The following is a 72,089-nucleotide window of genomic DNA, read 5'->3' on the forward strand; positions in this document are numbered from 1 at the left end:
AAAAGATGGAATAGCATAGTGGCTGCAGCAATGAGCACAAGCAAAGAACCACCGTAATGAGGGAACAGGATGGTGCTTCATTTCATGATGCTGTGAACACACGTGCAATTACCCAAAGCCCACGTGAGAGCACCTGACAACAGGAAGGACAGGAATTGTGCGTCTAACCATGTGCTGTACTATGTCTTAAGAGAAATCCTCTCTTCATTTAGAGCAGCGGTTCTCAACTTGTGGGTTCCAAAACCTTTGGGGGAAGGGACCACCTTCACTGGGCGGCCTAATTCACGACAGTATAAAAATTACAGTAATTAAGTTGCAATGAATCTAATTGTAGAATTTGGGCTTCCCCCCATCGAAAGGAACCGTATGAAAGGTTGGTGGCAAGCAAGTTGAGAACCCCTGACCGAGAGGAGGGAAAAAAATCCGGTTACAATGGAAAGGCAGCAGAGGAGAGGCACCCCCAAGAAGATGGATCAGCACAGTGTCTGCAACAATGTGTGTAAGAAAATGCACCACTGTGATGATGGCCCAAGATGGGACAACTTTCATTATATTGGGCCAGAATTGACATGACTGTAAACCACTCGTCGGAACCTAACTGCAAAAAACAATGCGATTGAGTTTCTAACGATATGCTGAAGAAGACATAAAGAGAAAGTCCTATTAGTTTAGAGCAGCGGTTCTTAACCTTTCGGCCAGACCTCTTTGGGTGGTCGTACGACCCTTTCACAGGGGTGACCAGTGCATAACACTAGGAAAATTAGAGTTATGATATAGCAATGTATATAATTTCATGATTATGGGTCACCACCAACCGAGGAATTTTATGAAAGGGTCGTGGCCTTAGCAAGGTTGAAAAGCACTGCCCTGGAAGGAGGTGGAAAAGGTGTTATAGTAGAGGGCAACCAAAGAGATGCAGCCCCTACAAGATGGAATAGCACAGTGGCTACAAGCATGAACTGAAGCAAAGAACCACTGTGATGACGGAAAAGGATGGGGCTTTGTTTTATTATGTTGTGCACAGAGTTGCGATGAGCTGAAACATACTCGAGGGCAACTACCCACAAGACCATCAGGATTTGTGCGTCTAACAATGTGCTGAAGTAGAACGGAAGAGAAACTCTTCCTAGAGAGCAGCGGTTCTCAACCTGTGCCAGCCAGCCCTTTTTGGGAAGGTTCCACCTTTCACTGGGGTGGCCCATTCCATAACAGTAGCAAATAACTGTAGGATTGGGGGCTCACCACAACATAAGCAAAGGTACAAATGTTTCCTGGCATTAGGCAGGTTGAGAACCCGTACTGTAGAGGAAGAAGGAAACGTTGTTACATTCGAAAGCCTGCAAGAGAAAAAGCCCTGAAAAGATGGAATAGCATAGTGGCTGCAGCAATGAGCACAAGCAAAGAACCACCGTAATGAGGGAACAGGATGGTGCTTCATTTCATGATGCTGTGAACACACGTGCAATTACCCAAAGCCCACGTGAGAGCACCTGACAACAGGAAGGACAGGAATTGTGCGTCTAACCATGTGCTGTACTATGTCTTAAGAGAAATCCTCTCTTCATTTAGAGCAGCGGTTCTCAACTTGTGGGTTCCAAAACCTTTGGGGGAAGGGACCACCTTCACTGGGCGGCCTAATTCACGACAGTATAAAAATTACAGTAATTAAGTTGCAATGAATCTAATTGTAGAATTTGGGCTTCCCCCCCATCGATAGGAACCGTATGAAAGGTTGGTGGCAAGCAAGTTGAGAACCCCTGACCGAGAGGAGGAAAAAAAATCCGGTTACAATGGAAAGGCAGCAGAGGAGAGGCACCCCCAAGAAGATGGATCAGCACAGTGTCTGCAACAATGTGTGTAAGAAAATGCACCACTGTGATGATGGCCCAAGATGGGACAACTTTCATTATATTGGGCCAGAATTGACATGACTGTAAACCACTCGTCGGAACCTAACTGCAAGAAACAATGCGATTGAGTTTCTAACGATATGCTGAAGAAGACATAAAGAGAAAGTCCTATTAGTTTAGAGCAGCGGTTCTTAACCTTTCGGCCAGACCTCTTTGGGTGGTCGTACGACCCTTTCACAGGGGTGACCAGTGCATAACACTAGGAAAATTAGAGTTATGATATAGCAATGTATATAATTTCATGATTATGGGTCACCACCAACCGAGGAATTTTATGAAAGGGTCGTGGCCTTAGCAAGGTTGAAAAGCACTGCCCTGGAAGGAGGTGGAAAAGGTGTTATAGTAGAGGGCAACCAAAGAGATGCAGCCCCTACAAGATGGAATAGCACAGTGGCTACAAGCATGAACTGAAGCAAAGAACCACTGTGATGACGGAAAAGGATGGGGCTTTGTTTTATTATGTTGTGCACAGAGTTGCGATGAGCTGAAACATACTCGAGGGCAACTACCCACAAGACCATCAGGATTTGTGCGTCTAACAATGTGCTGAAGTAGAACGGAAGAGAAACTCTTCCTAGAGAGCAGCGGTTCTCAACCTGTGCGAGCCAGCCCTTTTTGGGAAGGTTCCACCTTTCACTGGGGTGGCCCATTCCATAACAGTAGCAAATAACTGTAGGATTGGGGGCTCACCACAACATAAGCAAAGGTACAAATGTTTCCTGGCATTAGGCAGGTTGAGAATCCCTACTGTAGAGGAAGAAGGAAACGTTGTTACATTCGAAAGCCTGCAAGAGAAAAAGCCCTGAAAAGATGGAATAGCATAGTGGCTGCAGCAATGAGCACAAGCAAAGAACCACCGTAATGAGGGAACAGGATGGTGCTTCATTTCATGATGCTGTGAACACACGTGCAATTACCCAAAGCCCACGTGAGAGCACCTGACAACAGGAAGGACAGGAATTGTGCGTCTAACCATGTGCTGTACTATGTCTTAAGAGAAATCCTCTCTTCATTTAGAGCAGCGGTTCTCAACTTGTGGGTTCCAAAACCTTTGGGGGAAGGGACCACCTTCACTGGGCGGCCTAATTCACGACAGTATAAAAATTACAGTAATTAAGTTGCAATGAATCTAATTGTAGAATTTGGGCTTCCCCCCATCGAAAGGAACCGTATGAAAGGTTGGTGGCAAGCAAGTTGAGAACCCCTGACCGAGAGGAGGAAAAAAAATCCGGTTACAATGGAAAGGCAGCAGAGGAGAGGCACCCCCAAGAAGATGGATCAGCACAGTGTCTGCAACAATGTGTGTAAGAAAATGCACCACTGTGATGATGGCCCAAGATGGGACAACTTTCATTATATTGGGCCAGAATTGACATGACTGTAAACCACTCGTCGGAACCTAACTGCAAAAAACAATGCGATTGAGTTTCTAACAATATGCTGAAGAAGACATAAAGAGAAAGTCCTATTAGTTTAGAGCAGCGGTTCTTAACCTTTCGGCCAGACCTCTTTGGGTGGTCGTACGACCCTTTCACAGGGGTGACCAGTGCATAACACTAGGAAAATTAGAGTTATGATATAGCAATGTATATAATTTCATGATTATGGGTCACCACCAACCGAGGAATTTTATGAAAGGGTCGTGGCCTTAGCAAGGTTGAAAAGCACTGCCCTGGAAGGAGGTGGAAAAGGTGTTATAGTAGAGGGCAACCAAAGAGATGCAGCCCCTACAAGATGGAATAGCACAGTGGCTACAAGCATGAACTGAAGCAAAGAACCACTGTGATGACGGAAAAGGATGGGGCTTTGTTTTATTATGTTGTGCACAGAGTTGCGATGAGCTGAAACATACTCGAGGGCAACTACCCACAAGACCATCAGGATTTGTGCGTCTAACAATGTGCTGAAGTAGAACGGAAGAGAAACTCTTCCTAGAGAGCAGCGGTTCTCAACCTGTGCGAGCCAGCCCTTTTTGGGAAGGTTCCACCTTTCACTGGGGTGGCCCATTCCATCACAGTAGCAAATTACTGTAGATTGGGGGCCCACCACAACATATGGAAAGGTATAAAAGTTTCGCGGCATTAAGCAGGTCGAGAACCCCTACACTAAAGGAAGTAACAAACACTGTTACAGTCGAAAGACTGCAATATTGAAGCAACCCCGAAAAGATGAAATTGTCTACTTGCTGCAACAAGAGCACAAGAAAAGAACTACTCTGATGAGGGAATAGGAAGGTGCTTTGTTCCATTATGCTCTGCAAACACTTGCTATTCCCCGAAATGCTCGACGGCACTTAACAATACGTACAGGAATTGTGCGTTTAACGTTTACATTTTGTCTTATGTCACACTGTCCGACGTCTTCCCCTGCCTTCTTCTCTGCTGTCCATCCCCCAGGGAGGAGTGTATATGTAGATTCTTATAATCAGTTCCCCCTTTATACCCCACATTATACCCCACCGCCAGGTAGCTCCATTCTCACCACTGGTCCTGAAGGATTCATCTGTCCTGTATTCCCCGTGTTTGTTGTTGCTCTCTGTACCTATGTACATCCTCCCGTCTAGCCAGATTTGTAAGGCAGAACTGGGATGATAATAGGGGGCTGGGCAGGAAGCATCCAAGAAGTAGAGTAAAGTTACATGTTTCATCATTGCTACCCTATACCCTGACTGGCTCATTTCCTCCCCACAAACCTTCAATAAGGGGGTGTCCAATTGGTGACCAAGGGGCTTTGAGTGTCCACTCTGTACTCACCCACTTTCAACGGCATGATTTTTTGTTCTGAGTTGCTTGATACCTGATCCCTTCAACTGCTCGTGGCCAGACAGGCTGTTGGGTTTCTTCCATGTTGGCTTTGTGGAAGAAGCACACCAGCCTGTCTGATCACGAGGTGTCAAAGGGACCAGTTATCAGACATCAAAGAAATAAAAATCATATCAATGTGTGCCCAGGTCCTTGATAAAATCAATGAAGACAAATGTGTTCATAAGCAAATGTGGTGAAGAAAGCTGATGGTGCCTGAGTATCAAAAGATATAGTGTCTGGGGTCTTAAGGGCTTGAAGAAGATAAACAAGTGGCCATCTAGCTCAGAAGCACAAAGCTCACATGGAAGAACACACCAGCCTGTGTGATCACGTGTTTCCAAAGTGATCAGTTATCAGACATCAAAGCACAAAATATCGTATCATTGGTTGCACACCTCCATGATAAGATTGCCGAGTGCAAATGGGTGCATAAATAAATGTGGTGAAGAAAGCTGACAGTGAATGGCTATCAAAAGAGATAGTGTGTCGGGTCTTAAAGGCTTGAAGGTGTGTAAGTGGCCATCTAGCTCAGAATCAACAAAGCCCACAAGGAAGCAGCACACCAGCCTATGTGATCACCAGGTGACGAAGGGATCAAGTAGAAGGCATCATCAGGAAAAAAAATCTTACCATTGTGAATAAAGGGGGAAGTGCAGAGTAGAGACCCAAAGTCCATTTGTCAGCTACTGGAGATCCCATCACATAGGGGTCTAGGGGAGGAGATGAGTCCAGTCAGGGTGCGATGTAGCACCGATGTAGGAGTCAGCTTTCCTCCAGTTCCTAAAACCTCAACCCCCTCCCCCCCACACACACACACACACCACCATGCCATGATCTGAATTCTCCCTTGCAAGTCTGGATAGAGTAGAGGATGTACACTGGTGCAGATAGGAGCTGAGGCACAGGGAAATCAGGGCGGATAATACCTTCAGGACCAGGGGTGTGAGCGGTGATACTGGGAGAGTAGAGGGTGAGGGGGTTGGAAAGGGGGAACCGATTACAAGGATCTACATGTGACCTCCTCCCTGGGGTACAAACAACAGAAAAGGGGGTGAAGGGAGATGCCGGACAGGGCAAGATATGACAAAATAATAATTTATAAATGATCAAGGGCTCATGAGGGAGGGGGAAAAAGGAGGACTTGATGCAAAGGGCTTAAGTGGAGATCAAATGCTTTGAAAATGATTAGGGCAAAGAATGTACAGATGTGCTTTATATAATTGATGTATATATGGATTGTGATAAGAGTTGTATGAGTCCCTAATAAAATGTTTTAAGAAATGAGACCGATCTATAAGAGAAAGCTATGAAATTTTACTGAAGGATATAGAATTGCTGAATAAATGGAGAAATATATCATGAAAATACAAGGCTAGAAGATCAACAAGTGGCCATCTAGTTCAGAGGCTGTAAATCTTTACAGGAGTGGAAAGCCTCATCTTGGTTCTGGTGACTTCAAACTACTGACCATGCAGTTAGCATCCCAAAGCACAACACACTATGCCCTGATGTTCCTCTGTGTGAGGGCTCAACTAAAAAATCACTGCTATCGAGTCAGTTGTGATGTTAGTGACCCTATGGGACAGAGTAGAGCTGCCCCTGTGGGTTTCTGAGATTGCAGATCTTTATGGAAATAGAAAACCTCCTCTCTCTCCCAAGAAGCAGCTGGTGGTTTTGAACTGCTGCCCCTGCAGTTAGCAGCCCGATGTGTTATCCACTTACACAGGGCTGCTGTGTGAGGACTCAGAACTAAACCAAACTCACTACCATCGAGTCCATGTCGACACCTAGTGACCCTCTACGATAGAGTAGAACTGCTCCTGTGGGGTGCTGAGGCTGTAACTCCATGGGAGTAGACAGCCTCAACATTCTCCCAGTTGAGGACTGGTGGAGGAGAAATATTCCCTAAGGAGGTTAATCGAAGGGTGACTAGAGTCTGTCCCCTGAGGAGCAAGCCCTACTGACCATCAAGGCAATGCTCATAAAATTCTTTCCTAGGTGACAGCAGCAGGAACCCGGTTGGTGGAAACCGTCGATCCAATCTAGAGGCTACAGACTGTCACAAAACTAACAGCTGAAAATGCAAAGCGTGACTCACACTCCTTTCCCCTGGCTTCCATCTGCATGGGAACAGTGAATCATGCTGTAGGAGTGAGCAAAGCCCAATGGGTGGGGTGAGGGGTAGCTACCTGGCCACTGGCCACGTCCCCGGGCAGACAACAGGGCCCCTTGTTGGTTCAAGCCCAGTAGCTGCCTGAATGTTGATCCAGGCTCCATGTAGACTTCCTGCTTTACCCAGATGGAAGTGCATCTCCAAAACATCTCCCACTGCCATCGAGTTGAGGACGACTAATAGGGCACCATGGGACAGGGTAGAACTGCCCCTGTGCATGTTTTGGGGGCTGGAACTCTTTTCTGGGAGTAGCAGACCTCTTCTTTCTCCTGAGAGAGGAGCTAATGGTTATGAACTTTTGACCATTTGGTTAGCAGCCCCATGTGAAACCCATTCCACCACCAAGCCTCCTGAAGAGTGTTACAAGTAGGGAAAAACAAAAGTGGCAATCTAGCTGGCACCCACTAATGACAACCCAATGTCAGTCATAGAACTCTGCTCCATAGGTCTCCCAGGGCTGAGAGTTTGGAAGTAGAACACCACGCCTTTCTTCTAAAGCATCTCTGGTTGGACTCAAATAGCCAGGGTTTTGGTTAGCAGCCAAGCCGCTTAACCTTTAATAACCTACAGGTGTGATTAGTCATTTAATTGACTAACCACAAAGTGGATGAGGTGGGGAGAAATATCAACCCTATTTTCCAGACAAGGAAACAGAGGCCCACTAAGACACCACTTGAGGTGGAAGAGCCATCTAGGCAGTGAGCCCTCCTACTCAGTCACAATCACCGACTCCTCAAAACTGTTTTGGAATCAGGAGACAGTGTATGTAAAGACCCCACACAGGATCAGTGTCCAGGCCGGAATCTGAAGGCATCTATGTATTAAAGATACTTGCTTGTGTTTGCATCACCGTTATCTCTATCTTTCTGCTCCTGCACCCAAAACTCTGTCCCAGGAGGGATGTCAACTACAGTGACCAGGCTGTTCTGACTTCTCCAGTATGACACATGGACCATCTGAATAGACCCTTTGATCCGGATGGCCCTCTCACTCCCATAGTCACAACTGCAGCCAGCCCCAGGCTCCAAACCTGAAGACTAAGAGTTTTTCACAAGTCTAGAAAGAGCTGCCAATCCCCTGAAAACTAGCTTGCAGAAGAGGAGACATAGAAGCAAAAGCTCCAGGTGAGAGTAAATCAGACAACCGAGACGAGGAGAAAACACTAGAGCTTCTCAAAGAGGTTCACCTGGTTTAGTCGTGGTAGGATTAAGTCATATTGGCCTGAATCAGCGTCTTCTCCCAAATCCCTAGGCTTCTCAAGTTCCCAATAGCCTGTCCTGCAGTACCTGTCTTTTACCCAGCAACTCCGCTGATTCTATTTTATAGCCACCTTTTCTGTTGTTCAGTTTTTAAAATTTTCTTTATTAAATTATGTGATCTATGGAAATAAAAGAAATCCATTAGAAACTCATTTCCCTTAAAAAAATAAGTAGTAAATGTGTAGATAGGCTGAGTAGAAAATAATAGTGCCCGGCTCAAAGATGGCAGCCAAGCACTTGCTGCATTGAATATGTGACACTCTCCACAGTTTTGGAAGTAAATTGGTGTCATGAAACAGGTTCCTGCAAGGTCCCTCTATCTCTAATTCCAGGATTTAAACCATATTTGCGCCACCCCCCATTTCATTTAACCTTCAAAGCTTTAAAAAAACCACCAAAAACGGGTCTAATTCACATTCTTTTCATCAGCCCACGACTGAATTGGCTCATATCAGTTCAAAGACCTGGAAAACACGCGAGGTTCACCTGAGCCATTGAACTCTCCACTCTTCCATTAACTGCACCTGTGTTTGTCGGCCAGGTTAGCACAATGAACTTTAACTCTCTCAATAGTGCTATCAGTACTTTGAGGAAAACGGAATTCTGATACTGGGCTAGGCATGTGTGTTAGTCTGAGTACATTAGAGAAACAAATCTACAGAAACTCATATATATAATAGAGAGTTTTAGATAAAGGTTAAGTGCACATCAAGAAAACATCCCAACCTAGTGCTTCCCAAGTCCACAAGTCCAACATTAACCCATATGTCCCACACCAATCCACAAAATCGTCCTCCATCTTAGTAAACACACGCAGTGATCCCGGCTGCAGGAGGAAAGCCAAACCAGTGAGCGAGTAACCATCTCAGCAGTGGCAGGGTTCTCCAGCACCCAGGGCTGCCTCAGGGTACGGTTCATGTGGCTTCTCACTACTAAGGCAGTCACACACTGGTCTGACCATGAGAGACCGAGAGACCGAGAGACCGAGAGACCGAGAGACCGAGAGACCGAGAGACCGAGAGACCGAGAGACCGAGAGACCGAGAGACCGAGAGACCGAGAGACCGAGAGACCGAGAGACCGAGAGACCGAGAGACCGAGAGACCGAGAGACCGAGAGACCGAGAGACCGAGAGACCGAGAGACCGAGAGACCGAGAGACCGAGAGACCGAGAGACCGAGAGACCGAGAGACCGAGAGACCGAGAGACCGAGAGACCGAGAGACCGAGAGACCGAGAGACCGAGAGACCGAGAGACCGAGAGACCGAGAGACCGAGAGACCGAGACACCGAGACACCGAGAGACCGAGACACCGAGACACCGAGAGACCGAGACACCGAGACACCGAGACACCGAGACACCGAGACACCGAGACACCGAGACACCGAGACACCGAGACACCGAGACACCGAGACACCGAGACACCGAGACACCGAGACACCGAGACACCGAGACACCGAGACACCGAGACACCGAGACACCAGAGAACAAAAAAGGCGAGGCTCACCTGAGCCATTGATCTCTCCGCTCTTCCGTTAACTCCACCTGTGTTTGTCAGCCAGGTTAGCACAATGAACTTTAACTCTCTCAATAGTGCTATCACTACTTAGAGGAAAACGGAATTCTGATACTGGGCTAGGCATGTGTGTTAGTCTGGGTACATTAGAGAAACAAATCTACAGAAACTCATATATATAATAGAGAGTTTTAGATAAAGGTTAAGTGCACATCAAGAAAACATCCCAACCTAGTGCTTCCCAAGTCCACAAGTCCAACATTAACCCATATGTCCCACACCAATCCACAAAATCGTCCTCCATCTTAGCAAACACACGCAGTGATCCCGGCTGCAGGAGGAAAGCCAAACCAGTGAGCGTGTAAGCATCTCAGCAGTGGCAGGGTCTCCACTCGGTTTCTCCAGCACCCAGGGCTGCCTCAGGGTAGGGACCATGTGGCTTCTCCACACTAAGGCAGCCACACACTGGTCTGACCATCAGAGACTGAGACTCTCACACTCCGAGACTCTCACACTCCGAGACTCTCACACTCCGAGACTCTCACACTCCGAGACTCTCACACTCCGAGACTCTCACACTCCGAGACTCTCACACTCCGAGACTCTCACACTCCGAGACTCTCACACTCCGAGACTCTCACACTCCGAGACTCTCACACTCCGAGACTCTCACACTCCGAGACTCTCACACTCCGAGACTCTCACACTCCGAGACTCTCACACTCCGAGACTCTCACACTCCGAGACTCTCACACTCCGAGACTCTCACACTCCGAGACTCTCACACTCCGAGACTCTCACACTCCGAGACTCTCACACTCCGAGACTCTCACACTCCGAGACACCAGAGAACAAAAAAAGGCGAGGCTCACCTGAGCCATTGATCTCTCCGCTCTTCCATTAACTCCACCTGTGTTTGTCAGCCGTGTTAGCACAATGAACTTTAACTCTCTCAATAGTGGTATCACTAGTTTGAGGAAAACGGAATTCAGATACTTGGCAGGCAGGTGTGTTAGTCTGAGTACGTTAGAGAAACAAATCTACAGAAATTCATATATATGAGACTTTTAGATAAAGGGTAAGTACACATCAAGAAAACATGCCAACCCAGTGCTTCCCAAGTCCACAAGTCCAACATTAACCCATTAACCATATGTCCCACACCAATCCACAAAATCCTCCTCTTATCTTACCAAACACACGCAGTGTTTGCCGGCTTCAGGAGGAAAGCTGAGCCAGTGAGTGTGTAAGCATCTCAGTGCTGGCAGGGTCTCCACTCGGTTTCTCTAGCACCCAGGGCTGCCTCAGGTTAGGTCCATGTGGCTTCTCCTCACTGCTAAGGCTGCCACAAACTGGTCTGAACATCAGAGAATGAGACCAGAGAACAAGAAAGGCGAGGCTCATCTGAGCCATGGATCTCTCTGACCTTCCATTAACTCCCCCTGTGTTTGTCTGCCATGTTTGCACAATGAACTTTAACTCTCTCAATAGTGGTATCACTACTTTGAGGAAAATTGAAATCTGATACTGGGCTAGGAACGTGTGTTAGTCTGCGTCCATTAGAAAAACAAATCTACAGAAATTCATATATATGAGACTTTTAGATAAAGGGTAAGTACACATCAAGAAAACATCCCAACCCAGTGCTTCCCAAGTCCACAAGTCCAACATTAACCCATTAACCCATATGTCCCACACCAATCCACAAAATCGTCCTCCAACTTACCAAACACACGCGGCGATGCCGGCTGCAGGAGGAAAGCTGAGCCAGTGAGCGTGTAACCATCTCAGCGCTGGCAGCGTCTCCACTCGTTTTCTCCAGCACCCAGGGCTGCCTCAGGGTAGGTCCACGCGGCTTCTCCTCAGGATGTCTCACAGGAAGTGAGCCTTGCTGGTGAGGCAAAGAACATTTGTCTCCCTGCCCTTCAATTAATCACACCTGTGTGTATTGGCTAGGAGAGTTTATAAACCTTAGCTATCACAGCAGGTCAAGTAGGGCACACCTCGCAATGCCTCAGTATTTAAAACTAGTCAGAGTGAAGCCTTGACACTGGGACATTTTTTCCGGTCACTTAAGTCTAGTCTTTGCGTTTGCCTTAAGTGCCCAGAGTGTCACTAACTGGGAAGGGATGAGCAAAGACCTTGGTAGGCGTATCAGGCGCATAAGCTTGGGCACCTTACCCTTTGTCCCCCAGTGTTTTCCGGCTGACTTTCAACTGCCACGAACTGCAGTTCTTTTTCCATAGCTTTAGAAATAGGAAGTGGCCACTCTTCTAGTGTAATGCACAGAGAGGAATTTATCCCTCCCCACTTGTGGCCCAGCCAAACCAACACCCTGTCCACCAATCTTCCCCCACTGGCAAACATGACAGACAGTAATCCCAAACTCCTGCCATCGAGTTGATTCCAGCTCATAAAGACGCTATAGGACAAGGTAGAACCGCCTATGTGGGTTTCTGAGGTTGCTAACGCTTTACTGGAATAGAAAGCCACCTCTTTCTCCCCTGGAGCAGCTGGTGGTTTCCAGCCCAGTGTGTAACCCCTCAGCCACGAGGGCTCCAGCTCCTTGCGCAGGAGAACTCAGTGATGTATGGTCTACACTAGTCTTGTGCTGCTCCAAGGGTGGTAGTTGGACCGGTGATAAACTGTGAAATGTTTATTATCTGTCCATGTTCAGCTAGGTACACAAAGAAGGTCGGAGGCCATGTCACTGGTATTTCCAGTGCCAGAAAGGTCACCCAAAGGGCAAAGGGGGCAGCAGAGTTTGCAGACTAAGGACAGGCTAAGGATGAAGAAAAATTGGCTGCCCACTGTGAAGGAATCCGCCACTGAAAACCTTATGCTTGGCATGGAAACACTCGCAGGTAGTGCAGGCCTAGTAAATCAAGGCAGAAGCTTGTCAGAGAGAGGGCCAGAAGACGAACCCACCTGGTCTGAAGAAAGAGGAGGGCCAATGACAAAGAGGCAGGCCGTTGACAGGATGGATGGCCATGGGGGCTGCAACGATGGGTTCAAACATCAGAACGAATGTGAGGGAGGCCCAGGATTGGGCAGCGTTTCCTTGTGTTGTACATAGGGGTTGCTTTGAGGCAGACCAACTTGATAGCACCTACCAACAAGACCAACCAAGGAAGAGGAAGCCTCTGTGATCTCGGAATCTGACATCACTAGGACGTTTTAAGAGTCTTTTATAAAGGTAACCAACGGCCTCGCCCTTCATCACAGAAAGCTGGGGAAGCACCATTGTCCTGGTTTCCAGACGTTCCCCAGGGGAAATACTCTCCAGCTGCCCAGCGAGCCAGCTGGCTCGATACCACACCCTGTATTGGCTGCCTTCCAACTCTTGGCTTCTTCCCATTCCCCTGCCAGTGTTTCTTGCATCTCCGAAACAAACACCTTGCACTCAGTTCCTTCCTCATCTCAGGGTCTGCTTCTTGGGCACCCCAAACTCAGCCACCCTCCTTTCTAAAAGGCTGCTGACAGTGCCATCTGCTGCCTGGGGCACCTCACTAGTGCCACTTCTACCCTTCCCCCTAAAGAGTTAAGTAGCCCATTAAGGATGGTAAAGTTATCTGCCCACGTCAGCATTTCTTCTCGCTTCCATGGTCCTAGGCCAAGGTGATTGCCCCCACTGCCCTTTGCTGCTCCCGAGTAGAGCAGACTGGCGAAGGCTGATGGAAGAAGCACTTTCAAGCAGTTGGCAGCCAAGAATTGCCAACATTCCAGTGAATATTGAATGGCCCCAACTCACCACCCAGATTGGTTCTTAACAGGGGCAACCGCTTCAAGGTCAAGGTCTGAAGCATTGATTTATAGGCCAGAGAGGCAAGTTAGGGAAACCTGTACTTTTTCTAAAGCCACTTTTACATGCCAGTGGAATGCTTTTGTTTGGCTACAAAGCGCCCAGGTGCAGCCTTTCATGCCCTGAATCATTTCCATGTGGCTCAGGGCCACCTTCGACTTGAGCGCTATTATCCCCCTGCCTGTTAGACCACGCCGCTCCAGCTTCAGGCTTGCTCCTTGGTTGTTTATGGATTTCTCAATCTGCCTGCTCAGGCTGAAAAAGTTTTGCTTCCCCATAAAAGTCCCATGGTTATAAATCACCTCTCTCTCCCTCTCCCTCCCCCTCCCCTCCCCCTCTCCCTCTTTCTCTCCCCTCCCCCCTCCCCCTCTCCCTCCTCCTCCCCTCCCCCTCCCCCTTCCCCTCCCTCCCCATCTTCCCCTCCCCCCCATCTTCCCCTCCCCCTCTTCCTCCCCCTCCCCCTCCCTCTCTCCCCTCCCTTCCTTCCCCTTCCCTTTTTCCATTCCCACCCCACCCCCCTTACTCTCAACTCAGTCCTTAGGACTCTAGGAGCCTAGAATGAAAACCATATTGAAATCTCATTTTGTTCTTCCCCTTATAGCACCTGAATCACCTTGGACTATTTGGAGTGCCTAAGGGAGCTCTGGTGTTTTAGGGGTTATGAGGTGAGCTGCGAACTGGCAAGGTCAGCAGTTTGAAATCACCAACCACTCTTAGGGAGAAAGACTGGGCTTCCTACTCTCATGAAGAGTTATTGCCTCAGAAACAGAGAGGGGCAGTTCTATCCTGTCCTATAAGGTCATTGTGCATCGCTATCGACTTGCTGTCAGAGGGTTTGGTGAGTTTTTAAGTAGCCAATTGAAGGAGCCCTGACGTTGCGATGGTTTGAGCCCACTCAGGAGGAAGACTTGCTCCCATAGAGACAACAGCCTAACCCCTCTCCCCACAATGAGAAAGTCCTGTCTGTCACATGCAGTCCCCATGCATAGAAAATCAACTGGAGGGCATCTAATCACAGCACGCCTTGGCATCTTCCCTCAGTACCAGTCCTGCATCAGGGGCTCTGCCAGCAAAGAATTCTCTGGAAGCGATTTTAAAAGTTCTGCCTGGAGCCTAGTTCTGGACTGGCCAAGGCTGAGGTCAGCAGGCTCTTGGGAACACGGTCAGTGCTGGGGTTGGGTGCTGGAGTCCATTTAGAAATCAGCCCCCGAGTGTTGGCTGAGTTCAGCACCGTGCCAAGGTTGGTGGTGGGGGCGAGGAGTGTAGCACCTTGGTTTTAGTCAGGCTGGGGGAAAATTACTTGTGATAAATCAGAGCTCCTGAGAGGCTGGGTCAAACATCGAGGAGCGTGTGGCCTGGGTTCCTGCCCTGATTTTACCCAGTATTCACTGCATATGCTTGGGAAGGCATCTCACCTCTCTGGGTCCCACTTTCCTCATCAGCCATGAAAGCAACCCACCAACCAACCAACGAATCAAACAAACAACCTCACTGCTGTCGAATCCATTCCGATTCACAGCGACCTTATAGGACAGGGTAGCACTGGCCCTGTGGGTTTCAGAGGCTGGAACTCTTTATGGGAGTAGAAAGTCTCACCTGTGTCCCACAGAGTGGCTGGTAGTTTTAATCTGCTGACCTTGTAGTTAGCAGCCCAATATGTGACCCATCATGCCACCAGGCCTCCTTTGGGTGCTAATTATAGAATGTCCTAAGATTTTGATATGAAGGAGCCTTGGTGGCACAGTAGTGAAGCAATTGACTGCTAATCAAAAGGTTGGTGGTTTGGACCTACCAGCTGCTCTACAGGAGGCAGATGCAGCAGGCTGCTTCTGTAAAGATGGATGTCTTTGGGAGCCCTAGGGGGAAGTTCTAGCCTGTCCTAAAGGGTCACTCTGAGTAAGGCCTGACTCATTGACAATGGGCTAGCACAGTGGTTCTCAACTCTTCTTAATGCCACGGATCTTTCATACATTTCCTCATGTTGTGGTGATCCCAAACCTTAAAATTATTTTTGTTGCTACTTCATAACTGTAACTTTGCTACTGTTATGAATTAATTGGGTGACCCCTATGAAAGGGTTGTTGGACCCCCAAAGGGGTTGCGACCCACAGGTTGAGAACCACTGGGAGAGCATATAGAGTCATTCTGCCTCATAATATTAACTATTACCACCTCGGCAACCACAACCACTATTATATCCTGTGATTTTAAATAGAGCTGATGGAGATTAAATTGGGGATAAGGTGGACTGGAGCAATCAGAGATGGCTTCCTGGAGGAAGGGGGTTTAGGAGGAGACCTAGGGCGGAATCAGGCATTGAAGTGTAGGTGGGAGGATATAAATTGTTGTACAAGAGGCCAGACTGGGTGAGATCGGATTTACTAAGATGGTGGCCAGCCATTTCTCTCAACCCATAGATTCTTTACCACCTAATCTAGACACTCCTCCCACCACAACGCAGGATCTGGGTTTCTTCTATTTGAAGTTGAGTAAGCTGGTGTCTGCTTCAACCAATAGAATACAATGTAAGTGATGCTGATGGCCAGGCCCTGCAGTTGCTTCCTTATTCACTTGTACTTGAGCCTTGAACTGCCTGGTAAAACATCCAATGATCTTGCGATCAGTATGCTGCTGCTGCTGCGAAGCTCGAGCTATATAGAGAGACTACCTATAGATAAGCAGCTGACAGTGCTCCCAGCCTCGGTGGGCATCGGGGAGGCAGATATGTGAATGAAGGAACCTTCATGATGCAACCATCACGTCACTACCATAAATGAAAATCTGTTCTTTCCACAATTCTTCAACGAATCAGCCCACTTATCAAGTCACCTCAGTCTCTGTGTCTTCCCTGCTGAGACTACATGCTGGACCCTCTCTGAATTGCTTACCCACAGAATCTGTCAGCATGAGAAAATGACAGGTGTTTTCAGTCACTGCATTTGGGAGGAATTTGTTACTTGGCAGTAGTACCCGGGGCCTCAGGTAAAAGGGCAGAGCTGAGGGCAGAAGCAGTGCAAGACAAGTCATTGTTGAGTGAGAAATCTGGGGGACACTAGATAGGGGACTGTGGGGTCTTCACCTTACTCTTTCCCATCTTATAGTTGATAACACAATGGTAGAAAACCAAATCAAACCAAGCCATACCAAACAAACTCACTGCCATCTAATTGATTCCAACTCATAGTGAACCTGTAGAGCAGGGTAGAACTGCCTCCGTGAGTTTTTTGGAGCTATAAATCTTTAGGGGAGCAGAAAGCCTAATCTTTCTCCTGTGGAGACGCTGGTGGGTTTGAACTACTTGCCTGGTGGTAGCAGTAACCCATTATATCACCAAAGCTCCTTAATAATGATGAAAAGTGTTAGCTACTCAGACTGGCAAAGGGAAATGAGAAGATAATGGAGGGATATGGCAGAAGTTGTCCTGCCAAAAAGTAGAGAAGTTTTCCCTTTGTACCTCCTGTGCACAAAGGAAGGGGAAGGGCAGATTAAGACACATTTCCTTACCAATGGAAGAAAGCCAAGATAATGGAGAGAATGAAATGGCTGGGGGAAGAATGTTCACATTATGCTCACAATGACCTAATGGACTTGAGTTTGGGGTCTGAGACAAGAGCACAGCATGAAGTCTGGGGCACTAGGACTGGGTTGATAAAAGTGCCAGAATGTGGATACCTGAAAGGAGGAGGGTCTCGACAGAGGACCAGCCAATAACAGAGGACCCCACCAGAAAGCCAGCCTTTGTTGTTGTTGTTGGTGGTGGTGGTGGTATATAATGTATATAATTTGCAGTATATAATGTCTAGCTCTACATTTTGCCAGACCTTTTAGATTGACTAAGGGCCCTTGTGGCACAGTGGTTACAAGTTGAGCTGAGATCCCAATGGCCAGTAGTTTGATACCACCAGCAGCTCTGTGGGAGAAAGATGGCACTTTCTGCTTCCAGAGTTAGTCTTGGAATCTCACGGGGACAGAGCTACCCTGTACCATAGGATCCTGTTCTAAAGGGTCCCTCACTATGAGCTAGTATTGACTTGTTGGCCGTGAGTTTAAGGGCCATTTTGGCTACATTTTCAAAGAAATCTCATTCAGTGACTCTATGGTCAATCCTTTCCTCTGACTCTGGTCAGAATGTAGAACCTCACCTGGGAAGTGAAGAGGTTTGAACCTTGGCGCCGCCTCCCAGTGAAAGAAAGTAAACCATGATAGTTTATAAAGTCACTTGTGCAAATTGTAAAACACCAACCGTGGTTTAATTCCTTTTTAATTGGATAGAAAGTACTAATTATGTTGATGACAGATAAACCAAACATACACATGTGGATACACACACACACACACACACACACACACACACACACACATACACACGAGACGGATGTTTAGGGGTATCTACCCAGCTCTCGCAGAGAGTTAGTAGTTTTGTTAGTAGTTTTGGGCATAGTCAGTTTGCTTGTGTTGCAGTGTCTGGCTCTGTTACTGATAGCCATGTGACCTTGAGCAGATTGCTTAACCTCTCTGAGTCATTTTGGCAACACCATGTATCAGGGTGAGAAGGGGGCACTGGGGGATCCCTGGCACATGATGGGGGAGGGACTCAGCCAAAATAAAGCACACAAGGGTAATGACCATGACATTTTCTCCAATCTGGGCCTCAGAGCAGCTCTGGTTCTAGAAAATCCCACAGCAATAATTTTACCAACCTGGGACTTCAGCCCTCACCCCACACTTAACACATTTCACATCCACACAAGGTTTACAGCTTTGTGTTCTCATCCCTCTACTTCTCCCAAGAGACCGAGGAGAATGGATTGTTCAAGCAATATCAAGGCCACATGGCCGTCTCGCTCATTTTTTAACCCGTCTTTTCCTCTCCCAAGTACAACTTTAATGTTTCCATGAGCGTCCGTGGCTATGATAAAGAATACGTGTTTATGGGAGGTCATCAGGGCCTGGGTCTTCCATAAACCAGTTGCCAAGGACTCTTTACAGATAGGTAATGGTATGCCCATATGTTTCACTTACCTATTGCTGCCTAGTGACTTTCAATCCCACTCAGTGTATTATTAGCCCACAATTCTGTAATTTGAGGAAGGCTTGGCTAGGGCAGCTCATCTCTGCTCCTCATGGCATCAGCCAAAGCTGCTCAAGCAGTGAGACATGGCAAGATGGGTTTGCTTTGGTTCATAGGTCTAGGGCCTTTGTTCTTGCTGTTGCATTGGCTCTCCAATTTTTCTCCATGTGATCATATCATGTGCTTACCTTTAACTTCCTCACAGCAGGGTGATTTTCAAGATAGATTTTTTTTTTGTCAGGATAGTTGGGCTGAAGGCCCATTGACAAATCCCTTAAAGGGATTAAATTGTATACACAATTTAATAAGTGACTACCGAATTTTCGCCAGAGCACACAAGTTGAAGCCACCAGGCTTTCTCTCTAAGAGGGGTTCCTTATAGATTTTGATTGTCTTCTGAGTCTCTTTTTCTTTTCCACAATAATGTCTGGGTTGTTTTATCACTTGGCTTCCCTCTTTTTATGTGGCACTATCTCTGACTAGTCCAAGCCAATGCAGTTCCTTCCCAAACTTACTGGTTTTCCCGTGCATTGGATTACATGATCCACTCCATTTTATGAAAGTCATAGCCCCACATCTCTTTGAGATGGATCCCTCTCTGTTTTAGGCTGCAAGTCAGCCTATTTAGGCTGTAGGACAGCCTCCTGAACTCTTAGAAAATTTTTTGTGTACATGAGATTGTCTATAAGGCACTGCATTACATTCCTTTGTGATCTTAGTACAGGCCCCTATAGCTATCTCCTTTGATCTATCTGATCTAATATGCCAGCCTCCACTAGCAGATAGGTGGTAGCTGTAACAGGAGGTGCACTGGCCAAGAATCGAACCCAAGTTTCCTGCATGACTAGTGAGAATTCTGCCATGGAGCCACCATTTCCTCTATTCTAGCTTCTAGTGTTTATGTAATACAAGATCTCAGTACCTTCTAGCAAGCAGTAAGAATGTACCATGAGTCACCTCTATTTAGCTCTTCCCCCAATTTTTCCACATGAATTATTCAGCGTATGACAGTTTCAATATGTCTGTCTTTTTAAAAATCGTTGGGTGAACTTAAAACAGCACAAGGAAGTGCCTGTATAGAAAAATGATACTCACCTGCATATTTACCTTAAGAGAAGAAAAGTCTTGAATGCATTCACTCAGATGAAAATATCATTAATAACAAGGACTGACCAATGGTCACCAGGACCTGTGGTTAATCCAGGCTTGCTCATCTGATCCCAATCGATCAGACCTAGCTATAAATCGCTTATATGACTGGGTGATAAAAAGCAAATATAATTTTTCAAAAAATTTAACCTTCCATGGGATATAAAGAGAATACATAACAATCTCAGGCATAAATATGTCTCAAGATGAACTCATTGTGTACATCCAGAATACATAATGGCTCTTGCTGAAGCATGTTTCCCCTAGATGTTGAGAGCCATCCCAACCATGCTGTCTACCAAAGCTACAGGCTGGTGGAAGAAGCATCTTCAGAGCAGAGCTTCCCAGGGAGGGTTTCCAACATCCCTCAAATATTTGCTGTTGTTAAATCCATTCTTTAGAATTTTGTGCATTGTTATGTTTACTGCACCTGGAGTGGATGCCAGGACAGTCTTGAGAAGTATGAAAGAAACCAGATGTAAAACTTGCTTCCATATGATGGGGCTTTCCTTCACTGAGGCATTGGAGAGGCTTAGACAGTGAGACATCTTTGGGAATTCTGAGAAGGATATGTGGGAATTGAGTGAGGAAGAAACCCCAAAGTTGAGGCCAGAGGAGAAAATGAAACCCACCCAAAAACCCTGGATTCCATGCAGATAAGGTAGTGGGGGACTCTTTGGGCCTCCCGATATAGAGGACCTTATAGACTGCCTCCCCCAACTGGACAGGGGCTTACATAGAAGGAGAGAGAATGGTTAACATTAAGAGAAATCAATCTGGCGATACCTAAAACAGATGGAAATAGAGTTACCAAATGACCCAGCAATCCCCCTACTGGGCATATACCCAGAAGAGACAAGAAACAAACCAAGACCAGACATCGGTGCTCCAATGTTCATTGCGGCACAGTTCACAATTGCAAGGAGTTGGAAGCAACCCGAATTTCCATCAACTGATGATTGGATTAAAAAACTGTGGTATATACATACAATGGAGTACTACGCACCACTAAAAAGCAGTGATGAACGTATGAGGCACATAGCGGCATGGGAAGAACTGGAGGAATTCATGCTAAGTGAAGTAAGTCAGGCACAAAAGGACAAGTACAACATGAGCCCGCTGAGGTAAGTATTAAAAAAATATGCAAAAGTGGCATAGGGGAAAAAGCTACTGTATACAAATACTTTTGGGGTGAAGACTGTGTAGTATGGCAGAGACCAGACAAAAACCAGGGATGCACATGGTAGACAATGGTGGAGGAGGTGGGGAAAGGAAAATAAAAGGATGAATATAAGGAAGAAAAGGGGAGCGGGGGCATGGGGCACTAATCCACCCAAAGGGAGGGTATTGTTTATATCTCCACAGGGAAAGTGGGACCAGACTCCAACCCAGTGCCGCAAGGTGTGAATGCAGTATCATGGTGTGGAGTAGGGAACCAGGGGAGAGGGCTGGCAGGCTGGCCCCAGCACCAAAAATGAAGTGGATTCCTGCCCCTCCCCTGAGAAGAATTTGTTTCAAAGACGACATTGATTCTGCAGCTCCGGGATATGGACATATCTGATCAGAGCACACGGGAGCAGATGCAGGGGGAGTAGGAGGGAGTGGAACACAGCCTGGCCCACCAGGCCATGAGGATGATGTTCCTGAGCAGAGCAGCCAGTCTACAGAGAGGACAACATGCCTGGCCCCAATATGAGACATAATGTCCCTCAGTGACTAAGGGCGATACAGGGGACAGCACCGGAGACACAGTGTGGGAATTGCACCTGACCTGATCCCACCACACCGAGGCAAAGCACTGGGGGCGTGCAGCGGAACAGCAAGGGAATGGAGTGGCAAGGTCCCAAGGGAATGCTGAAAGTGGAATTTGGGGCCAGGGCGTGGTGCCCCAACAGACTGGACTGGAAAACGCTCCTAAGGGCCAGCAAACGATCCTTGAACGAACTACAAGCTTTTTTTTGTGAAGTGTTTTGTTCATTGTCAGTGGTTTGTTTTTGTTGTTTTGTTGTCTGGTTGTATACTGTTGCTTTGTTTTCCTCTGTGTTGTTTTTGTGCATGTTAGTGTCTCCACAGGTCTGTCAGAATAGGACAGGCTGGATGAACTATCTGGAGGAAAAAGAATGGGACCGACAGTTCCGGGGTGACTTGGGGTGGAGGAGGGGTAGGGGGTAAGGAAGTGGTGTTAACAAACACAGGGACAAGGGAACAACATGGGACCTAAAATGGTAGTGAGGGGGGAGTGGCAGGCCTGGTGGGGAATGATCAAGGGTAAGGTTGCGTACAGAAGAGGTATAGCTGTAGCCCAGGTGGGGACGGAGCATGGTAGTGGGGCAGGAGGAAAGCAAAGGGAGATGGAAAAAGGAGCTGGGAGTCAAGGGGCATTTATGGAGGTCTAGACAAAGACATGTACATGGAAATATATATATGAGGATGGAGAAATAGATCTATATGTCTATATTTATAGGTGTAATATTAAGGTGGCGGAAGGAACTTGGGCCTCTACTCAAGCACTCCCTCAATGCATGAATACTTTCTTTTATTAAATTGGCACTCTACGATGCTCACTCTCCCGGCACAACTGCTAAAGCCAAAGTGGTTGAACAAGTAAATGTGGTGAAGAAAGCTGATGGTGCCCGGCTATCAAAAGAGATAGTGACTGGGGTCTTCAAGGCTTGAAGATAAACAAGCGGCCATCTAGCTCAGAAGCAACAAAGCCCACATGGAAGAACACACCAACCTGTGTGATCGAGTGGTCCCGCAGGGATCAGTTATTAGGCATCAAAGAACAAAAAATCATATCACTGGCTGCACACCTACATGATACAATCGCCGAAGACAAACGGGTACATAAGCAAATGTGGCGAAGAAAGCTGATGGTGCCCGGCTATCAAAAGAGATAGTGACTGGGGTCTTCAAGGCTTGAAGATAAACAAGCGGCCATCTAGCTCAGAAGCAACAAAGCCCACATGGAAGAACACACCAACCTGTGTGATCGAGTGGTCTCGAAGGGATCAGTTATTAGGCATCAAAGAACAAAAAATCATATCACTGGCTGCACACCTCCATGATACAATCGCCGAAGACAAACGGGTACATAAGCAAATGTGGCGAAGAAAGCTGATGGTGCCCGGCTATTGAAAGAGATAATGTCTGGCGTCTTAAAGGCTTGAAGGTGACCAAGCGGCCATCTAGCTCAGAAGCAATAAAGCCCACATGGCTATCAAAAGAGATAGTGACTGGGGTCTTAAAGGCTTGAAGATAAACAAGCGGCCATCTAGCTCAGAAGCAACAAAGTCCACATGGAAGAACACACCAGCCTGTGTGATCGAGTGGTCCCAAAGGGATCAGTTACCAGGCATCAAAGAACAAAAAATCATATCATTGACTGCACACCTCCATGATAGGATCGCTGAAGACAAATGGGTGCATAAGCAAATGTGGTGAAGAAAGCTGATGGTGCCCGGCTATCAAAAGAGATAGTGTCTGGGGTCTTAAAGGCTTGAAGGTGAACAAGCGGCCATCTAGCTCAGAAGCAAATAAGCCCACATGGAAGAAGCACACCTGCCAGTGCGATCACGAGGTGCCCAAGGGACCAGGTATAAGGCATCATGCAAAAAAGAAAAGATATAAGTGTGTGTATGTATGTGTATATGTATATATGTATGTGTATATATGTATATATATATATCATATTAAATGAAGGGGGAAGTGCAGAGTGGAGACCCAAGGCCCAAGTGTCGGCCAATGGAGATCCCCTCATAGAGGGGTTTAGGAGAGGAGATGGGTTAATTAGGGAGTGAGGTAGTATCGATGAAGAACACAGCTTTCCCCCAGATCCTGGATGCTTCCTCCCCCCAACTACCATGATCCGAATTCTACCTTGCAGGGCTGGATAGGACAGAGGCTGTACACTGGTACATATGAGGGTTGGAGGTACAGGGAATCCAGGGTGGATGATACCTTCAGGACCAAAGGTGTGAGGGACGATGCTGGGAGAGTGGAGGGTGAGTGGGTTGGAAAGGGGGAACTGATTACAAGGATCCACATGTGACCTCTTCCCTGGGAGAGGGACAGCAGAGAAGGGGGGAAGGGAGACTCCGGATAGGGCAAGATATGACAAAATAACGAGGTATAAATTACCAAGGGCATATGAGGGAGGGGGGAAAGGCGAGAGAGGGGGGGGGAAGAGGACCTGATGCAAGGGGCTTAAGTGGAGAGCAAATGCCTTGAGAATGATTGGGGCAGGGAATGTATGGATGTGCTTTATACAATTGATGTATGTATATGTATGGATTGTGGTGAGAGTTGTTTGAGTCCCTAATAAAATGTAAAAGAAGAAAAGAGAAAAAATGATTAGGGCAAAGACTGTACAGATGTGCTTTATACAATTGATGTATGTATATGTATGAACTGTGAAAAGAATTGTATCAGCCCCAATAAATTGTTAAAATAAAAAAATTAAAAAAAAAATGCAAGAACTGAGGAAAAAAAAAAAAAGCCCACATGGAAGAAGCACACCAGCCGGTGCGATCACGAGGTGCCAAAGGGACCAGGTATAAGGCATCATGCAAAAAAAAAAAAAAGAATACACACACACACCATAGTGAATGAAGGGGGAAGTGCAGTGTGGAGACCCGAGGCCTAAATGTCGACCACTGGAGATCCCCTCATAGAGGGGTTTAGGTGAGGAGATGGGTCAGTCAGGGTGCGATGTAGTACCAATGAAGAACACAGCTTTCCCCCAGATTCTGGATGCTTCCTCCCCCCAACTACCATGATCCGAATTCTACCTTGCAGGACTGGATAGGGCAGAGGTTGTACATTGGTGCATATGGGAGCTGGAGGCACAGGAAACCCAGGGAGGACGATACCTTCAGGAGCAGGGGTGTGAGGGGCGATGCTGGGAGAGTGGAGGGTGAGTGGGTTGGAAAGGGGGAACTGATTACAAGGATCCACATGTGACCTCCTCCCAGGGAGATGGACGGCAGAGAATGGGGGGGAGACTCCGGATAGGGCAAGATATGACAAAATAACCATCTGTGGATTATCAAGGGCTCATGAGGGAGTGGGGGAGCGGGGAGAGAGGGAAAAAAAAGAGGACCTGAAGCAGAGGGCTTAAGTGGAGAGCAAATGCTTTGAGAGTGATTAGGGCAAAGAATGTACGGATGTGCTTTAAACAATTGATGTATGTATATGTATGGATTGAGATAAGAGCTGTATGAGCCCCTAATAAAATGTTTAAAAATTTTTAATTTGAATAAAGAGTAAAAAAGAAAAAAAGAATACATGTAAAAGGGGAAATATTAAGTCTTTGGCAAAGAATCAGATGGTTTGTCTCCCCATGGTACCTCAGGAGTACAAAATATAAAAGAGACATAGGTAGACATTGGAACAGTTACCATGAGAAAGTTGGTAAAGGAAAATATTTAAGTCTGAGAAGCATTTAACTCTGCTTGTAGATATTCGGCTTTGAAGGAGCACGTGAGGTAGTTTCATTGTGTTAAGTTAGTCAACCAGGAAAGAAACATTGTGAGCAAAAAATAGGGCAGTGAGTAGGATATGAGTCTAATCAAACTTTTTGAACACCTCAGTCAAGAATAGCATGTGACATAGAAGACAAACAGTACAGAAAGAATCAGGAAGAGGACAGAAAATGATAGAAAAAAGTACAGACCTTTTATCAGGTTTTAGTGGAAATAATAAGGGTGACTTTGGAGTTAATCATAAGGCATTGTTTTTATGTAGTGGTCTGCAAAACTTTTTATGGTATAAATAAAGCTGTTTGGAAGAACTCAGCAGAAATTGCTTCCACCAGCACATCTCTCCTGTCTGTCTCGTCTGTGTTCACTGACTCCACACCTCCTTCAGGTAGCCAGTTCAACCCACCCGGAGCTGGACTCCATCATATTGCAACAAAATCATAGAAACCTTTATTAAAAAGTACCAGAAACCCAAGTGGAAGGCAAATTTTGAGAATGACGAGGGCAACGAATGTATAAGGGTGCTTTACTCAACTGATGTATGTATGGACTGTGATAAGAGTTGTGTGAGCCCCAATAAAAAGATTTATTAAATTTTAAAAAATGAAAAAAAATTAATAAAAATAAAAGATGTTCAATCAGTAAAAAAAGTACCAAAATATGAAGCTATTATTTCTTGACTTATCTTTGATCTCAGTCTATTACACTTCTAAAGGTAAGGAATTCTGCCTTCTTTGATTTACACATCAAAACAAGTTTGGGCATCCTTGAGGGACTCAAAACATTGTTTTCAAATGCTTTTGACTTTGGGGAACAAAAGTCTGAAGGAGCAAGATTAGGGCAGTAGGGTGGAGGGGGTGTAGGGTTTCCAAATTCCAAATGAAATTCTCTGAGAACAGTCCTTGGTACCCTTGAAGAATGTGATGAAAAAAATTACTCAGTACAATTTTTCCTGCCCTTTTTCTCACCAATACGGGTTTTCATTTTCTTCAAACTTCCCACTAAGCCCCACTGATCATCCTTTTAAGAAACTATCAAGAAGAACCTTTCAGAGTCTCCCACAACAGCCACCATAACCTTAGCCTTGAATTTAACTGACCTAGCAGATCCCTGCAGAAGCCACTATTTTGATTGGAACTTTTTTGAAGGTACCCTAACAAGTACCTAACAAAGTGTGTTCCAGAGAGAACTTGTCTTCAGCCTTTCACTGATTAGAGACAACTTTAAAAATGTTTTGCTTGGAATGATTCTAGTATGAATTAGAATCCTCGTAACAATACTTTTCCATGTATAACTCCCCCCCCCCCCACCTCTATCCACTAGAGCTACCAGTTTCCCTCTCTAGAAACAATCTCTTTAAGACTACTCAGCTTCACTCACCTTCAATTTGGTGGTATTTAATGTATATATTAACAGCCTACTCACGTGTGTGTGCAGGCGAACATGTGAGGGTGATTTTAAAAGTTTGTGCGTAAAATCCATGATCTTTTCATTGCATTTTCTCACAGACTTTAAAGCCCCCTTGTTTGTATGCTGTTAACATTATACACACCTCTCTGGATTCCTTGAACCTTAATGCACATTATATGCCACCACCACCCAAACCCCCATGTGGACTGTATTCCCATACTTATACTATGATGATTAAAGGCACTTGTTTCTATTTGTAAAAGAAGGAACTTGGGATGACAATACCACCTCATTCATCATCAGTATATATTTTTAAATTACACCTGGAAGACAGAAACAAGAGATTTTGTTAAGTTGGTCTCAAAATTTGACTTAGTTGGAAAAAATATTGAGGGGAAATCTGCAAGATAAAGCAGTCTTCATCTAAAAGAGCAAATCACTCATTGGTTAACCTAGTAAGAGAGTGAATACTCATATTACAATTATAATTGGCTCGTTTTTATTTTGCTCCACTATTAATGAATCCCCCACCATTTGTCTGTTAGTTTGTCGTAATGTGGTGGCCCGTGTCTTAGTGTGATGCTGGAAGCTATGTCACTGGTATTTCAAATACCAGCAGGGTCACCCACAGTGAAGTGATTTTTGCCAAGCTTCCCGACTAGGAACAGATTATGAAGTGGGACTAGGCTGTCCACTTCTGAGGAATTAGCCACTGAAAAGCTTATGAAAAACAAGGGAACATTGTCAGAGATGGTGCCAGAAGATGAGCCCCTCAGGTCAGAAGGCATTCAAAAAAATAATGAGTGAGGAAGAGTTGACCATAATGACTTGAATGGAGTAAGCCTTCTGGGCATCTTCATGGGGCACCACTTAAAATGAGAAGAAACAGCTAGAGGGGAGAGAGCATTAGAATTGATTGTGATCATGCATACACAACTCTTTTTAAAGAGCTATTTAACTATGGAAGTGTATTCTTTATGAGTATTAGGAAAACTACTAAAAACAAAAACAAAACAAACTGGACCAATGGTTACCATATCTTACACGTCCAATATATTCACATACAATTCTGTTGTTCAAACCCATCAAGTGGGGTTATACAGTCATCTATGCTATCAGCTCCCTATTCTCCCCTTTCTCCCCTTATCTTCCCATACCCCCAGGGAACCATTACTCCTGTTACTGTTTCTGAAGGGTTATCTATTCTGGCTTTCATGTACCAAATGATCTTAAATATACAAATGAACATATACAAATATAACATGATTAATGTGGTAAAATATATAAAAACCGTAACAGTAAGGGGAGGAAATAATAAAGAACTAGAGGATAATTATGTGGTTCATCAGTGCTATACCACACCCTGGATTTATCATCCCTTTCATGTGGCCCTTCGAAGATGGATTGTCCAATTTTCTTACAGGTGGGTTTTGGGTCTCCACTATATCCATGCCTCTTCACATCAATTTGGTTGCTTGTTTTTGAGCTTCTGATACCTTTTCCTGTCAACACTTTATGATCACACAGGCTGGTGTGCTTTTTCCATGTAAGCTTAGTTGCTTTCCTGCTAGATGGCCACTTGTTTAACTATAAGCCATTAAAACCCCAAACGTTATATCTTTTAAGCACCACCAGCTTTCTTCACCACATTTGCTTATGTACCAAATTGTCTTCAGCAATTGTGTCAGGAAGGTATCATATAATGCCACAGTATTAGAACACACCATTCTTGTACTGTGGGAAGGTTTAAGTAGAGGCCCAGAGTCTATCTGCTTCCTTGTTGCATTTGTACACACATATATACACAAATACACATATACTTATATATTTACATATATACATACATGAGCGGGTACCACATGGAATTGCACTGGGCGGAGCAGAGCTTTTGTAGCATGCATTTTTTCCCACTAGGTGAGCAATGAATAACTTCCTCGGAGTTAGTGTATCCAGTGGCATCGCCTGAGGAGGGCCTCTCTGGTCACAGTAAATTTTCTTTTGTGTGTGTCAATTTTTTCTTAAAAGCATTTTCACTCAAATCTCGCTTTTTTGTGATGGCTGATTTAAAAGAACAGCATGCAGCTGTGAAATTTTGTTTCCTGCTCTGGAAAAATGCCACAGAAACTGTCGTGATGTTGAACACAGCTTACAAGGACAGCGTTATGGGGAAAACTCGTGTGTGTGTGGTTATCTTGTTTCAAAAAAGGTGAAATGTTGATTGACAACAAACCTCATTCTTGATGTCTGTCAACTTCCCAAATGGATGAAAATGTTGACTTGTAGTACATTTGTAGTTCATTCCACCAGGTCAGACTATTAATCAAGCTTTCTATTTAGAGGTTCTGAAAAGATTGTGTAACAGTGTTTGACGAAAAAGGCTTGATTTGTGGTAGACAGGGAACTGATTTTGCCACCATAACAAGGCACCTGCTCATGTAGCCATCCCAATGCGCCAGTTTGGGGCAAACAAAAAAAAAGCATGCTTCTCTTGTCCCATGCTCCTTACTCACCTGACCTCACTCTGTGTGAATTCTTTTTGTTTCCACAAATGCTGAAGGACATAAAAGGACTGTGATATAAGAGGTGAAGACAAAAACAAGGGAGGTACCGTCCATAAAGATGAGTTTGAAAAATGTTTTCAAGAATGGAATCGTAGATTTGACAAATGTATTAAGTGTAATGGAGAGTACTCTGAGGGTGATGAGGTTGTTTTATAAAAACAAAAAATTACATAGCTTTGGCGGGGGTGGGGTGTGTGTGTGTCTGCTTTTGGGGGGTACACCCTCGTATATGTACAATTCTTGATAGAACTGAATTATTGAATTGTTTGACATGTAGATGAAGTGCCAATAAAACTGCTTTAAAGAAGAAGAAACATCTACAGACATCTATTAATAATTAGAACTTGGAAGGTATGAAGTATGACTAAAAATGCAAAGCTGTTAAAAATGCAATGGATCACATAAAGGTCGATATTCTAGGCATTAGTGAACTGCAATGTACTGGTATTAACTATTTTGAATCAAAACATCATATGGCTTAGTATGCCGGGAATGATAAAATCAAGAGAACATTTCAAGATCTATCTTAAACCGGGGTGCCTGTGTAGCCCAGGCCTGCTGGGTGATCTCTCCACCTGACACTCAATAACAAGAAGAGTCATTTTCCTATCAAAATAGGAAAGTTAGGGAGCAAGGTTCAGTGTGCTTGTGCTAACAGATGCAAGACAGCAGATGAATGGAAGATCAGAAAGCCGAGGGAATGTGCTGCTAGCTGGAGATCCAGAGCAGGCCAGGGACCCATGAGCAGGCTGGAGATCCAGAGCAGAGCTCTTGTTGCCTCTTGGCTGTGGATACCGAGCTGAGTCAGTTTCTGAGGACATCCTCAACTGATGGCAGCAAGGTGATCAAACTGCCTGCCCTCGCATCCCCTTCCAATTCCAAACATCAGGAGGGCACAGGAAGAGAGGGGGCAGGGGGAGGTGATAGCATGGATAATTATATAACCCCACTCAAGGGGAGTGAACAACAGCATTGTATGTGAAAGGTGATTGTGGATGGTGTAAGATACGGTTAAACTAAATAACACGCATACATACATGCATGCATACATACATACATACAAACATAAGGGTTCCTGGGAGTCTGGGTAGGGGAAGGGATAAAAGGGAGCTAATATAATGGAGCGCAAGAAGAAAGACAATGTTTTGAAACTGATTGTGGTAGCAATTGTACAGTACTGCTTGATGTGATTGAACTATGAAATGTTCTGACGTCTGTAAGAGCTTCCAATAAAATGATAAAAAGTTCTTGAAGTTCAATGCTATCTGTAATAAGATATCTATCCACATTCAAGGAAATCCAATCAATATAATTTTTCAAATTTACGCACCAATCACAAAAGCTATGATGAAGAACTTTACCAACATCTTTAGTCTGAAATTAATTGAATGTGTAATCAGAATGCATTGATAAAATTGGGGATTGGAATGCAAAAGTTGGAAACGAGGGAGGAACAGTAGTTAGAAAATATGATCCTGGTGATAGAAATGAAGGTGGAGATCACATGATGATCTGGCAAGACCAATGACTTCTTCATTGCAAATACCTTTTGTCAGCAACACAATGGGGATTGCACACTTGGACTTCTCCAGATGGACTACATAGAAATCAAATTTCAAATTGGCTACACCTTTGGGAAGAGATAACACAGAAGCTCAAGATCAGTAAAACTAGGCCAGGGACAGGCTGTGGAGCAAATCATCAATTGCTCATAAGTAAGATCAGGTTGAAGCTGAAGAGAATTAAAACAAGTCCGTAAGAGCCAAAATATGACCTCGAGTATATTCCACCTGAATTTCAAGAACATCTCAAGAACAGATTTGATGCATTACACTGATGATGTAAGACGTCATATCCTATTTGGTAGCTGCCGCTTCAGTCACCATTTCTGATATCTAAGAAGACTCTTCGCTCCCAAAGGACCGATCATCATGGCCCACTGATTTCCAGCCCTCGCCCGGGAACAGAGGAAGGCGCTCTCAGGTATCTCCCAGCACATTGTTCCCAGGGGGTCTTGGTGGCAGATGAGTCTGAAGGCACCATGGAAACTGCCTGTAGAGGATCAAGGTGGAGAACACGGAGGAGAACTGCTGGCAGTTCCGAGAAATCCTTTTCACTGTGGGCAATTCTGTCAACCAGAGCATCGGGGTGACCCTTTTCCAGGAGACCCTCTACCAGGACAGCCAGGGAAAGCTGTTCAAAACCATCCTCAAGGAAAAGGAGGGTGTGTGGAAATCAAGAAGCCCAAGGAGCTGCTTCTCTTGCTGGACAAAGAAACCACCATTCAAGGGCGCGATGACCTCTCTGAGAGGTGTTCTTGGTACAAAAAGGGCAGGGCTGACTTTGGAGAAGTGGCGTGCCATGCTGAGGATCACTGACCAGTGTCTATCCAACCTTGCTATCCAGGAGAACACCAACACGGTGGCCCACTATACTAAGCATCTGCCAACCCTTTGTGGAACCAGGGGTCATTCCTGATGGAGACCATGACTTGGAACACGGCCAGTATGTTACTGAGAAAGCCCCGGTTGCTGTCTACAAGGCCTTCAATGATCATCATGTTTACCTGGAGAAGACGCTTCTTAAGCCAAACATGGTGAATGCTGGACATGCCTGCACCAAGAAGTATATTCCAGAGAAAGTGGCTATGGCCATTGTCACAGCTCTCCACCATACTCTGCCTGTAGTTGCTCCTGGAATCTGCTTCTTGTCTGGCGGCATGAGTGAAGAGGATGCTACTCTTAACCTCAGTGCTATCAGCCTTTGCCCTCTACCAAAGCCCTGGAAACGAAATTTCTCTTATGGGAGGGCCCTGCAGGCTAGTGAACTTGCTGCTTGGAATGACAAGGCTGCCAATGAGAAGGCGACCTAGGAGGGCTTGCTTTATGAAGTGGGCCCTAGCTAGCAGCCAGGGAACCAAAGGGCAGTTAAGTTCACACTGGCTCCTTGGGTACTGCTGCCACCCAGTTGCTCTTCACTGCCTGCTATACCTACTAGAACCCGTGGCCAGCCAGCACCACTCTCTCTCTTCTAGTGTCTAGAGAGGACTAAAAAGAAACCATTTGCATGACCCTGGGAAGGAGACAAAATTAGAACATCACTACTGGAAACTCAGTTCCATATATACTTTAAAAAATCATTTTATTGGGAGCTCTTACAGATATTCTAACAATTCATAATTCAATTAGGTCAAGCATTATTTTACAATTGCTGCCACCATAATTTTGAAATGTATATATATAAATCTTACACATCCAGCTTCATATCCTCACGCACCAATCAATTATTGAAACATACAAGCACAAAAATAAAGGATCTCACAAAAGTTCACACCGCTCCTTCCTTGTAACACTTCTTACTCCCATCTAAAGAAAATAAAAGGTTTGAAAACAAACCGGGCTTCATGAGCTGTGAGATGACATCAAGCAAAAGGTCATTAAAAAGACAGGAATGAGAAGATCAATGTGAATGTCAGAAGATACCCTCAAACTTGCTCTTAATTGTAGTGTCACTAAGACAAATGGAAGACTAGATAAAGTCAAAGAGTTGAACAGAAAATTTCAGAGGGCAACTTGAGAAAATATAAAATTTTATAATGAAATGTGAAAAGACCTAGAGTTAGAAAAAGGAAGGATGAACTCAAATCTTGAACCGAAAGAACTCAAGAAAAAAAATTCAAGCCTCAAGTTGCAAGACTCTATGGGCAACATATTGAAATATGTAGGAAGCATCCAAAGAAGATGGAATATACAGTCATTGTATCAAGAAGAACTAGTCAACAGTCAACCAGTTCAAGAGGTAGCATATAAGCAAGACCCAATGGCACTGAAAGAAGAAGTCCTAGCTGTAATGAAAGCATTAGTCAAACACAAGGCTCTAAGAATCGGTGGAATACCAATGGAAATGTTTCAAAACTCTGATGATGCTCTAGAAGCACCTACTCATCTATGCCAAGAAATTTGGAAGACCTGGTCATATGACTTGAAGAAGTTTGTGTTGGCACCTACTCTAAGGAAAGGTGGCCCAACATAAGGCATAAATTACAGAACAATATTTTTAGTGTCATATGCAAGTAAATTTATACTGAAGTTCATCCAGCAATGGTTGCAGCAACACATTGTTAGGGAGCTGCTAGAAATTCAGGTTAGATGTCGAATAGGATGTGGAACGAGGACTATTACTGCTGGTGTCAGATGGAGCTCGGCTCAAAGCAGAGAATACCAGAAAGACGTTTACTTGTTTTTCTTGATTATGTAAAGGGAATCGATTCTATGGACCATAATAAACTAGAGTTAGCCTTGAGAAGACTGGGAATTCCAGAACCCTTCTTTGTGCTCAAGTGGAACCTGTACATGGATCAAGAGGTAGTTATGCAAAAAGGAAAAGGGAACGCTGCGTGGTTTAAAATCAAGAAAGGTGTGTGCTAGGGTTCTATCCTCTCACCATACTTTTTCAATCTGTCTGCTGAGCAAATCATCAGAGAAATTGGATTAGATGAAGAACATGGCATCAGGATTAGAAGAAGACTCAGTAACAACCTGCGATGTGCAGATGATACAACCTTGTTTGCACAAAGGAGGACTTGAAGCATTTGCTAATAAAATCAAGGATTTCAGCCTTTGGTATGAGTTACAACTCAATGTCAAGAAAATAGAAATCCTCACAAATGGACCAATAGGTAGGGAGCTCTGGTGGCACAGTGGTTACATATTGGGCTGTGATCCACAAGGTCCACAGTTTGTAAACACCAGTCACTGCTCAGAAGACAGAGACTTGCTTTTGCATCAAAAGTTGTAGTCTCAAGATACTCACAGAGAAGGGGGGAGGGGAGGCTCTGGATAGGGCAAGATATGACAAAATAACAATGTATAAATTACCAGGGGCACATGTGGGGGGGGGGGGAAGAAGGGAGGGAGGGGGAAAAAAAGAGGACCTGATGCAGAGGGCTTAAGTGGAGAACAAATGCTTTGAGAATGATTGGGGCAGGGAATGTGCGGATGTGCTTTATACAATTGATGTATGTATATGTATGGATTGTGATAAGAGTTGTATGAGCCCCTAATAAAATATAAAAAAAAGAAAAGAGAGAAAAAAAGAAAATGATTAGGGCAAAGAATGTACAGGTGGACCAGGGGAGAGGTCTGGGAGGCTGGCCCCAGCACCATAAATTAAGTGGATTCCTGCCCCTCCCCCGAAAAGAATTTGTTCCAAAGGACGACATTGACCCTGCAGCTCCCGGAGATGAACATATCTGATCAGAGCACACGGGAGCAGATGAAGGGGCAGGAGAGAGTGGAGCACAGCCTGGCCCACCAGGCCATGAGGATGATGTTCCTGAGTAGAGCAGCCAGTCCACAGAGAGAACGACATGGCTGGCCCCACTATGAGAAATGATGCCAATCAGTGACTAAGGTCGATACAGGGGACAGCACCGGAGACACAGTGTGGGAATTGCACCTGACCTGATCCCACCACACCGAGGCAAATCACTGGGGGAGTGCAGCGGAACAGCAAGGGAATGGAGTGGCAAGGTCCCCAGGGAATGCTGAAAGTGGACTTTGGGGCCAGGGTGTGGTGCCCCAACAGACTGGACTGGAAAACGCTCCTAAGGGCCAGCAAACGATCCCTGAACTAACTACAAGCTTTTCTCTTGTGAAAAAAAAAAGAATGTACAGGTGGGCTTTATACAATTGATGTATGTATATGTGTGGATTGTGATAGGAGTTGTATGAGCCCCTAATAAAATGTTAAAAAAAAAAAAAGATACTCACAGGAATGTTCAACCCTGTTCTGTAGGGCCGCCATGGGTCGGAATCAACTCAATGGTAGTGAGTTTGGGTTTTGCTTTGGACCAGTAGGCAAAACCATTGTGGGAAATGAACACTGAGAGAAATATGACTGGGACTTATTCCGACTAGTACAAAGGGAATGTGGAAAGCTAGTATTCCACGGTAGGAAAGCCACCACTCTGGTAGGTTGAAGATATATAGTCCAAGTACATTTTCCTGCATTAACTATCATTTCCAGTTCCTTCCCTTAAAGCTGTGCTACCTTAAAATGAGCATATGGTTGATTCTGTCTCCTTATAGAAGCAGACATTCCTATTTGTTCCATTCTCTTCCCGCCGTGGCATCCAACCCCTCTCAGACCTTCCCCCAATAGTAGTTGGGCATAGTGGGGCTTATCCTCTGAGCCTGGATTCAAAATGCCTGCCAAAAGCCTGAGTTTTTGGCTTGGCTACATTTATTTGGTCATCAAATTTTCTTTGACAGCGTTCAGTGTATAGAACATAACCATGTCACCCCTGGGGGCTCTTTTGAATTTAATATATAAAATAAAAGGGGGAAATGTGGGAAACTAACAAATGCCATTCCTGCAGATTCTCCCCCCAACAGCTATCCTTCCTTAAAATGAGTACATGGTTGATTCTGTCTCCCTGTAGAGGCAGACATTTCCTGACTACCTCCTCCCACTGAGGCACCCATCCCCCTCATGTCTTTTCCCAATGCAGGTATTAGGTTTCCTCACCTGTGAGTTCAGGGACTTTATCGATTCCCACCCACTTTGTCACATATGTAATTCCTGAATACGCATGACTAATGGCTACCTATAAAAGCCCCTTCTCTCCTCTGGCCCTCTCCCCTCTCCAGCCCAGTTCTCTCTCTCCCCATCCCCTTTCCTCCTGTCCCGGTCTCCCTCTCCTCCAGTCTCTCTCCCCTCGGGCCCTCTTTCTCCTGCCATTTCCACCTTCCACATCCCCACGTGGACCACCAAGCAGGGCTGAGGTGAGCATGCTACCATGAAATGCGTCTGACTCTTTCATTTTACTCTATTGCTTTTATTCTCTATGACTTTACTATAATCTTTATATATTACAGCTGTACAATTGCGCCTGCCGGACCTGTGATGATTTGTTAGGGGCTGGCTCCCCTGACACATCATGATAAATGGAGAAAAACTTGAAGTCAAAAATCTCATCTTGCTTACATCCACAATCACTAAGCATGGAAGCAGCAGTCAAGAAATCAAACAATGCATTTTACTGGGCACATCTGCTGCACAAGACCTCTTGAGAGTGTTGAAAAGCAAGGATGATATTTTGAAGACTAAGGTGAGCCTAACTCAGGCCATGGTATTCCCAATCACCTCATATGTATGCTAAAGTTGCAAAGACCAAAGATGAAGTAATACATTTGAATTATGGTGCTGGCCAAGAACAATGGAAGTACTAGGGACTGCCCAAAGGGTAGGGGGGTGGGACAGATCTGTATTGAAGAAGTACAGCCAGAATGCTCCTTAGAAGCAAGGATGCCAAGGCTTCATCTCATGTACTTTGGATATTTCATCAAGAGGGACCAGTCCTTGGAAAATAACCCCAAGCTTGGTAAAATGCAGGGGTAGCAGAAAAGAGGAAGACCTTGGACAAGATGGACTGACACAGTGGCTGCAAGAATGAGCTCAAACACTAGAATAGTTGTGAGGATGGCACAGGACTGGGGGGTGTTTCATTCTCTTGTATACAGGCTCACTATGTGTTGGAACTGACTCAAAAGCACCTACCAACATGATGTGCCATAAGGAACCCTGGTGGCATTGTGGGGTTAGGTGTTTGGCTGCTAAACCTAAAGCTGTCGGTTCAAATCCACTAGATGTTCTGATGGAGAGAGAGGAGGCTCTCTGCTCTTCTAAAGGTTTATAGTCTTGGAAACCTTATGTAATCAACTTGAGGCCAGTGGGATTTTGGGTGTTGAACTATGAGTCATGGCGCGTTCAGATAAATGCAAGCAATTCCCATAAATCACCCATTAAATGAATTTAAATTGGTTTTTGGCAATTACAATTACTGAATTGTTTAGGACAAAACTGAAACATTGATAATGGTCAATTTATTATTAATAACCTTTAAATCAATAACATATACCAATTAAACTTTTACACCATCCCTGCGAGGTAGCAGGGTAGGTGTTACTACTATTGAAAAGAACTAGGCTCATAGGGGAAGTAAGGTCATGTAGCTGGTAAATGATGAAGCCAGGATAAGAAACTAGGCCTTACATATTGCTTCCCTGAGATCCTATCCTATTATAGTCAACGTTTCTTTCCTAGGATATTAATCAGATATATTTTTATAAGTTTATATTACCCTTCCCTGATAACACTGAAACTACGGTGAGACTTTTATACCCTGTGACTGAATTATTTCTGAGACTTATTCCATCCTTCAGCAAAACGATTATTCTGTTTTAAAGGTCCTTGGCTACAAATTCAAAATTATGAAATAATTTATTTTAGAAATTCTGCAGAAGTATTCCCAAGTTGAACTTACGCTTAACAAAAACAAAACAGGTCTGTTTCCATTTCCACATGCTTTATAATTTTTCTCAGTAAATTTTTTTAGTATATGTGCTTGCCAAAGCAAACACTCTTAGTAATAATTTTTATGTGCACAAATGGAAAATTGGAGTAGGGTATTTAACAATATAGCCAGCCACCTTATGCAGAAATATATGTAGAGTGCCCCTAAATGTAAGTCATATCATACAAATTTATCATTTGACCTTGTTTAGGATCTACTTTTAGGTTTGATTCCGTAACTTAAGTGATACCCCCAGCAACAAACTATGAAGAGAAAAATGATCTGAATTAAGGTCAAATAGAAGCGGGTTCAAGTAGCAGTGATCAAAGGCATACATGCCTATGCTAGAAAGGAAGAAAATTGTTTCATCTATAATTTTTTTTGGGGGGTGCAGGGTGGGAGAAAGAGAAGGCTTTTAGTCTCAGGAACTCAGAAGGGTGCTTCTACCCTGTACTAGAGAGTCGAAATGAGCCGAAAGCAACTCGATGGCAGTGAGTTTTAAGTTTATTACAGTGGTTTTACTTGGGTCCAGTGTAAATATACTTCACAAGGCAGATCACAGTAAGTTATTGTTACACCTTCGACTTTACATTTAGAAATGTGAAATTAAGTACAGTTATCAACTTGGAATACAAGACAAATAGAATAACTGGACCTATACTCCCTGTCAATAATGGTAATGCTTAAGTAGTATAAAGCCAATGGATACAACAAAACTGCTCTGCTACAGCAGTAAAAGCAAATGCACACCTCAAGTTAACAGAATGCAGAGAGCATCAGGCATATAGAGCATGTCTTAACATGGACAATGAGCTGTACTGTGCAGACTTATTTTTTGTAAATTCTAGTTTTGGCCGTTTTAAGAGGAACAGGACAAATTGAAGCCTATTTGGGGGTGGGGGAACGGAGGGAGACTAGTACAGAAAAATGGGATCTAGGAAAGGGTTGAGGAAATAGCAAATTAGCTAAGTCCCTAACACCACATAAAAACATTCAAATTGGCTTTAGATCACTCTAAAAATGTTTCAGAAATGGTGAGATTTGGTCAAAGGAGTTAATGATAATAAAAGTAATCATTTACCTTTTAAAAAGTATTTAAATGCAGATTAGAGATTAACTGTAAAAGACTAGTTACTGACCAGACTGTAGAAACTAAAATTAAATGCTGGTGGCAGGAAATTACTTCCAAAAATAGAATTGTCATAGGACTCAAAATTAATAAAACTCTTAAAAATAACTTAGCATTTTATACAACCTAATGTAAAAAAACATTTCTACTCTTGCGTAAAGAAATCAAAATTTTGAGGAGGGGTGAGGGAGAGGAGAAATCAAAATTTTCAGCTGAAATGAAAAACCTTGTAGTCACATTTAAGTTTCCTTGACTGTTATATTTCAATATACTGGGCTCCAACTGAACTATACTTTTGAAATGCATCTAGCTTAGACGGTTTCCTTACATAAGATCATCGTCGTCGTCATCATCATCATCTTCATGTTTTCTCTTCAGTGGGTTTGATTCACTGGTCGCATTCTGTGATGAAACCATGTTGGTAGTAATAAGAATATTTTTGGGCCCCATCATTGAAGGATTAATCAGAACATTTTGGACTGCAGTTGTTGAGGGAACTGTAAACAGAAGAATTCCCCCCACCCCATACCAAACAATAAATAATGTAGAATCATAAAGTACAAAAGCTGAATGCAATTCCAATAGCATGAGATACAATTCTATTAAAGAACACAGGAAGTTATATTGCATTAAAAGTAGTTTAGTTAAATGTTTAAAATAGATTATAAAGTATTTAAAGGTGGCTAAGATTTAAAAAATATCCGGGGGGGCGGCACCTAAAATTTCACCTAGTCATAGGAAGTAGCGCACTGGATTCACTGCCAACCATACTAAAGGAACATGCCAAATGTAAGGAATCATGCTTCCTTCACAGGCCAATATTATGTGCAAGTTGTTTACTACGTGAGGTCAAGTTTCAAAAGATGTGAAATGTAAAAATATGTACTAATAAATGATTAGACAATAACAGAATTATTGTTATTCTGATTTTCTGTATCTCTTCCTATGACGTCAGTGCGGATATAATTTTCACGTGAAATTACACTTACATTCTGGATTGTATACATACATTCACCAGGAAATTGTATCTTTTTCTTGAGCTTTTAACTATAAATACTTTTCCTTGAAGATGCCTTAGATTTGTAGAGCTCAACATGTTTTTAGTTCATAGTTGTAAGAATCTGATGACCACATTGAATATAGCCTCCTTTCCTCTGAAAATGTTATGTATTTGTAGAAATTCATACAATTGTAGAGGACTGATAGAGCCCTTTGAAGAACTTTATTTTTTAGCATTATTCCTACCCCTTGTCAAAGTAAACAATTGAACTCTTATTATATGAACACAAACCATTCACTTTATTACTAGATTTTAAAATTCAGAAAAAATACTTTAAAAGACACCTCCGCTACCCCAAACACATTACCTGGTTTGACAGGTGTGGACTGAGATGGTGGAATCTGGACTGTAAATCTTTGGCTTGCCACTGACACTGGAGTTGCAACTTTATTTGGAGCAGATGCTGTTTGTGGCGCTGCTGTGGTAGTTATAATTATCAGACCATGTTAGTTAGATGACTTGCTGTACAGGTTTAGAGTCTGCACTCAACATACTAGAAACTACCTTCAAAGCACTAATGAAAGGTTAAAAAAATGAGAAATAGCAGCAAAGTAACTTAAGAAAAATTTACTAGTGCAATAGTAAAGTAGTAAAGAATACAGGCCCGGAAGCAAATCTCTACTACTTACTAGCTCTATGTTCTCGGGCATGTTATGAAATCTTTTTTACTTCTAATTGTATTATATCTCACTTGTATTATTTAATGGGTCAACACAGAGAAAAGTAGATTATGGTACAGAAATCTTATTTCTACAAGAGACATGTCACTAAGGTATTTCTAGGAATTTGCTTCAGTGACGCTTATCTTTCTTCCATTAAATATTTATGTCCTGCAGCTACCACGAGGGCAGCAAATTTCCATGTGAATCCTTGTACTAATGTACCTGGAAAGGAAATATTGTTTGCAAAGCCACCCATTTATCTCCAAACTTCAATGCGGCCTCATGGGTCTCTTATCCCTTGTGCAGCCAGCTTCTCCTGAACAGTTTCTAATGGTGTTCTTTCTATATTTCATTGTTTATAATCTGGAAGTTCCATTTTATGATAACCATGGCCATGGCCATGGCCACGGACCATGTCTATGGGAAGCAATACTGAAGGCAATCTGATCTCTTAGAACATTCAAAGTGTAATCTTTCAGTTGGAACCCGACCTACTTAATCATGTTGTAACTCCGTGTTTTCATCATTTCAGTAAAATGGAGGTCACAGTACCTATTTCATAGGATTGTTTTGAGAATTAAATAAAATAACTTATGTAAAGCTCTTCAAGCAGCATCTGGTACATATATAGTAATTCATTTTAATCACATTACATGAAGCCATCAAGTTGAGAGCAAAAATAAACGAACATACCAAAAACCCCAAGTTTTTCATTAGTTACCTTTGGTGGCACTTTTATTTTTCAGTATTTTTTGTTTTAGGTGAAAGATTATACACAAATTAAGTTCCCTTGTAACTATTTTTGTTTCATGCCATTGGTTACACTTTTAAAATGTGTCAGCATTCTCATTATTTCCATTCTGTTTCTACTGCTCTAGCTTCCCTACCTCTTCTTGCTTTCTCACCTTTGCTTTTGGGTAACTGTTAACAGCTTGGTAGGCAACACTTGCTGAAAGTCAGGTATTGTCTACTATGCCCATGAACCAACGCTAACAAATCTCTACAAAAAGAAGTCCATTACCAAATACACCTCTTGGGGTCTGCAGGTGGGCATGCCAAACATTCCTTTTCGATACACAGAGACTTTAAGCAGAGGGTCCTTGAGATAACCTAGTTTAAACTGCTCCTTGTCATCCAAATTCTTTGCATTAATCCAAGGTACAATTCAAATTAACACCCCATTTCATAAAATGTTCCTTACTTTGTTCACAGAGAAACCTGCCCTCATATCTCTGAACTTTAATTCGCTAAAGGAGTATTGTTTATAACTTGTCTCATTTGCTAGATTGTGATCGTTCACTATAAATTTTTTAATCCTTAAGATCACATGGATTTTGTGCCTTGCAAATAGTAAGCATTGAACAAAGTTCACTTAATGAATGTGTTTCCCATATGATAAAGTAAAGATTGGCACAGACCTATGTCACATAAAAATGCATTTATGGATACATATGTTATCAATCTTGCCTTAGGAGAGCTCATCTTTCCATATATATCCCTTCCTCCTGGGCAATCTATATCTAGGGATAGGGTTGTTGAAAGTAACTATCATCATCTATAGAGACAAAGAGGAAGATAGTTCTAATGGGAGAGAAAAGATGAAATGTCCTTGGGCCTCCACCCAAGTATTCCCTCAATGCAAGAATTCTTTGTTCTATTAAATTGGCATTCTATGATGTTTACCTTCCCGACACAATCGCTGAATATAAAGTGGGTGAATAAGCAAATGTGGTGAAGAAAGGTGACGGTGCCTGGCTATCAAAAGATATAGCATCTTGGGTCTTAAAGACTTGAAGGTAAACAAGCGGCCATCTAGCTCAGAAGCAACAAAGCCCACATGGAAGAAGCACACAAGCCTGTGTGATCACAAGGTGTCAAAGGGATCAGGCATCATCAGAACAAAAAAATCATATCCTTGTGAATGAGGGGGGTTAGTTTGGAGTGGAGACCCAAAGCCCATTTGTAGGCCACTGGACATTCCCTTACAGAAGGGTCTCAGGTAGGAGACGAGCCAATCAGGGTGTGATGTAGCAATGATGAAACATACAACTTTCTCTAGTTCCTAAATCCTTCCTCCCCTCCAATATCATGATCCCAATTCTACCTCACAAATCTGGTTAGACCACAGAGGATGGACACTGGTACAGATAGGAACTGGAAACACAGGGAATCCGGGGCTGATGATCCTTTCAGGACCAGTGGTGTGAGTGGCGATACTAGGAGGGTGGGCTGGAAATGGGGAACCGATTACAAGGATCTACATATAATCTCCTCCCTGGGGGACGGACAACAGAATTCGGTGAAGGGAGACGTCAGACAGCGCAAGATATGATAAAATAATAATTTGTAAATTATCAAGGGTTTGGGAGGGAGGGGAAAATGAGGAGCTGAGGCCAGGGGCTTAGGTGGAGAGCGAATGTTTTGAGAATGATGAGGGCAATGAATGTACAAATGTGCTTTACACAATTGATGTATGTATGGATTGTGATAAGAGTTGTATGAGCCCCTAAGAAAACTATTTAAAAAACATGAAATGTCCTCAGGAATCTGGGTTCTAGTACTTTCTCATGTCCAGAAGATGAGGCCTTATTATAACACATCTCCCTCTAAACAAGCTTTCCAATCTACTAAGGAATGCTGCAAGGGACATCACTGCTGATATTAGATGGATCTTGGCTGAAAGCACAGAATACAAGCAAGATGTTTACTTGTGTTTTATTGACTTTGCCAAAGAATTCAATTGTGTGGATCACAACAAACTATGGATAACCTTGAGAATGGGAATTCTGGAACACTAAATCATGTGGAATCTAGACACGGATTAAGAAGCAGCTGTGTGGACAGAAATACTGCATGGCTTAAAATCAGGAATGGTGTGCATCAGCATTGCAGCCTGGTACCATATTTATTCAGTCTGTACTGACAAAATAATTAGAGAAACTGTATTATAGGAAGACGAATGTATTAATTCCAGAAAAATCAGGAATGGAGGATCTCTTATTAACAACCTGCCATATGCAGATGACACAACCTTGCTTTTGAACATTAAGGAGGATGTAAAGCACTTACATAGGAGGATCAAGGATTATAGCCGTCAGGATGGATTACAACTCAATATAAAGAAAAGAAACTTCACAACTACATCAATAGGTAACATCCAGAGGGGGGAAAAACATTTGAAGTCAAGGATTTTGTCATAACATTTTTAAAATGTTGAATTCTATAGTTGTATCTTTAATAGAAGTTTTTAGCAGCATCCTTACTGTACATTTTAAAAACTTTCTACTGTACATTTTCCAAAGTTTCTTACTGTACAGTTTTCAAAATGCCCAGCTATCAGAAAGAATAACACCTGGGGTCTTAAGGGCTTAACTTCAAACAAGCAGCCATCTAAGTGAAGTGTTAACTACGGCTACACTGGAAGGACTTCAACCTATGTGATCCCAGGATTATAAGTAATATAGGAACGAATGGCATCAGAGCTGAAATTCTGAATATTGATGGCAGTGAAGTCCAACATTCATTTGCAGGGTCCTCCCTTGGATTAAGTCTCCAATGAGTTCCTTCTGAACATAGTCCAGGGATGTGAACAGCCTTGCTATCAGACAAAGAGCATTGTCAAGGCCATCATAGCAGATGTAGCTAGGCTTGAATATAGTACTTTATGATTTTATCCTTTTTTAACCATTTAAAAATTGTTTCCGTTTTTAATAAATTGTGCTTTCAATTGAGATTTTTCTATGTTTTGTCTGGTTATTGTTGTTTCTTGTTTATTTCCTTCCGGTTTGTGTCTTGCATGATTTCTCTGTATATGAAATCCAAGATAGGTAAATCAATAGACAGTAAGTGGATTAATAAGTACCTAGGGATACGGCAGGGGAGGATCGGGGAAAATGGGGACGAGAAGAACATGTTCTGAAATTGATCCTGGTGATCCATCTCAGTATGATTGAACATGTAAATTGTATGGCACATAGAGTATATGCCAATAAAACCATTAAAAAAAACCCCACAAAACAACATTTCAGGTTAATAACAAATGCAGTTTCTAAGGCATGCACAACAAAACTCTAACTAGGAATAAAAATTACAACTGACAAGTAAAATTAGTTACCTTGCTAGACATGTATAACACTGATTATGTCTAAGGTTTTTAAACCTCGAAAATTCACAAATAGATATATATTATCAGAAAGTCATAAGGAAATACATTATATATGTAAGTTTGTATCTAGAAATGTCACAAACAAGTAATTAGAAGCATAAAACGAATAGTAAGCTCATTTTAAAATAAAGAAATGTAAACAATTTATTAATTAAGAAAAAAATATAAATTTACATTCTGAGACTATGAACAAATGATCTCCCCACTGATTGCCATTGAGTCAATTCTGACTCACAATGACTCTATTGGCCAGAGTAAAACTGACCCGGAGGATTTTCAAGGCTGTAAAAAATATTTTTTAAATCGTTTTCTTTTTTAAAAAAAATTTTTAACAGGGGAGAGCGCGAACACAGTCCCCAACTACCACAAATTATGCAGTCGAGTTTCCCACATTTGGGGAAATCGCAGGGGTCAGCACATCCGGAGTGCAATGGATAAGCCTCGCCCTGGGAAAACCACCTTCGTGATCATGGTATCTCCCCTGCCAGGTAAGTATTTAAATCGTTTTCTTAGGGGCTCATACAACTCTTATCACAATCCATACATACATCAATTGTGTAACGCACATTTGTACATTCATTGCCCTCATCAATCTCAAAACATTAGCTCTCCACCTAAGCCCCTGACATCAGCTCCTTGTTTTCCCCTCCCTTCCCTCTCCCCTTCCCTCATGAACCCTTGATAACTTATAAATTAATATTTTGTCATACCTTTCCCTGTCCGACATCTGCCTTCACCCACTTTTCTGTTGTCTGTTCCCCAGGGAGGAGGTCACATGTAGATCCTTGTAATCGGTTCCCTCTTTCCAACCCATCCTCCCTCTACCCTCCCAGTATCGTCACTCACACCCCTGGTCTTGAAGGGATCATCAGCCCTGGATTCCCTGCGTTTCCAGTTCGTATCTGTACCAGTTTCCATCCTCTGGTCTAGCCAGATATGTAAGGTAGAATTGGGATGATAATGGGGGAGGATGAAGCATTTAGGAACTAGAGGAAAGCTGTATGTTTCACTGTTGCTACACTGCACCCTGATTGGCTCGTCTCCTCCCTGAGGCCCTTCTGTAAGGGGATGATGTTCAGTGGTCTACAAATGGGCTTTGGGTTTCCACTCCGAACTCCCCCACCTCATTCACAATGATAAGATTTTTTGTTTTGATGATGCCTGATACCTGATCCCTTCCACACCTGGTGATTGCACAGGCTGGTGTGCTTCTTCCATGTGGGCTTTGTTACTACTGAGCTAGATGGCCACTTGTTTACCTTCAAGCCCTTAAGACCCCAGACGCTGTATCTTTTTATAGCTGGGCACCATCAGCTTTCTTCACATTTGCTTATTCACCTGCTTTGTCTTCAGCGGTTGTGTCGAGAAGGTGAGCATCATCTAATGCCAATTCAATAGAAGAAAGTATTCTTGTATTGAGGGAGTACTTGAGTGGAGGCCCAATGTCCTTCTGCTACCTTAATATTACACCTATAAATGTATGCACATCGGTGTATTTCCCCATCCTCATATATAAATATATTTGCATATGGACATGCCTTTATTTGCCTCCTAGCTCTTTCCTCTATTTCCTTTGACTTTCCTCTTGTCCCACTATCATGCTCAGTCTTCATTTCGGCTTCAGTAATTCCTCTTGGTTACATTACTCTTGATCATGCCCTACCAGGGCTCCTACATCCTCCTCACCACCAATTTGGATCACTTGTTTTTCCCTTGTCCCTGGGTTTGTTAACACCACTACCTTTCCCCCCTCCACCCCCTCTCCTATGTCCCCCCGACATTTTTACAAAGCAGACTGCCTTATCTTTCTCCTATGAAATGGCTGGTGGGTTTGATTCACTAACATCGAAGTTAGCGGCCTAACATTTAACCCACTGTACCACCAAGGCTTCTTAAATAGTCCACAAACATCAAAAGACAAACACTGCTCATACTAGAGTTACATGTCAGCAATAGGATTCAGGTTATAAGCAGTAGTGGACAAGAAGCTAACATTAGTCTAAAAGGAGACTTTTCCCCCCTGAAAATATTTCAGTTACTAGACTATGAAAGAAATCCAGCAGGAACTTAGGGGATGGAAATCAGGAAATAGAAATTTAGTGTTTGCTATCTAAACCACATTAAAGAGATTACTGTCCAAATAATGGTTTCTAAATATAATTCTCCACTAAAAAGAACCAAAGTTCTTATGAGAAATGAACACTTTATAGCTGGGGCAGGGAAAACCACAACCTGAGCCTAGAACATCTAGTGATAGAAAGCAAGGAATGCTGAAGATGTGTCAGAAAGGAGACAGGAGCCAGCTTCAGCTGTTCTTAGACTTCCTATATAGTTAAGGTGACCAGACATTGCGATTTTTAACAACTTTCCCCCGTGTCCTACAGCATTTTAAAATAGTCCCGATTGTGGGGGGAGGCCAGATGTTCAGGCATTCTCCCAGAGCGCAATCAGTTGCCAGAGGATATGGTAGGCCCCTCTCCCTGCTATTAAAGACAATGCATGCCTGCAGCCATCTATTTGGTTCTAGTAGGTGGGGTTTACACCCTACTGATAATGGTTCCTATGGAGATCTAGGGAATAGGTCAAAGTTAACCCACCATCCTAAACCTAGGATCTGCCCATCTTGTCACATGTATAACCCCATTCCCTCCTCTTCTTATTGCGTGTATGTCCCTAGACCACCCCCCTCTCATTACTGTATTACCTATAGGACAGCCCCTTCCAGTGATGTATGTCTTCACCTGTAATTAGGGGGCCTGCATGTCCCCAGAGAATATAAAAGGGGCCTGGGCTAGCATTAAATCTCTCTCTCCCTCCCTCCACGTGGACCATCATGCGGGGCAGAGGTGAGCATGCTACCATGAAACATGTCTGACTCCATTTATTTCAATACTTCTCTTCTATCTCTCATGTTCTCAATAACTTTACTATGATCTTTACTTATTATCGATGCACAATTGTGCCTACCAGACCCGTAATGATGTGTTAGGGGCTGGCTTCCCCTGACACCCGATTTTTGGTAAGAATGCACGACAAGCTAGGGTATATGGTTTTCAGCTGCCATGTGGCTATTTCACCAGGATATGAGTTTTCTCAATGGTGTCCCGCTTTACCAATGTTAAAATCTGGTCACCTTATATATAATTAAAGAAATATGAGGCAGGCTGCTTCTGTAAAGATTTACAGACTCAGAAACTGTACGGAACAGAACAGTTCTAGTCTTTGCTATATAATTGCAATGATAGTGGGCTTGTAGTTTTCATTTTCTTTTGGTTGCATCCTCGTCAATTTATTCAGAAATCTTTTTAATTTCTGATGACAAGTAGACTATTTGTATAGAGACAGAAAGAACATGAAAAGTCCTTCTTCTCACTTACCTATCATAGGAGTGGTAGATCTGCTACTAACAGCACCACCACTTAACCGTGGAACTAGCCTTCCGTGGTTAGGTCCCTGGGTTAAACAAAAACAACGGATTTTAATGTTGTTAAAATCGGATATTTAAACTTATCAGGAATTATATTAGGATTATTGATGTGAATTATTAATAGACAGACCATGGCAAACACTGCTTTCCTTCTCTCAGTGTTCTACATCCAACCTTTAAAGTAGGGTTTTCACAAATATGATGGCAAGTAACAAACTGTTTCTACAAAATCACACAAGCCACATAAAACAAAACCATCAAAATGTGAAGCTATACTTTCATCTTTCATCTAGGTCTACACACTTCTGAAGGCAGTATTTCCATTTTCTCTAACCCTTCCCTAAAGACTTCTGCACTCCTTGATTTACAGCAGATGGAAGTGGCAGTTCTGACATCCTCGAGGAACTCAAATTGTGTTCCTTTTCAATTTTCTTGCATTTTGGGAACAAATGGAAGTCTGAACGGGCAAAATCGGACCTGGAGGGGATGACGTAAGGTTTCCCAATGAAATTCTCATCGCACAGCCCTTGCTACCCGTATGAGCAGGAACATTATCCTGATAGGGGGGAAAATCCTTCGGCCTTTTTCAATTTTCTTTGAACATCTTCATAAGAAGTCTGTTATCATCCTACCATGTTGTTTGAGAAAAATTGATCAAGATTACTTCTTTGAAATCTGTTGCCCTCCCCTCAGATAGACACCATAACCTTTGGCGTGGACCTCTCCATGTGGAATTCAACTGGTCTAGAAGATCCCCTCAGAAGCACTGTTTCGATTGAAACTTAAAAAATATTATAGGTCCCCTAATGAGACTAATACATGTGTTATTACTGAGAAAATTTGTCTGTAGTCATCCACTGATCAGAGACATGGTTAAACATGTTTTGTTTGGACTAAACCCCTGTATGTGTGAACTAATACCAACCATAGTAGTAACACTTTTTGCCTTACCTTTAGATATACACACACGTCAATATATTTTTTTAAAATCCTAGGTGGTATTTGATATAGAATCTTACAAAAATGGGAATAGATATTTTCCTTATGATTTTTAATCTTACCCTAAGACAAAAAAGAAATAGGCTCCTAGTGGAATTTCAGAAGACAGGCAGCTCAGCATGTGAATTCTTCAGTGGTGGAGCCCTTCTTGAAAAGCCTCAGGTCACATTTCAGGAAGCAGGCCCAACCCCTGAGGGTATATCACTCTACTGTATTATCGGGCCTCATGAAAATAACAGTCTTTTAGTGGAAAGAATAAGCGTTAGGAGACTTGATAATTCTGCATCTGCTACTAACTCCATCAAGGAGTTCAATCTCATTTCCTGGTGTGAGAATGTTTCTTCGAGCTCTCAAAAGCTTGGATCCTCTATTTTGTATTTAACCAAACAGCTTATCATAGAAATGATATTTACAAAGTAGTAAACTCAGAAACCAAATCTTAGTAAGCATGTTAACCTTTATCTACCGCAATGCCTATGTGATAGTTTTTTTTAAATTTCCCCTCTCGATACCTCCTTTTAAAAGTTGACTAACAACTCTTATATTTTTAAACTTTTTATTTTTAAAAGTTTTATTGGCATTTCATCCACATACCATACAATTAGCTAGTTCAATCATATCAAGAAGAGTTGTAAAATAATTCATTTTAGAACATTTTCTTCTTTCTTGTACTCATTGTTCTTAGTGTAATTATTTTTTAAATTGTTGAAAAATATTCATAACAAAACCTTCTCCAATTCACCAACTTCTACATGTATAATTCAGAGCCACTGATTACACTCTTCATGTTGTGCAACCATTATTGAGATCCTTTTTCAAATTATTCCACCACCAGTAATGTAAATACAATGCCCTAAGCAAGAACCCTTCCTCCTTCATCCACAGTAACCATTGGTCAACTTCGCTTTGTTTCTTTTTCAAAAACCTCTTACCTTTTTAATCAAGGATTTCAGCCTATAGTTTGGAGCTGTCAAGCAGTATCTGTCTGGTGGCAGTCTAGGTCCAGAATAAGGCTTGATCAGTGGTAAAGGGGTTTGATTTTTCTGTCTTGCAATATCCAGCAAAAACTAAAAAAAAATCCATATTAGAACTAAAATTGCAAAAATATTAAGTAAAAATATATTCAAGTAAAAGTTTGCTCACATCTCTTGGGGGAGGAGAGGTAAAAGATTGGTCAGCACGACACTGGATTGCCAGTCTCACATCATCCGCATCAACATTGGGTTTTTTAGCATGACTTGAATAAATTTTTGCGTCATCCAGAATTGTAGTCACATACCCTTTAAACACAAAACATTTTTTCTTAGACATATGAAAAGAGCTTAATATTTATGACTGTCTGTTCATAAAAGGTCACAATAATTTCTAGAAAGTTTATGAATTTTGGTGTTAATATATAGTTGCCTTAGCTATATGATCAATTTTAAATAGACACTATAGCATGAATTCCACTGTCCCCTAGCTTGAGCTTATTTTATTTGTACTACTATAAGCAGAATTCTACTCTATTACTAGTTAAAATAATTTGTTTGAAAACATTACGATATAACCACGTTGTCAAATTCATAGTTACGGGCAGTTTGGTGTTCTGTTAACTCACGGAAAGCAAATTCCAACATTTGATTTATAACCCTTGGTTCATACTCGGTAATCCCCATATCCTTCAGGATCTGCGCCATCACCTGCGGATTCAAATAAAAAGATTGTATGCATACTATACTCCGTGCTCTCAAGTGGATTCCTGCTCATAGCAACCCTATATGATCAGGTAGAATTGCCCCTTGGGTTTCCAAGACTAACTGTATATAGGAGTAAAGAGTGAAGTCTCACCTTTCTGCTAGATAAATAATATCGGCACTGGAAATCAAAGTTGGGTTGAAGGTGGTTATTACATTTTGTTCTACTCCTGGATAGAAATTCCTACTCATCCTTTCCCTCCCAGATCAGTTTTGTGAGCACATCAAACCACAGCAGCCTTTTTTGGTGGGGATGGAGTGGGAGCTGATGGCGAAACGGGAAAACTAGTTCCAGTGGTGGCTCTCCCAGCAGAGGGGTGGGCACAGCTGCCTGTCATTTTCAGCTGCGGCAAAGCCGGAACCGCGGATGCCCTCAGGGCTCACGGAGCGGTGAAAGCGGGAAATGAACCAGGGTCAAGCGAACACACTTGGAAGGCAACTTGTGCACTCCGGGAGAACTGGGTCCCCCCAGCTGTCGTCGTTTGGCGGGAGTGCTTGGGACCCCAGGGCGCCCCGGCATTCTGCCGTTCTTCCTAGGCGCCCGGGAGAGGCCGCAGCGCCCGCCCCCAGCCCGTGGCCACCGCTCAGCTCCCGGGTTCCGAGGCGTGCCGGCTTCACGCCACGCACCTCGCCCTGCCAACTTACCAGGGCATCTCTCGGGGCGTTCTTGGAAGTCGCCATCTTGCTCGGCTCCATGTTATCCCGACTGACGTCATCCTGTGATGAAGAACAGCTGGCGGGCCCTGAGCTCGGGCTCCACCCCTGGGAGGGGACACAGAAGGCGGGGCTAGCGCGTCGCGAGCCGGCGGAAGGCCGCTGGCCTGCCGCTCTGTGGCAAAGGGAGGCTGCTGGAAGCCCATGGAGGCGGTGCCCGACCCGGGCACCTGAGGGCGTGCGCACCCAGCCGATCCGGGAGACTAAACACAGCCGAGGAGGCCCTTTCCCTGCTGGGCTTTCTTCCAGCTGGGGGTGAACCAGTCGCTGGAAGCAAGAGACGTGGACGATCGAAGCTCATCTTACTTGAGCTGTTCTCGGGGAAAGTGCACCAAATCGACCATTCTAAGCTTTTCCGTGGTCCTTCCTAAAATAACAAAACCTGACTGCCGAGCAGTCATTCGAACTCACGAAGCCCACAGGAAGAGTAGAACCGCTCCCACTGGGTTTCCAAGGCTGCACATCTTGAGAAGAGTAGACAGCCATACAGATACCCCCTCCTCCGCCCCCCCCAACACACGTACGTACGTACGTACGTACGTACGTATGTACGTCCGTCCCATGGCTGCCCAGGCCACACTGAGGGAAACCTGAAGCCTGTGATGGCCTTCAAGGTTCCCGCCAGAATCCTTCCGCTCCTTGTCCTGCCTCTGAGCTTTTGCCTCTCCCTGTCCGCTGTGGCCCCACACAAGTCGCTGTTGTGCTTTGCCCAAAGATACCATTTCCCCTCGATGTCCAGAACTGTAGTGATTTTAAGAAACCGCCCATCCGGCCCAAGTAACTTTTGAAAATCGTCTATCAGTGAAACATCTATGGCTTAAAATGTCCCCCGAAGAAGTCTAGTTACCGGCCCCCACGCCACAAGCCACCCTGGGAGGGCCACCCAAAGCACCCGTGACTGCCCCCACCCAAAGTGGAACCCAACAGGCCAACTCGCCAAGGCTCCAGACAGGTCTCGAAAGATCCCGCCCCGCCCCCCACCGCTGCCGCCCACCGCTTCGTTCAACCAGAGGAATTTCTTAGGAAGAAATCAAACCATTCAGCTGCTTAATATCCTCTCTCAGCTCTCTCACTGAAAATAAAACTCATGCCGAAGTACAGGCTTAGTGGACCCTTTGGTTTTGAGGGCCAGTGTTTACCTCATCTGAATCGGTTTCCGATTGGTCAGCCATCTTGAATTTCGAGTACTTCCGCCAGGAAGTACTGGATGCTAATCCATTTTTTTCCAAATCAGAATTCTGATTCTGACCCCTGGCATGGGACTCCTGTGGTCTTAATGGTAGTCCTCTTCTATTTAAAACAACCAATTCTTTTCTTCTTTTTTAATAGTATATGCACAGGGTACAAAGTAAGATGAAAAAGAAAGAAAAGAAATCTTGTTTTCCAGCCACTTATTTTCCTTTCATAAAGGGACCATTCGTTACCAGTTTCTTGTTTATGCAATCAACAAATATTACATATCTTTATAACTTATTCCCTCAACCAAATGATTGGTCACTCTTGGGGTGACCAATGTTTAAAGAGCCAACTACTTGAGCCAAATCTATACTAGATGGAAAAACCAATAACACAATAAATAATAATAGGAGTTTTTTTAATTTAAAATTTTCATAGGACTTTCTTTTAAACTACTTTTTTACTTTATGTTTTTCTTTTTTTTAAAAGTCATTTTATTGGGGGCTTATAGAATTAAATACTTTTATTGTGGGCTCTGAGAGTTAACACAATCCATACATCCACCCATTGTGTCAAGCACATTCGTACATATGTTGCCATTATCATTTTCAAAGCATTTGCTTGCTACTTGAGCTCTTGATATCAGCTCATCATTCCCCCCTCACTTCCCCCTCCCTCATGAAGCCTTGATAAGTTTTAGATTATTATTTTCATATCTTACATTGTCCTCCGTCACCCTTTGACCCACTTCTCTGTTGTTTGTCCCCCTGGGACAATCCTTGTAATCGATTCTCCCCTTTTCCCCTCACCTTCCTCTTATCCTCCTGGTATCTCTATTCTCATTGTTGGTCCTAAGGGGTTTATCTATCCTGGATTCCCTGTATTGCGGGCTTGTATCTGTAGCCATGTGCATGCTCTAGTCTAGTTCGATTTGTAAGGGAGAATTGAGCTCATGATAGTGGGGGGCAGGGACGGGAAGGAAGCATTAAGGAACTAGAGGTAAGTTGTATGTTTCATCGGTGCTATACTGCATATACTGGCTTGTCTCTTCTTTGGGACCCTTTTGTAAGGGGATGTCCAATTGTCTACAGATGGGCTTTGGGTCTCCACTCTGGATCCACCCCCTCCAATTCACCTTGGTTATGGTTTTGTTCTGGGTCTTAAATGCCGGATACCTGATCCCATAGACACCTCATGATCACACAGGCTGGTGTGCTTCTTCCATGTGGGCTTGGTTGCTTCTCGGCTAGATGGCCGCTTGTTTATCTTCAAGCCTTTAAGACCCCAGAAGCTATATCTTTTGATAGCCAGGCATCATCAGGTTTCTTCACCGTATTTGCTTATGCATCCATTTTGTCTTCAGCGATTGTGTCAGGAAGGTGAGCATCACAGAATGCTGGATTATTAGAACAAAGTGTTCTTGTATTGAGGGAGTACTTGAGTCAAGGCCCAATGTCCATCTGCTAAATAATAGGAATCTTGATAGCTCTGTGGCTAACCATCAACTCAATAGCCATGGATTTGAGTGTCACTAATTAAATATAAAAATTAAGAATTTGAAGTAATGCTTGTTATTTAATTCTGTTTCAGAGCTGCTATTATTTAAACTGTGAGTAGGACTCAATTTCATGGCAGTGAGTGAATACTTTTTAAACAAAACAACAGGACTAGTTAACAGTGGCAATTGATAGTAACTAATAGTATGACTAATTAATATCTGAAAAATATAATATTTTTATTGCATTTCTGTCATTTTGCAGCAATTTATTTAAAATTTTAAAACTACTTGATAATTCTATTTTGTAAGTCATATTGTGTATTCTTAAAATTCATAAATGTAAGACTTTTAAAAAGGAGACTAAATATAGTAAGAATAAACATATCACCTATATTTAATCAAAATTAGCAAATACCTATCTTTTGGTCCTGAAAGGTAGAAAGATTAGGGACAAAGGGGGTTGTCTCCCCCAAATGCCTGCCATGGGGAAATCAGGGTCACAATGAAAGGGGTTGCAGGGAGGTCAGGCACCCATCAGACACCTATGGGAAAAACTCAGGCACCGGTAATGTGACATCATGCAGGTGCACCTGAACTCAGCCAATAAGGTCAGTGTATACCTCAATCATGCCTCCCCAGTCAGTGGGCATGGGAGGGAATAAAAGGAGGCTGCAGGCAAGCCAGAGACCTCTTCTCTCAGTTGTGTGCTACAAGCAGAGGGTGGGATCACTCCATGAGCAGGCGGGCATGCGCATAACCTCTCAGGGCTCTGCTCTTTTAGCCTCTGGGGATTTCCTGCTCTTGGTTCTGCATGCGTAGTTGCATGTTCCTGTTCCAGTATACTTTTCACGTGGTTTTTCACACTATCCTGAAGTGGTCATTTTCAGTCTCACACTCTTGCACCACCCTTCGCGGCCTACACACTTTCCAGAGATAACGTGTACTTTTTTGAGATGGTAATACCTGCAACTTCCCTTTCCCTCACAAAAGTTACCAGGATTTCCAAAAAAAATGCTCCTGCCATGTGAATTCTTTCAGTGTTGTGAAGCAAGAACTGAGGCAAAAACAGAAACAACTGTCCCATGGTACCGTCGGGTATTTTTTCTCTGTTTCCTTTTCCGGTTATATTTATCTGAACTGCCCACGCTCTTCATAGCATTCTTCTTTTCCTTTATGTAATGGATACACTTAATATAGACAAACATAAAATTCATTTTGGTGTCTGTTCTTATCAGGTGCACACTAGACTAATTCCTGGTTTATTTGACAAATATTCTTTAAAAAAAGCATTTCAGTATGGACTTCGTGGGACGTTTATTTACTAGTAACAGCCTCATGTTTGTCGATGTGAGGGATTACTTCTCACCTCTTAAGAAATGTCCATCCATGTTATTCTACTGACCTGTCTTGATAGCCCAGCTGTTTTTCAGTCATTTGGGAGTTTTGTTCATCAAATAGCCATAGTACCCAACCTTATTTGGTCTATTGGTCTACCACCCCCTTTTCAGAAAATAAATTACTCAGCACCGCTCCGGCAATTAAAAAACTTTTGTACTACAGCCCCTAATCCAAGATTAAGTGTAGGATCTGCTTTTGCAGCCACCCTAGATCATTCCAGCGCCCCCTGGTGTCACCTACTTTGGGAAACACTGATGACCAAGATGTCCACAACTTTTGAATACTGAAGAATATTAGATATTACCACGAGGTACATATCTTTCTTAGAGAAATTGTGTTAAGGCAGAGAGGTAAAACTGAAAATGAAGTTAGATTCCATATAAATTATAATTTTAGTAAAGGAATGAACAAGTGTGTGTGTGTGTGTGTGTGTGTGTGTGATTTACCCTTTTAGTTTGGAAGTAGTTTTACTTCCAAAAATGTAAGATTTTTGTTCTTTTCCCCTGTATGAGGCTTTGATGCAAAATACACTTAACATCAAACATTTGATGCAGTCCGTTAATCCTTCTAAAGCCCTTTTATGACCTTTACAAAGATCATCAAAGAGTTTGGGAGAAACAGTATATAAATTTCTGTTTTATTGAAATCCTTTTTTTGATCTCATCCTCAATGTATTTCCAAATTCGAAAAGGATGTTCCTTTCTCCTACATTTTGTAAATAGGAATTTACAGCAGGCCAATATTTAGCATTTTTAAAATGACCAGTACCAATGATAGACATCCTAATGGGTACTTGTCTTAAAAAGTTTCTCTCCTTCCTTTTATTAAAAACATTTTTCTTTGCTCCAATTTTTTAAAAATTTCATTTAATTATTTAAAATTTCATATTTGATTTTTTTAAATGTATTCATTGGGAGTTAATACATATATCATATCATTCCATAGTTCAACTACATCGAGCAGAATTTTACAATTGCTATCACACTCAGTTTCCAAACATTCTTGTCCTTCTTTTTTAAAAATTCAGTTGCATTTAGTCCTTTAATGATTTATTTTAAAAAATCATTTTATTGGGGGCTCATAAAAGTCATCACAATGTAAACATATATCCATCGTGTCAAGCACTTTTGTACATATGTTGCCATCATCATTCTCAAAACATTTGCTTTCTATTTGAGCCCTTGGTATTAGCTCCTTATTTTCCCCTCCCTCCTCTCTCCCCCATCCCTCATTAACCCTTGATAATTTATAAATTATTATTATTTTGTCATATCTTACACTGTCGGACGTCTCCCTTCACCCACTTTTCTGTTGTCTGTCCCCCAGGGAGGGGGTCATATGTAGAGCCTTCTAATCTGTTCCTCCTTTCCACCCCACCCTCCCTCCACCCTCTGGGTATTGCCACTCTCACCACTGGTTTGAGGGGTTCATCTGTCCTGGATTCCCTGTGTTTCCAGTTCATATCTGTACCAGTGTACATCTTCTAGTCTAGTCGAATTTGTAAAGTAGAACTGGGATCATGATGCGGCGTGAGGGGAGGGGGAAGCATTTAAGAACTAGAGGAAAGTTGTATGTTTCATCATTTCTACACTGCACCCTGACTGGCTTGTCTCCTCCCTGCGACCCTTCTGTAAGGGAATGTTCAGTTCTCTACAGACATGCTTTGGGTCCCCACTCCTCACTGCCCCTCATTCTCAATAATATGATTTTTTGTTCTTTGATGCCTTATGCTTGATCCCTTCGACACCTCGTGATCACACAAGCTAGTGTTTTTCTTCCACATGGGCTATGTTGCTTCTGAGCTAGATGTCCACTTGTTTACCTTCAAGCCTTTAAGACTCCAGATGCTATATCTTTTGAATAGCTGTGCGCCATTAGCTTTCTTCACCACATTTGCTTATGTACACAGTTGTCTTCAGCGATTGTGTCAGAAAGGTGAGCTTCATGGAATGCCAGTTTAATAGAACAAAGTGCTCTTGCATTGAGGGAGTACTTGAATGGAGGCCCAATGTCCATCTGCTACCTTAATACTAAGCCTATCAATATATGCATATAGATCTATTTGCCCATCATCATATAGAAATATATATACATATGTAGATGCCTGTAATTAGACCTCTGCAAATGCCCTTTGCCTCCTAGTTCTTCCCATTATTTCCTTTTACTTTCCTCTTGTCCCACTATCATGTTCAGCCTTCAATTGGATTTCAGTAATTCCTCTCGGTTACATTGCCTTTGATCAAGGCCTATCAGACCTCTTATACCTTCCTTGCCACTAATTTTGGATCACCTGTTGTTCCCTTGTCCCTGGGTTTGTTAACACCACTTCGGTTCCCCCCCTCCTCCTCTCCCATGCTCCCCTGGAACTGTAGGTCCCATTGTTTTCTCCTCCAGACTGTTTATCCAGCCTATCTTATCTAGATTGACCCGCAGAGATAATAATATGCACAAAAACAAGACAGGAAAACAAAGCAACAAAACCAAACAACAACAACAAAACAATGACAAAAAAAGAAAAGCCTGTAAATAGTTAAAAAAAAGAGAAAATCATGTAAATAGTTCAAGGTCTGTCTGTTGACCTTTAGGAGCATTTCAGGTCAAGTGTACTTTGGAGCGTATTCAGCTCCAAAGTCTATTCTTGGTATTCCCTCGGTACTTCCTTGCTCTGTTCCCCTTGCTGTTCTGTTGGACGCCCTCCGTGTTTTGCCTCCGTGTTGTGGGGTCACATCGAGCACCATTCCCACACCATGTTTCCAGTGTTGTCCCCCGTAGGGCTATGGGTCAGTGGGGGATGTCTCATAGTAGGGCCAGCCATATGGTCCTCTCTGTGCTTTGACTGCTGTGAGCAGGGATATCATCCTCCAGGCTTGGTATCCCCCACTTCATTTGTTCCTTTGTCCACTGATCAAACATGTCCCTCTCACTGAGCCTTTGTCTGATGTGTCATTGCTAAAGAGGTTTTTCCTATCTGTGGGCTCTCTTATTACTCTTTTGGTGAATTCTTTCAATGTACACAGGTGTTTCATCTTCAGTATATCACACTTGTCAATTTGTCCCTCTTCTGTGTTTGTGTCCTTTCCTATTTCTGATAGGCTATGTATTCCCTGTGCCAAAGTTCTCAGGTTGGTCCCAATTCCCTCATTGATGGCCTTAATAGATTGGGGTTTTGCCTCGAAGTCTTTGATCCACCTTGAGTTTATTCTTGTGCATGGAGTGAGAGAAGGGTCTTGCTTCATTTTTCTGCTGGTAGATATCCATTTTTCCCAGCACCACTTGTTGAAGAGGGCATCTGCTTCCCATAGGTTATTTTTTTGGCCCCTATCTGTAGGTTGATAATTTTATTTCTGGGTTTTCAGTTCTTTTACATTGGTTTGAGTATGTGTCATTATACCAATACAAGGCAGTTTTGACAACTGAGGCTGTAAAATATGTGCTAAAGTCAGGTAAAGCAAGCCTTCCCATTGTGTCCTTCTTGAGGAGTTCTCTGCTAATTCTGGGCTTCTTCCCGCTCCATATGAAGTTGGTAATCAGGTTTTCCATTTCTTTGAAGAAAGATGAGGGTAATTGTATCAGGATTGCATTAAACTTATATAGGGCCTTGTACAGAACTGACATCTTTAATATATTGCATCTTCCAATCCACAAGCATGGGATATTCTTCTATTTGTTGAGATCACTCCTGGTTTCTTGTAATAGTGTTCTGTATTTTTCCTCATATAGATCTTTTGTTCTTTTAGTCAGATATATCCCTAGATATTTCAACTTGTGTTTGGTTATTGTGAAGGGTACCACCTTTTTGAGCTCCTCTTCTGTGGTCTTGTCTGATGTGTATAGCAGTCTGATGGACTTCTGTTTGTTGATCTTGTATCCTGCCACTCTGCCAAACTCCTCTATTGCTTCCAGTACTCCCCTTGTGGAACTTTTGGGATTTTCCATATATAAAATCATATCATCTGCAAATAACGATAGTTTCACCTCTTCCTTCCCTAGGTGAATACCTTTGATGTCTTTTCTTTGACTTCTGTTAGCTAAAACCTTCAGTACAATGTTAAATAAGAGTTGGGACAAGGGGCATCCTTATCTGGTCCCCTTTTGCAGTGGGGTTTTGTTAATCTTTTCTCCATTGACTGCCATGTTGGCTGTTGGTTTTTCATATATAGCTTGTATTGTCTTGCGGAATTTTCCTTCCATTCCTAGCTTCTCAAGTGTCTTAAACAGGAATGGGTGTTGGATGTTGTCAAATGCTTTCCCGTATATATCTGTATTATCATGTTGTTCTTATAGTTTTTCATGTAAATGTGGCGAATGATACTAAAAGTCTTTCATATGTTGGAACAACCCTGTATCCCTGATATAAATCCCACTTAGTCATGGTGAATTATTTGTTTTATATACGTTTGTATTTTATTGGCCAGTGTTTTGTTAAGGATTTTTGCATCAATGTTCATTAGGGATATTGGTCTGTAGTTCTCGATTCTTGTGGGATCCTTGCCCGGTTTTGGTATCAGTTATACTAGCTTCGTAGGAGTTCGGGAGTTTGCCGTCTTTTTCTGTGTTGTGGAAGAATTTGTGTAGGATTGGTGTCAGTTCTTCCCTGAATGCTTGGTAGAATTCTCCTGTGAAGCATCTGGTCCAGGGGATTTTTTTGTTGGTAATCCCTTGAAAACCTTGTCTATTTCTTCTATTGCTATGGGTCTGTTGAGATTCTTGGCATACATCGGGGATAGTCTAGGAAGAGATTGTTTTTCCAAGAATTTGTCCATGTCTTCCAAGTTGTTGAATTCATTGGAGGACAATCCTTTGTAGTACTGTGTAAGTATCCTTTTGATTTCATTTGGGGTTGGTTATAATGCCCCTCTTTCTTTCTTTTTTTCTTCTTCTCATGTTTTGTTCTTTTTGAAAAAAAAAGGAATTATTAGGGGTTCATACAACTCTTATCACAATCCATTACATACATCAATTGTGCAAAGCACATTTGTACATTCACTTCCCTCATCATTCCTAAAACATCAGCTTCTCATTTTCCTCTCCCTCCCCGCTTCCCCTTCCCTCATGAACCCTTGATCATTCATAAATTATTATTTTTGTCATATCTTGCCCTGTCCGCCCCCTCTCTCCTCACCCATTCTTCTGCTGTCGGACCCCAGGGAGGAGGTCACGTGTAGATCCTTGTAATTGGTTGCCCTGTCCAACCCACCCACCCTCCACTCTCCCAGTATCGCCACTCACACCACTGGTTCTGAAGGGATCATCCACCTGAATTCCCTGTGTTTCCAGTTGCTATATGCACCAGTGTACATCCTCTGGTCTAGCAAGATTTGTAAGGTAGAATTGGGATCATGATACTGGTGGTGGTGTGTGTGTGTGGGGGTGGGGGGAGGAGCATTTCGTAACTAAAGGAAAGTTGTATGTTTCATTGTTGCTACATCGCACCCTGACTGGCTCATCTCCTCCCTGAGACCTTCTGCAAGGGGAAGTTCAGTGGCCTACAAATGGGCTTTGGATCGCCACTCTGCACTCCCCCCTACCATTCACAATGATATGATATTTTGTTCTGATAATGCTGATACCTGATCCCTCCAGCACCTCATGATCATGCAGGCTCAGCCCTGATTTTTATAATTTCTTTTCTTTTGCCATTAGGATTGTCCTGCTGACTGATCTAGTGTTGTGAATTTTGTGACAGCATATCAATCATGAGTCTCTCTTTCTTTTTCAGGTGTGCAAGTATTGCTATGAAATTTCCTCTGATAAATGCCTTTGCTGTGTCCCATAATTTTTGGTACATTGTGTTCTCATTCTTGTTGGTTACTAGAAATTTCCTAATTTCATCTCTGATCTGTGCCAGTATGCTCTCCTTTTGCAATATAGAGTTATTCATCCTCCAATTGCTTTCTCTTGTTATCTTCATCTACCTTTTGTTGATTTCCAGCCTTATGGTCCAATGGTCAGAAAGAGAGGTCTGTATGTCAATGAGCTTAAATTTATGTAGATTCGTCTTATGCCCCAACACGTGGTCTATCTTCGAATATGTGCCATGCGGGCTTGAAAAAAAATTGGAACACTCTTATATTTGGATGAAAAGCTTTGTAAATATCTATCAAGTCAAATTGTCTAATTGTATTGTTTAGCTCTCTAGCCTCCTTGTTAAGTTTCTTTTCTTGTGACCTATCTTTCTCGGAGAGCGGTGTATTGAAGTCACCCACTACAATTGTTGAGTCTGTGATTTCTTTTCATTTTTTGATATGTGTGGTTGACGTATTCAGCGGGTCTCTCATTTGGGCACTATATGTTTATAATGCTTATTGGTTCTTTGTCTACCACTCCCCCTAAGCATTACACAGAGTTCCTCCTTATCTCTTTAAAAAAATCATTTTCTTGGGGGCTCATACCTTGCTTATCACAATCCATATACCCATCCATTGTGTAGGCACATTTGTACATTTATTGCCATCATCATTTTCAAAACATTTGCTTTCAACTTGAGCCGTTGGCATCCGTTCCCCATTTTTCTCCTCCCTTCTTGTTCCCCCTCCCTCAGCAGCCCTTGATAATTTGTAAGGTATGTAATTTGTAAGGTATATGCTTTCACCCACTTTTAGACTCCTTATCTCTTTTTATGGTTTGCATTTTGAGGTCAATTTCATCTGAGGTTAGGATTACAACCCCTGATTTTTTTGAATTGCCTTTTGCTTGGTATGCTTTTCTCCAACCTTTGTTTCTCAGCCTATTTTTTTCTATAGCCTTGAGATTTGTCTCCTGTAGGCAGCAGATTGATGGGTTGTTTTCTAAACCCGCCTGGTAGCCTCAGTATTTTAATACATGCCTTGAGTCTATTGATATTCAGGGTTATTATCTCCATCTGTGGACTTCTGTGATGTTATTTTATATCTTTTGTGTTGGGTGTTTTCCTACCTTCCTTTATTATCAGTGTGTTGTGCATGTTTTGTGTGTGCGTATCATTCTTGACTTCTTTGCACCCTTAAGCCAATGCTATCTTGAGGTATGTTTTCTCTTTTTTGCCTTCTGGGTGAGGTTGTTCTATGTGGTGGTCTTTTATGTATGCTTGGGAGTGTTGTTCTTCTGCCCAAACTGGGTCAGCAAGGATCTTTTGTAGGGTGGGTTTCTTCTAACATATTCTTTGAGTTTTTCCTTGTCTGGGAAGACTCTTACTTCTCCATCTATATTGATCGATAATTTGGCTGGGTAAAGTATTCTTGGGTTTGCATTGTTTTCCTTAAATTTTTGGAATATGTTACTCCACTCTTGCCTCTTCTTCATAGTTTCTGCTGATAGGTCTGAGCATATTCTTATTTGGGAACCTTTATATGTGATTGCTTGTTTTTCCTAGCTGCTCTCATGATTTTCTCCTTTTCCTCAAAGTTGGATAATTTAACAATTATGTGTCTTGGTGACATCTTCTGGGAATTCAGTCTAGCTGGTGTTCTCTCAGCCTCCTGAATGGTTGCCTGGTTTTCATTCGCTAAGCTGGGGAAGCTTTTCTCCAAGAATTCTCTCACTTTTGTTGCAGATGACTTCTTTGTTGTGTCTTCCTCTGGTAAGCCAATAATTCTAATGTTGTTCCACTTCATAGCATCAGACATAGCTCTTAAGTTTTCTTTAGCTTCTCTAATGATCTTATTAGATTTTTGTTCATGTTTGTTAAACCCTGCTTGGCTGTCCTCCAAGTCACTGATGTGGTTCTCTGATTGCTCTAGTCACTTCTTGAGGTCCGTGACTCTGCTACTGGTTTTTGTTATCTCCTCCCTAAGCTCCTGTATTTCTCTTTGGTTTATGGCTATTACCTCTTCTATCATTTCATCCTTTTTCTGTATTGTTTCCCTCATATCCTCTATGACTCCAAGTAGCATTCTGAAAATTTCTTTCTGTGGCAGCTCAATGTCTGTTTCTTCTATGCATGTCATTATGTTCAGGACATCTTCTGGCATTGCCTTTTTTTCTCCCGTGTTTTTGTTGAGGTCATTGGAGCTGATGGCTGTTTGCATTGTGTTGCTTTAGAGGAGCCAGGTGCCATTTTCCAGGGAGTCGAAGAGCACTGGCTCTGTCTGGAAGACTTGTAGGAGTGCTTCTTCGAACTGCTTATAGCTTATTTCACTATGGAATTAACCTACCACTTTATCCTCCTGTGGATTCCCTCTCAGGGGAGTGACCCAGAATGGTTGCCTGCTTTGGTGTTGCGGAGGCTGGGCAGAGTTTTCTGATGCAGCTTGCAGCGTTGAGGAGTGTTGGCCAAGCTGCCTTATGCCCCCAGGCACACAGGCAGGAATTCCCAAGTAAGAAGTTCAGCTGAGTATCCCCTGGTGGAGGACAGCAGGACTTTTCCCAGCCTCCCTAGCTATACAGGGTGGAGATCACCTAGTTGGGTGTGGCCCAGGGTTAAATTCCCTAGGGTAAGGGAAGTGATCTGGAGGTGAGCTGTAGAGTATGAGAGACCACGAGGGGAAAGAAAAGTTACAAAGCAAGCCAGCTTGACTTGTGGGGGGTGGCGGGAGCGTGAAGATATAGTGAAGAGATGGAAACAAAACAACAATGTAGCTGAGTCGGGATGTCTGCCAGTGGAGCTGCAAGGGTTTATTCCCTGCTCCAAGGAGGCAGCAGCAAGTTGTGGCTATGGTGAGAAAAGCCCCCAGCTTAGCTCTCCAAGACTGAGGGGGAGGGGACAGAGAGGAGCTGCAAGGGTCCAGTCTCTGCCTGGAGGCAGGTGGTGGCAAACTGTGGCTGTGTTGAGACCAAGCCGCCCTACAGGCTCCAAATGGTCCCCGGCTCCAGCAGAGACAGTGGCGGGGCCAAGGTCAAGCCCCAGCTGGCCTCCACTGAGGTAAGCCAAAGCCCCCAGCCCCTCCAAACCCCGTAGGTCTGTGCCTCCTTATCTTTTTGATGCTCCTCCTGCATTCCAGCAGTGTTGAATTTCCCTCTAAGCAACTCTCCTGGGCTGTATTCTGTGGAGTCCCTACGGTATGTGTTCCATCTTGCTGGAAATCCTAGGGTTAAATCTTTACAGGCACAGACACCTCACTTTTCTCCCGCAGAAAATCTGGTAGGTTTGAACTGCTGACTTTGCAGTTAGCAGCCCAGTGACTACAATAAACATCAATAGGGCTTTATAGCTTGGTGAAGCTGGTACCATTATTATCTCCATTTTATCTGTGAGAAGATTGAAGCTCAGAATGATCAGCAAGCTTTACTACTACAAATCTGGAAAATGAATACTAGTTAGCCATGCAGCCACAGATGGAATGGATCCTAAGACAGCACACACAAAAAAATCAGAATACTTTTAGAAAAGGGTGGAGGGAATGTGGGGTGGAAAGTGGGAACCGATTACAAAGATCTACATATAATCTCCCTGGGGGATGGGCAACAGAAAAGTGGGTGAAAGGATACATTGGACAGTGTAAGATATGACCAAATAATAATTTATATATATTATCAAGGGCTCATGAGGGAGGGGGTAGTGGGGAGGGAGGGGACAAAATGAGGAGCTGATGCCAGTGACTTAGGTGGAGAACAAATGTTTTGAGAATGATGAGGGAAATGAATGTACAAATGTGCTTTACACATTGATGTATGTATGGCTTGTGATAAGAGTTTTATAAGCCCCTAATAAAATGACATAAAATACCCTTTATTTACTTTATAATTTTCTTCATTACCAGTTGATGTGTCTGCTTCCCTGGGTTCAGTATTGTACGTTTGTTGTGCATTGAATACTTCTATATCTAGATTGATGTCTAGGTAGTGTTGTCATGTATATTAATCTCAGGTTGTTTATAGTTCTTGATCATCAAAGAGCTGCCCTTAGTATTTCTTGTAAGGTTCAGCTCACAAAACTCACTGCCATGGAGTCCCTGCTGACTCACAGCAACTCTACAGGACATGGTAGAACTGCTGACTCATAGCGACTCTATAGGACAGAGAAGTACTGTTTCAGTGGGTTTCTGAGACTGTAATACTTTATGGGAGTAGACTGCCCTGTCTTTCTCTTGTGGAGCAGCTGGTGGTTTAGAACTTATGTATTACAGCCCAATACATACCCACTAAGTTTTTAAAACATTCTTTTAGTTTCTGTTTATCTGGAAAAATCATGATTTTACCATAATATCTGAGGAACAATGTTGTATATGATTGTTGTTAATTTTATATTTTAGAGTTTCATATATTTATTTTATTGCCTCCATAATTCCTGCTGAGTAATTGAGACTTCTAAGTCTCAATTTGTTTTTTTTGTTCTTAAAGTAGATATGTACCAGTTATTACTATGTCTTAAAAGTCCTTCTTTTTGTCTTGTGATTTTTTTAATAAGGAACTGCAAAATTAGAATTGAAACAGAAGTAAAATATACGTGGGAGGTTTAGATAGAACTTCTTTCAGAGTGGTCTCTTTTCTTCACTATTATCACTTAACTTCTCCGAAGTAGTATGTCTTTAAACACAGAATTAAGGAATAAACCACACTTCAGCAAAGGCTTACTCATGTATATTATATTTCAGTCATAACCAGGTTTTTGTTGCTGTTTCAAGAACAAAGATCCAACTGTGATAAAAAAAAATCACTGGAAACATAGTCTTGATATTTCTCTGAACATGTCAAAGAAAAGCTAAAAATATAAACTATTAATGAAGCTTATAAGGAACTTTCATCCATAAATGTTTATTATAGAGGAAAATCTCATGCACACATATACATATACATAAATACATGCGATTCTTAAAACAGTTTGGAACATGCACATTTAGATTTTTTAAATCCATTGTAAATTTTGATCTTAGTAATAATCATGTGAAAAACTCATTTTCTCATTCTCCAATTACTTTATAATTGCTCCCGCTCATATAGGGGAATGGCAATTTTCTGGCGTCTTAAGGAAGGGTTATATAGGAAGAAAATTCCCAATGGAAACCTCAATGACCACCAAATAACTCCACCATTCTCTCTCGGGACCTGAGGCAGCAGGAGTAGAAAATTAGCAAAATGGCCTTTAACCAGGTTGATCTTCCCCACTTTCCAGATTGTACATTCCATAGGCCCTTTGAGGCCATTTGGCTGAATCTAGGAGTTGCACATTCACTTCTGGAAGAAATGACCTTTTTGTCTAGTCAGTGAGTACGACCAGGGAAAAGGAAGAAAGTACAGTTTATATAACTTTTAGGGTATCTTCAATTCTTATCTGATGACATGCATAGGGATACATAATTTTAGCTTTTAAAAGCCTAGTTCTTATACATGTAAAGCTTTTATTTGAGGGAGAAAACATTGATCTCAGGCCTAGTTTTGACAGAGCAGAGACAGAAGCATTCTCCATGTATTAGTGAATGGCACACAAAAAACAAAGCAAATAAATGGGGAAAAGCACACTGTTCCATTTACTCCATGTAGGATTTAGTTCATAGTTGGAGATGGAACTTTTTATATTTTTAATATGTGTATGGCCTCTAAAAATTTGGATGCATAAATGAAACTTTTATAGGCACACATCTTCAGTTATGTGTTTATGAATTATTAATGAAATGTTTTGTGTTCTTTGTAAATGCCTTGAGAAAATAATTACTTTGGGGGGTTATTATTCAAATTGGTTTATGCTGGAGATGGTTTAGACTATTATTTACATATTTCCTCTCCTTTTTCTGGCACAGAAGTCTTCTTCTTGGGCACATAAGTCATGCTGGATAAAGAATGTTTTCTAAATGTAGACAACCTTCTCCTAAAGTTTCCCCCCGAAAAGAAATATAGGAGAGGGTCAAAACAACAATTTGATGCAGCCAGCGACAAAGTTATGACCACCGACTTCTGCATTCTAAGGACAGAATCACAAGTTTGTGTTTCATTATGTAAAAAATGAAGGTGGATGGTGCGTTGAATATGATAAGGCATGAAGCTGATCAAAAAGGCAGCTGTAACAATGATGATCATTCCGATAGCCTTTTTACGACTTGACAAATTTTTCTTCATTGAATTTTTCAGTAAAGTAAAAATGATCATTGAATAACAGACCATTATGATAACAAAAGGAATAATGAAACCAAAAAACAACGACACATAATGCAAGACCAAGACATATTTTTTAGCCTGCCTATCTTTTGGAGGCTCAAAGCACTTGGTATTGTTTTTCTCATCTTTGTAAGAGTTGCTCATTAAAAATGGAGAACTGGTTAAAATCACAAAAATCCAAATGCAAACACACACACGTCTGGCTTTTTTTTGTGTAATCAAATTAATGTTTTGGACAGGGAAAACAATTGCAACACACCTGAAGAAGCTCATGGCTGTCATAAAGAAGATGCTACAGTAGAGGTTTACATACAATGCATAAGTACTGAGGCGACACAAAAAATCACCAAAGAACCAAATGCCTTTATGAACATAATAGACTACACGGAGAGGCAGTGTGCACACACATAGTAGATCAGCCACTGCTAAATTAATCATGTACACTTGGAAGGCTGACTTTTCATGATATGTTTTTATGAGCACATAAAGCACAAATCCATTGCCAAAGAAGCCCACAATGGAGATCATAGAATACAAGCTGGAATATACTTGATTGCGGAAGTCATCAATAGTGTCACGGCATTTGTTATTAGCTGAAGCCACTGTCATATTTATGAAGTCATCCATATTTTCTTAAGACTATCTGCTTGGTGTTGCACCTACAATATAAAAAATATTGTTAATTTTGAGCAGACCATAAATTATCGGAATTCCTAACATTTCTTTCATAGTGCCATTATGCATACTTAAAAACACAACAGAAAATATTACTTCCAATGTCTGCACTGTATCTCAGTTTGCTTTCCAGTTATCTGCCTTTCCCACTGGTGATTTTCTGAACTCAAGTGAAATTGGTACTATAATCAATCCAGTCTTTTAGAAATAGTTCTATTGGCATATAATTCATATGTCATACAATTTAATAGTTTAATCATATTTAGAAGAGTTGTGTGATCATCACCACAATCAATTTCAGAACATATTCTTCTTTATAATACTCATTATTGTTAGCTCCTCATTTACCTCCTGATGACTTCTGTCATGTCCCTAGGACAATCAAGAAACAAAGCAACCAACGATAATGACAAAACTAAACAAAGGAGAAATTATTAAAAATGGAAACATCTTTAAAATAGGTCAAAAGGGAGATCAAATGATAAGTTGTTACATTTTAACCTAACTGCATCTATCATAATCGACCCCACAATACCCTATCTGACAGCAAGTCTATCACACAAAGAAAAGTGGTCCAACAGAATGTTCAAATTATAGAGCAGTATCATTGATATTGCATTCAAGTAAAATTTTGCTCAAGATCACCCAACAATGGTTATAGCAGGACATTGACAAGGAACTGCCAGAGGTTCAGGCCAGATTCACAAGAGCATGTAGAACAAGGAATATCATTGCTGATATCAGTTAGATCTTGGCTCCAAGCAGAGAATACTAGAAAGATGTTTACTTGTGTTTCATTGACCGTGAAAAGGCATTCGTCTCTGTGGATTATAACAAACAATAGATAACCTTGAGAAGAATTTTACTTCCAGAACATTTATTTGTGCACATGTAGAACCTGTACATAGATCAAGGGGGCAGTTGTGCATACATTGCAGGGTTTAAAATTAGGAAAGTTGTGTGTCAGGGTTGTATCCTGTCACCATACTTGTTAAATCTGTATATTGAGCAAATCATCCGAGACGTTAGATTATATGAAGAAGAATGTGGCATCGGGACTAGGAAGAAGGCTTATTAACAACCTTTGATATATAGATGACAGAGTATTGCTTGCTCAAAGTAAGGAGGAGTTGAAGCACTTGCGATGAAGATAAAAGATTTCAGCCTTCAGAATGGATTACAACTCAATGTTCACAACTGGACAAATAGGTGACATCATGATAAGTGGAGAAAAGGTTGAAGTTTTTAAAGATTTTACCTTGCATGGATCCATAATCAATGATCATGGAAGCAGCAGTCAAGAGATAAAAGGACAGACTGCATTGGGTAAATCTGTTGTACAAGACCTCTTTGGAGTATTAAAAACAAGGGTGTTAGTTTAAGGACTAAGGTACACCTGATCCAACCCATGGTCTTTTTCATGGCCTCATATGCATGTGAAAGTTAGATATTGAATAAAGAAGGTCAAAGAAGAATCAATGCATTTGAATTGTGGTGCCGGGGAAGAATATCGAAAGCGTTGACTGGTAAAAGGACAAACAAATCTGTTCTGGAAGAACTACAGCCAGTAAGAAGTAAAGGAAAGAATGGCAAGACTTTGTCTTACACGCTTTGCATATATTGTCAGGAGAGATCAGTCCCTGGAGAAGGACCTCAAGCTTGGTAAAGGGACAAAGAAAGGAAGGTCCTTAAGGAGATGGATTGACACAGTGGCTGCAGCAATGGCCTCAGACATAAGAACAATTGTGATGATGGCAAAGGACCATGCTGCATTTTGTTCTGTTGAGCATAGGGTAGCTATGTGTTTGAACTGACTTGATGGCAGCTAACAACAACATACTGTTGACACAGAGTAATCATTTGTTTGTTTTATTTAAATATGCTAATATTATAAGTAATCTTTTTATTCTCAGTTCTTTGAATGTACGATGCTAAATAACAGTAACATGTAACAATAAAAACATTCAAAAAGTGACATATTATCTTGTCTTGTATAGTCCCTAACCCCGACTGACCTAAATAAGACTTTCTAGAAATTTTCATTTATTTTCGGTTCAATTGCTTATTTACAACTATAAATCTAATTATATTACAGTATGAAAGAAGGTTATAAAACTTACAAACAAGCAATGAACTCCAGAGGAGCCGAGATCATGCAGTAAGCCACTCGTTGGCTTTACCTGTCTTAAACAATATTTCATTGATTTTTTTCTAAATTTCAAGAGATCCACCCCCAGTCTGACCTACATAAAGTGGATACTAAGTAAAACACCAAACAAACCAAACCCACTGCCGTTCAGCTGATTCAGAACCATAGCGACCCTATAGGATAGAGTAGAATGGCCCCTTTGGGCTTTTAATAGTAAATATTTACAGGAGCAGACAACCTCATCTTTCTACTGACCTTTGGAACTACACCCCCAGGGATCCTCGTCTGCATTGAAACAGCTCTAATGTGGTGGTGGTGGGGGGGGGGGGGACAATGACAGCATAGAAAATGGGGAGGGTCACAACACAATGTGGTAAGAGACAGTTTAACACAGAACAAAAGGGTCATGAATTAATTAGCATAAACAAGTATAAACACAAATGGAATTAAATATACTTTAGTGCAGATGATGAAGGTGTTTTTGGATGAAGTTGGTAGAAAACGTTAAAGACAGGATTCATTCTGAATATGCAGCCATACCTTTTGCTGCTACGGCAATCTCCTTCACAATTATTCTTCGTTAGTGGTCAATTATTCTTCTGGAACAATATCAGAAGTCCACGCTGAAATCATAAGATTAAAAAGTAAGTTAAAGCATTAAGGAGCAATTCAGGAGGGTCATGGAAGCTTAATAGCCTCAAGCATCAATTCAGGGTGTAAGAAGGGAGATCAGAGCTTTACTGACAGATTTACGGTTAGTGATTGGTTTATATACCCCCTTCCTTTTCCTCCCACCATTTTTATATTATTCTCATGGGAAAAACTCGAAATACAGTTGAAGACTGATACTCGCTGTTGTGTGCACATAACTTCCATACTTAAAGAGGAACACAGTTTTATCAACCCATGAAATAATATTTCCTTGATTTTCTCTTGTAATCAGTTTGTTATGAAGGTCAAAGGGGAAATAACTTGGAAGTTCACATCTAAGGCTCTTTTCATGAGTTATAAAATAAAAATGATGAAGTATATATGTCTGGGATGGCTTAAGTTCACTTTTGTTTGAAGGAAGGATAGCTCAAAGGACCCTGGACTCTTCTCTTTATAAACTCCTAATAAGCCCATTGCCATCAAGCTGATTCTGACTCAAAGTGGTCCTGCAAGACGGATAGAGCTGTTCCTCAGGGTTTCCAGCACGGTCAGTCCTCACGAGACTGTGGGACAGTTGGTGACTTTCAAAAGTTGACCTTGCACTTTGCAGCCAAATGCTTACTCTGTGGCACTACCAGGGCTCCTATAAACTCATAATAGCATTTGTCATTTGTGTCATTGATTTGGCATACATTACAACAACCACCAGCGACTGCCAGTTTGTCAAATCATGGTGGCCTATGAATTACTGTGATGCTGGAAGCCATTCCATTAGTATTTGAAATGCTAGTAGGGTTATCCTTGGTGATTAGCTTTCAGTGGGGCTTCCAGACTAAGGACAGACTTGGAAGGAATAGGTTGTATACTTCTATTGGATTATCTACTGAAAACCTTATGAATAGCAGCAGAACACTGTCAGAGAGAGGGCCAGAAGATGTGCCCCTCAGGTTGGAAGGCACTCAAAATACTGCTGAGGAAGAATTGCCTTCTGAAAGTAGAGATGACTCTAATAACGTGAGTGGAGTAAAGCTTTAAGGACATTCATTTACTGATGGGGCAACAATAAAAATGAGAATAAAGAATTGCAAGCATTCATCAATAAATAGAATATGAGATGTAAAAAATATGAGTCTTAGAAAAATTGGAAGTCT

At 42.5% G+C, this 72,089-nt stretch overlaps 2 protein-coding genes, 1 non-coding gene and 1 pseudogene across 5 annotated transcripts; 1 reads left to right on the forward strand and 3 right to left on the reverse strand.

Moving 5' to 3' along the window:
• The first annotated feature begins 31,065 nt into the window (after positions 1-31,065).
• Positions 31,066-32,131, forward strand: LOC142433022 (fructose-bisphosphate aldolase B pseudogene; annotated as a pseudogene).
• Positions 32,132-37,588: 5,457 nt separating this feature from the next.
• TAF9B (TATA-box binding protein associated factor 9b) lies at positions 37,589-51,425 on the reverse strand. 3 transcript variants are annotated; one of them, XM_075538985.1, is made up of 7 exons: positions 51,314-51,425; positions 50,506-50,614; positions 50,076-50,212; positions 49,865-49,999; positions 47,884-47,959; positions 39,987-40,097; positions 37,602-39,116 (listed from the first exon to the last, which is right to left on the reverse strand). In XM_075538985.1, exons 1-7 carry the CDS (start codon positions 51,362-51,364, stop codon positions 38,944-38,946), a joined length of 792 nt encoding a protein of 263 aa, XP_075395100.1. In that variant the 5' UTR covers positions 51,365-51,425; the 3' UTR covers positions 37,602-38,943. The 3 variants fall into 3 exon arrangements, with proteins under 3 accessions (XP_075395102.1, XP_075395100.1, XP_075395101.1); XM_075538986.1 differs by having other exon boundaries at positions 37,729-39,116; positions 50,533-50,614; XM_075538987.1 differs by lacking the exon at positions 39,987-40,097 and having other exon boundaries at positions 37,589-39,116.
• LOC142435226 (U1 spliceosomal RNA) lies at positions 44,839-45,002 on the reverse strand. Its single transcript, XR_012781329.1, has one exon. It is a non-coding gene; the product is annotated as a U1 spliceosomal RNA (small nuclear RNA).
• A 15,648-nt stretch (positions 51,426-67,073) lies between the features above and the next one.
• On the reverse strand, positions 67,074-68,090 carry CYSLTR1 (cysteinyl leukotriene receptor 1). Its single transcript, XM_075539325.1, has one exon. It carries the CDS (start codon positions 68,088-68,090, stop codon positions 67,074-67,076), a length of 1,017 nt encoding a protein of 338 aa, XP_075395440.1.
• Between the last annotated feature and the right edge of the window lie 3,999 nt (positions 68,091-72,089).

Source organism: Tenrec ecaudatus, chromosome X (assembly GCF_050624435.1).
Source record: "Tenrec ecaudatus isolate mTenEca1 chromosome X, mTenEca1.hap1, whole genome shotgun sequence".
NCBI classification, from domain to species: Eukaryota; Metazoa; Chordata; class Mammalia; order Afrosoricida; family Tenrecidae; genus Tenrec; species Tenrec ecaudatus.

Excerpts from the sequence above, each read along its gene's own strand:
- TAF9B (XM_075538985.1), bottom strand. The coding sequence starts at position 51,364 with ATGGAGCCGAGCAAGATGGCGACTTCCAAGAACGCCCCGAGAGATGCC. Across the intron at positions 50,615-51,313 it reads ACGCCCCGAGAGATGCCCTG|GTGATGGCGCAGATCCTGAA; the intron begins GTAAGTTGGCAG and ends TTGAATCCGCAG. Across the intron at positions 39,117-39,986 it reads GTCCACACCTGTCAAACCAG|TTCCCTCAACAACTGCAGTC; the intron begins GTAATGTGTTTG and ends TTCTGTTTACAG.
- CYSLTR1 (XM_075539325.1), bottom strand. The coding sequence starts at position 68,090 with ATGGATGACTTCATAAATATGACAGTGGCTTCAGCTAATAACAAATGC.